Source organism: Artemia franciscana, chromosome 2 (assembly GCF_032884065.1).
Source record: "Artemia franciscana chromosome 2, ASM3288406v1, whole genome shotgun sequence".
Classification (NCBI taxonomy): domain Eukaryota; kingdom Metazoa; phylum Arthropoda; class Branchiopoda; order Anostraca; family Artemiidae; genus Artemia; species Artemia franciscana.
In genome coordinates this window covers 39,023,442-39,088,678 of record NC_088864.1, presented here as the reverse complement: position 1 = coordinate 39,088,678, position 65,237 = coordinate 39,023,442, and the positions used below count along the sequence as shown (strand labels likewise).

The window sequence follows — 65,237 nt, the reverse complement described above, 5'->3', positions numbered from 1 at the left end:
AACTTGGTGGAAAGAATAAGCACAAGTCCAACATAGGTGATTGACATAACCAGACCGGATCCGCTCTCTTTGGTGGAGTTTGGGGGGGGGGGAGTAATTAGGAAAAATTAGAAAAAATCAGGTATTTTCAACTTACGAACGTATGATCAGATCTTAATGAAATTTGATATCTAGAAGGATCTTGTGCTTTAGAACTTATTTTAAATCCCGACCAGATCCGGTGACATTGAAGGTAGTTGGGGGGGGGGGGGGCAAACCAGAATTCTTGGAAAACGTGAAAATCGAGGTATCTTACGAATGGGTGATCGGATCTTAATGAAACCCAAAATATAGACGAATCTTATGTCTCAAATGCTCCATTTTCAATTTGAATTGGGTTTGGGGACATAGAGAGTTGGAGGGGGGAAACAAAAATCTTAGAAACCGAAAATCTTGGAAAACGCTTAGAGTGGAGAGATCAGGATGAAACTTGATGTATAGAATAAGCACAAGTTATAGATACGAGATTGACATAATTGGTACGGATCCGTTCTCTTTGGGGAAGCTGAGGTTGTTAATTTGGAAAAATTAAAAAAATTGAAGTATTTTTAACTAAAGAACGGGCGACCGGATCTTAATGAAATTTGATATTTAGAAGGAACTCGTGTCTTAGATTTCTTGTATCAAATCATAACCAGATTTGTTGACATTGGGGGGAGTTGGAGGGAGAAACCGAAAATCTTGGAAAACGCTTATAAATATCGTAGATTCGTGATTGACGTAACCGGACCGGACCCGCTCTCTTTGGGGGATTTAGGTGGTGGGGTTCAGTGCTTTGGCGAGTTTGGTGCTTCTGGACGTGCTAGGACGATAAAAATTGGTAGGCATGTCAGGTAGCTGCACAAATTGACTTGATAAAATTGTTTTCCCCGATTCGACCCTCTGGGGGGCTGAAAGGAGAGGAAAAATTAGAAAAATTAAGGTATTTTTAACTTAGAGTGAGTGATCGGATCTTAATGAATTTTGATATTTAGAAGGACCTTGTGACTCAAAGGTCTTATTTTAAGTCCCGACCGGCATTAAGCCTCTGATTTTCCTTTTAAAGCAATCTATTGATTCTTAGAATTTTGCTAGAGCTCATGCCACATGAGCTCTTGGCTGTTCCAACCTCGTCACAAGTGTCATATGAGCTCTTAGCTCTTGTTTACGTATAAATTCGTTTTTGCGACAATCCACTCCCCTCTAAATATTATGGAAGAAGTACTAACATTATTTATTTCATACAATATTAAAATACCCCCGGGTATTTTCCATACATTTTGCCAACATTTACTCCTGTTTCAATCCGTTTACTCATAAACTTATGGTGCTTTATCATCCGGTTTTATTTGATTCACTTGACGTGCATCTGGTCACAGAGTACACTTTGAGTATTTTCTTTTGTAGTAAAAAACCCTAATTGAGTGTTTGTTAAATATTGAGCCGTCCACATTCCTAACCTACGAATAAAGTGATGCCTTTTCTGTGTTCTTACCGGATATATTAATCGTTGTTTGTCACAAATCCAATATGGACCTTCAAAGATATTTTCCAACTGAATATAAGGAGCAAAGTTAAAACTTGTAGCGAATAGAATTTTTTTTTTTATAATGCCAGGGAATCTGACTCCACTTTCACGAAAAAATCCTATCGACGGATATATCCTCTAGACAATTCCATCCTTGTGAAAACTTCCCCGGACCACTACCCTTAAGATCTCTTCGTGTGAAATTCAGCAAAGACAAAGCAAGACATAAGAAGAATGTCTTATAGGAATTCTGGCAAAATCCCGCAGTGTAAAATTTCCACTGAAAATTAACCCCCTGGAAACGTCCCTCCCCATGGAAAATTCTCCCTGTGGAAAATTTCCTGCAGAAAATTCATCCCCCAACCAGAAATAAAGTATATATACTTCCCAACAACAAATACTAAACTTAAACAATGGGCAAATACTATAACTTAAAAGACCTTTTCCCAGGGATTGTGATGGGTTATGTTATCTTTAAAGGCATAGTTATTCGGCCTTTCAGCTATACTGAAAAAAAATGGCTATCTCAAATTTTAAATGACCAATTTTGAGAAAAAAGGGCGTTGGAGGGGACCTAGTTGGCCTCCAATCTTTTTGGTCACCGGTCGAATGAGCCCTCTCTCGATATTCTTGGACCACTGGGTCGATACGATCACCGTTGGAAAATGAAACAGCAAAAACAAAGAAATAGCACGCATTCGTAATATTTCTTCTGGGAAAACATACAAAATTCTACATTTTGGAGAAAGGAGCTTGAAACCTCTCCTGTATGGTTTTCTGATACGCTGAATCTGATGATGTGGTTTTCACTAAGATTTTATGACTTCTGGGGTGTTCCCTTTTTTAAAAATCAGGCAAATTTTATCAGGCCAAAAGCCTTTGTTGGGTAAAACTAAACTTAATGCAACTGATATATTTGGAATCAGCAGAAGTCGATTCTTTGAATATATCTGTTGGTATCAAACTTCTGTTTTTTTGAATGTTTCGGTTACTATTGAGCTTACTGACTTACAGCTCGTTGTCACGATATTTTAGATACGGTTTATACTCTGTTAGCGTCACCCTTGTTAAAACCGGTTTACCTGTAAATTTACCTGCGTTCACCTGCGGTTGGTTTGTATCCAGTCACTTTTGATTTATTTGAACGGACGAGAGATCTCAATTACTGGTAAAATGAGCATCCTCCAAAGTTTCTAAAACCATGAGGCAGAAGTGAGGATGACTAAGGGGCAGTCCCCCTCCTATACGGAATGGGTTTTGCTCATTATGGAGTGTAATGTCTCTCTTTACTCTCATAATAACAGCGTAAACCAGATATATTCCCAGAAATCAAGAGAGATTAAATATCAGTTTCACTGAAAGCCCCCCCCCACCAAAACTACCCCCCCCCCAAACAAAAGTCTTGGATACAGCCCTGTGGATTTTATATCAGTATATACCTTCACTCTTTCACCGCCTCTCCCTTAGAGCTAATTATGTGTTTATGCGAAGGTTCATTAAGAGTTTGGATGTTTGATATTAAAATACACCCTTTGAGGCATCTCCCTTTCTACCTAGCTACAAAACAATCATAGAACCCCATTGGAGAGTCTTAAAGCCCTCATACGCAAATGTTTGGAATTGTAAAACAACAGGAGATCTACCTTACACAGTGAAATTTGTATAAACCAAAAAATATTTTGACTTGTTTGGAAGGGATGAAAATGCCTCAAAGGGCGCATTTTAATACCAACACATCAAAACTCTCATGGACCCTTCAAATAATACAGAATTAGTTCTAAGAAAGAAACAAGAGGATGGTGGAGGTAGAAATTGATGTGTAATTCCCAGGACCATATTCAGGACTTTTGTTCGGGGGCTGTTTTCTTCGGGGGAGGGGAACAAAGCTTAAAAAACACATCAAAAATGTGAAATATATTTAATCCCTCTTAGTTTCTGGGAATATTTCTTGTCTACCCTGTTACTATAAAGTAAACAGCTCCATTATCAATATGAACGGAACTTATTCTGTATAAGAGGGAAACTACTGCTTCCTCATCCCCACCTCTGTCTTATGGTCATGGAAACTTCGGAGGATGCTCGTTTGATCAGAAATAGATACTAAATATCGTTTCAAATATACTAAAAATTTGAATTTTACATTTTTTGGCAAATAAAAGATCCCAGATGCGTGTTGTTTGTTTCTTCTTTTTGTTTGTTTTCCCCAGGGAAAATCATATCAAACCAGTTATCCAAGAAGATCGGAAGAGGGCTCATTTGATCGAAAATAAAGTCCTATTGTTCTTTTTAAGTGAGTTTCTTTTTTAAGAAAATATTGGTTGGCAGCTAACCCCCGCTCATGCCCTGTTTGTCTCTAAGGTCTTCCGATCAAAATTTTGAGACAAACCGTCCGTTCAGCATAGTCAAAATATCTAATAAATATGTCCGAGCATTACTTAACCCCCAATTCCCCTTGGGAGGGTGAAAGCTATGAATTTTGCTCTGTGTATACACTTAGTGTTGGCGATTGGGAAGTGTACATGTATTTTTCGGGCAGGGGGGAGGGTTGGAGGCTTCGTGGGAGGACTTTTTATCGAGGAATTTTCGTGGGTAAAAGAAATTTTCCATGGAGAGGGAAATGGATTTTTTGGCATTACTAAAAAAACGATCTATATGAGGAGTGCTGCCCCTTTCTCAAAGCGGTCTTTACCCTTAATTCTTTTTTAGAACTTAAAAAAGTTCATTATTCTAATAAAACTAGAGTCTCTCTTAAATAATGGAGCCAAAATTCAATTTTTTTGCAATGTGCATAGTATTGAGGATGCGGCAATCCTATTCATATACAGAATAGCTTCTGTTCGTTTTATTGTTTTATGCTACTCCGTACTTTCAGTTTAAAAATCTTGTTTTTTTAAATATTCATGTACGTGTACGCATCTTGTTCTTGAATTTTAATATGGACGGTACAGTCTATCCCATGTAGAATTATGCACATATTAAGGGATGGATGATGTTGGGGGTGTTGGAAATGGAGGTGGAATTCCTGATGCTTGACCCCCATAGGATCCCAGTTTGATGGTTTACTATCATTCTATAATATTTGAATTCTCTTCATAGCTTCAGAAGTTTGTCATCCTACCATTTAAACATCTATCCGAAGACTATGCTTTCATTCCATCCATCCAAAGGACCAAAGGAAGAGCAGGTTGTTCCGAAGTTGCCTAGGAAGGGGTCCTGCGAGGGATAGACAGGTAGTTGGAACTCCTTTTTTATTGTTACTTTTCTTCTTGTTCTTTTGATATATTGAAAATCCGGAAAACGACTGCCAGTATTAGAAAAAGCTATTCTACTAGTAAAATCGACAGACTGGGGTCAGCACCTTTATGCCTGATTTATTTTTTCGTATTTATTTTGGATGGCCAAGGTCCGAGAAGGAGGGAAACTAGAAATCCCTAAAAGCCGAAGAACCTTATTTCTCATTTTCATACTTTAATAATTGTTCAGAGTTATTAGAGAAGGGGGGGGGGGGAATTGCATCCCTGGCCACAACCAGTCGAGTTCATTTAAAGATAAATACCTCCTTAAGTGAGTGAAATACCTCTAAAACAGATCTAAGCAAAAAAAAGATGATTTTACGTACCCTTCATAATTTTTTGTATTAAAAGAATTGTAGCCCATCATGATGGGCTAGCCCATCAGACTAACCGTGTTTCAAACAATAAGCTATAGGAAAAATTGGTAGTAACAAATTCTCCTTTTCAGCCAATCATCCGGGGCCAAACGGGAAGCAAATCGTCCTCAGATTAGGCAGGGGAGTTAAGGAAGGATTTAAGGAAAATTAGAAATTGTTGGGTGTGTGTAAAGAGGGAGGCTTTAGATATGTTGGAACGGAAGAGGAGCATGCTTAGCTGTGTTGGTGTTAGGCATCTTGGTGCAGCAGCCAGTTTTAGTATATGTAAAGAATCCATAAAAAGTAGTGATTCAAAAAGGATTCACACCTAACACTCCTTATTTTGTCTGTAAAGAAGCACTCGAACTTCGATCTTCCTTTTCAAGAAGAGAAGATAGTCATTGTAGGATAGTTGTGACTGTGAATGTCCAAAATCTGATTAATATTGACATTCACCGGTGTCAAATATAATCATGTCAAAATTAAGATAAGCCTGCATAATTCAAGCATCCAGAGAAACATGGCATAGCTTTCATTAGTATATTTTTTCCGTTATGGCACTCTATGGCTAATTTTTCACTGTCATTTTCACTTGAATAGGGAAAATTAGCTACACCTTCACCCCCCCTCCCCCTATCCCTGGATTTTGACGAACATACGCCTCTGAATTTTGGTTTCAGATTGGCTACTTATAAACAAAAGACTATACAACTATTAAATTCGCATTTCTCTTGGGACCTCATTTGTGGGAGGAGGATTTGTCCCCTAAATTGTTGCCCTTCCCTTAGATTTTGACAGTTGCATACTTTCGGTGTTTTCATTGAAAGAAATGAAATACACCCCTTCTATATTTAGAATGATTACGCTTTGGTAAATTTAAGAACCGATTCTTTGCTTACATAGTGGCAAGGTGGACCATACATAATGTCTTTTTATGCTCTTTCCAGATATTTTATCTTCTCAATTGCAAATCCTCCCCCTCATATATGTCATTATATTGTCAATTTTCTCCGTGATATTCCATCTTCTCCTTAAAGTTTTACCACTCTAGTCGTCCTTATTAAATCTCGAATGGATCCTATCTTTTCTGTGTTTTTTTTTATCGTCCCTCCTGTGAAACTTCAGGATACGAAACGTCTCTTTAAAAAAAGAAGAAAAACGTTCAATTTGTTTTTTTCTTTATAAGATTCTTTAGAATTGACTGTGCCACCTTGAAATGGGAAAGTCAAAGTTCTTGCTTAATAGTATTTTGACCCACTTCGGGACCAAATCGTTTCTTTGGGCCTTAAAATAACAAACATCTCCAGTTCGCGATGTTACAATCTCTTTTCGTTTTTCATTTATTAGTTTTTGGTAGAAAAACGTCCATATTTCAACACCAATTGTTTTAACAATACAATGATAATTGAGAAGGCAGGTCTTTGAAAGAAAATAAAACAGGTTTGACCAGGCTATCCAAGAACTGATTTTAGTTTTACGATAAAGCTATTAAAGTTAAGTTGGAAAATCCAATATAAAAAAACAGTAAAAAAAAATTGGAGTCATTCGCGCAATTTTAGGATCAATACTAGGTTATACAAAATAATTCTTTTTTATTTATGAGAGGGAAAGGGGAAACCAGACTGAAAAAATACATCTGTTCCAAAAGCAGGCTTAAATATATAATATTCCTCCAGAACAAGAAATTAAAATTTTGGAACACCCATCGCATGAGCCATATAGACAAGAGCGATGATGACTTTATACATATAAGACAAGGATTTCCAAAAAAGTCGGAAAGTTTGAAATAATATCGTTCTTAGTTTTTCGTACGATTTATATATATTATGGTAAGTATTTATGGTACTTATCGGTTATATAATAGACATTATAAAATTTCGACGCAAGAAACTTGTCAAGTAACTTCTTTATACTGTCGATCATTTGGATGGAAAAGATCAGATGGGATAATAACCGGTTAGGCGGCAGCAAAGGCAGAAGGAAGACCTCCTTTTAACGCGATTCTTAACGACATTTTGGCGTTCTTGGTACATAATTCTTGGTCGTAATTTTACAATTTTCCTAATAAAGTATTATATCTACATCATGTTTTTTATTTTATTTTATTTGTTTTATCAAAAGTTTGGACCGTACATTTGCGCATTAGGGGCTGGGGCTGGTGTAAACATAGCATATATTAAATACAACAATGGTTAGTTTTCACATTTAATAACTAATTTCTTAGACCACACTGGTTTTCCATTTACGAAAAATTGAGTAAAAAAAAACGGGTTTAATTTCTATAAAGCAGTGAACAAAAATACAATATATATACTATACCTTAAATAAAAAAATAAAAATATCTTTTTTTATTAAAAAAGTAATAACCTTGCGAACGAAAGTCAAAGCAAGGTCAATGCTGTAAGATGTCAACAGATTTCAGCTAAACTAGCAAATGAAAAAATCCATTCAATTTATAATTCATAACTTTGTTTCATTAACCTGTAAGATTTTGATTGAATTTGGGGTTGGGTGACCTGCTTTTGTTTTGTTGCAAGTATTTATAATTTTTATTTTTAATAGATTCCTATTTATACACCGAATGTGGCAGAGGAAAGTTTCATTATATACAGTTGCTATAGTTTTATTCTAAGGTTATTACCGTCAGTGCAGGAGTTTTGTTTTATAATGTGAGTTGTTCTTATTTATTTTATTGTTTATATATTTTTTTGCGTGGTGTTTTATTTGTCGTGGTATTTTTTTTATGATGTCTTAAAAAATCTTAAATTGTCGGTTTGTAATCTTTTTAATTTTTTTTCCCCGTTGAGAAAGGCTCCCGGACATGGGGGCGAAATATTCGGAGTATTTTTATTTTTTTAGTTAAAGTGTAGTTTATATATTTTATTTTTGTTCACTGCTTTATAGAAATTAAATCGGTTTTTTCTCTGCTCAATTTTTCATTTATACATTTAATATATGCTTTACTTTACCCCCCCCCTTCGAATGTGCAAATATATAGCCCAAATTTGTTTCTAAACTATTATATATTCATCAAGTTTTGTTTCATTAGCATTAATCGAACTTCACTTCTCGAGTGTCTATTATATAACTGATAAGTACCGTATTTATTTATATAAATATGAAAAAAACTTCGTTTTCTTAAAGAGTTAAAGAGGCTGCGTCCCAAAGTCGAACCTTAAAACGTACAGGAATTAGGAGAGGCAGTTGGGGGGCTGCCGCCCCCAAACCCCCCTTTTAAAGACTCTTTTGTACAGGTTTTTTGTTGTGGGGGGCTGCCACCCGCCTAACCCCCCGCTCTTGGCCTCGGAAAGGCCCTCTTTTAATTAACAAAAAATTGAAATGAATGAATAATGGAATAACTTCGAAAAATGTTAAACACAAGAGGACAGGAGAACCATTGCGCCGAAACTAGTAATTAGTAACAATGAAGTCCCCCCCCCCACAACAAAAACCTGTACAAAAGAGTCTTTAAAAGCGGGGGGTTTGGGGGGCTGCAGCCCCCCAACTGCCTCTCCTAATTCCTGTACGTTTTAAGGTTCGACTTTGGGACGCAGCCTCTTTAACTCTTTAAGAAAGCGGAGTTTTTTTCATATTATTTCTGTACGTTTTTCTACAATCCATGGTGGATGTAATTTAATAATTTCTGTACTCCTCGTACAGGAATTAGGAGAGGAAGTTGGGTGGCTGCCGCCCCCCAACCCCCTCGCTTTTAAATCATTGTATAAAATAAAAAAAAATAGATAGAATGACCGAAATGTTTCTTTTGCTCATAAGAAGCTAATATTCTGTTATCTCTCAAATGATAAGCAGTCCAGGTGTTATCAAAATTATACACTTTTATTTTGATCGCTACGTCCAAAAGCCTATAATAAAGAATTTATTCTAAAAATGCCTTCTCATATAGGAAACATCTTTAGGTAATTATAGTAAATTATATATTACTTATCTTATTTAGCAACTATTTATATAAAATAAGTAAATATCCACGGTTCATTAAATCGAGAAAAACTTAAACTTCTTCAGAACATTTGAAAATTCACCTAAAAATTGGCAATGAGCACTTAAAGGCTATAAAATATATACTTAAAGCATATTTATATCACACTGATTTCGGACATCACACTTATTTATTCGGCTGAGGATTGCCCCAGTTGCAAAGTCCCCCAACAGGGTCAAAAGTCAGTTCCTTTGGACATGTATAGACCCATGCTCTTACAGCTCCAGAGTCAACTCGTGCACAATTTATAAATTTTTTACAGCTACCAGAATGGGGGAAATTGCCCACATCGAAGCATCTTACATGTCCATTCACAATCTTGACTTTTTCTAACTTGTTTTCTTTAAAATTGTCAACAACTTCATCATCACTTTCATCATAATAGTCAGAATCACTTTCACTTAGGAGTGGATCTTGAGTGGGTTGCTGCTGTCTTTGACGAAGAGGTGAGTCATTGATTCTTCTTGGCAAACTTGGGCGTTGAAGACGAGTGAATGGCTGAGGTCCTTTTTGTATAAAAGGTTTCACAACGACTTGTTCAGAACTTTGCACAATAGTCACACTAGGAACAGTTGAAACTTCGGCACTTTCATCGTTGTCGAGATCTGCTAAAATTTCGAAATGTTATATTCTATTTCAAAATTAAACTGCTACACACGGGTTGATTTTTATTTGGATTTTTCATTCTCTCCTCAGCTATATTGTTTTTGATATCATCAGATTTTCTTGCATAAATTTAATCAAAAACTTAAATTGCAAGTGCATTTTAAAGTCGTTTATTCATACACGGGTTGAAATGATAATCGTATTCATGTACGATGACATTTAACGTAAATGCTAACCGTTGCCACTTCCCCGCCACGATGAGGCGTCACTGTTTGTAATCTGTTGTGTGTTTGTTTTTTTTTTGGTACTGCTGTGCTGTGTCATGGTTGACTATGATTCTTAAGCTTGCAAGCTCTGACCGATGACAGACAACAGATTACGGGGAAGAAAAGGTAGTCTCACTGCCTAACCGCGGCAGATCACTAACGGTTTTGGTGGTTTAAAAAAAACAGATGTGGACAGTTGTTTCTAGAGAAACAGATTGTTTACGTTTTGTGACATATGATGGCAACTGGAATCTGAAACGAGAATTTAAGTACTGTTAATGGCTGATTCACAGTTTCTGAAGTATCATGAATGTCATACCTGAAAAGTCTATTTCTGACCCGTTTTTGGCAACTCTTACTTCAGAGTCGTTACATTTGCACCATGCACCTTCCAGTGTTCTGCGGTATACATAGTAGTGGCCCTGGTTTCCAAAGCTGGACCCTGAGTGAATGACAACAGCAATTGCACGGTATCGCATTGATGACATTGTGCCGAGGTTGTAGATGTTGCCGTGTCTGAGGTCAGCGTCATCTGTTCTGTGTAAAAGAATTTGCTCCGGGTCGAAGTCAATGACGCGTCGCGTAATCTTGTGGCAGAGTGTTCGTCTGTCCAGATTGAGGGCCAAGTACTCGGGAGCTTGAGTGAAGAGTGTTCTCAGTTTGGTGACGTGACCGTTGGGACATGTTTCGCCGGGCTGCTCTGGGATTAGAACCGAACTGAAAGAAATGTCGTTGTTTTCGATAATTTCGTTGATCGCAGGGTCGTTGGGATTTAGAACACCTGGAATCGGAAATGGACAGTCTGGAGTACCTTCTGGGTGCAATGCGGTTTTGGACCAGTGGCACGTGCTGCAGACAGAAAATCGATGAATCTTTAACTGGTACAGGGAGCGAAGGGGGCTCATGTCATTGGATTGATGTTCTGCGTCGAGTTGTTCAAATAGGTGGAACCAGAATTCGCATAGTGATTGCTGATCTCTGCCTGTGTAGTTGTGCTGTGGCGGCAGGAGGCTAAGCACAGTGTCCATAGTTTCATTCTTTCCGAGCGAACTGAGTGTCAATCGTTTGAGTTCTTCGGCGAGAGGTCCGTTCATAACTGAAAGTACTTCGAACAGCTTGTAGTGCATGGCAAAAAGGCTTTGCATCGTTGCGTTCGCATAGCACGCTGAGCCGTCTGTATTTTTCAGGCCTTTTCTACCCGGGCCAATGCCACTGCGATAGTTTTGTTTGACAGCTGTGTCGTGCTGCGTTTTCTTTGTGGGAAACGAGGTTTCAACTGCTTCCGCGTTCAATCTCTTGGTGGGCGCTTTTTTCTTCGCCTCACTTGTAGTGGGTTTCACTTTCCGTGCGGGAGTTGAGTTAGTCTTGGGCTTATCTTTGGCTGCAACAGGTTTGGATTTCTTTGGCGGTACGTCTATGCTGGTACTGCTACTCGGTTTTCGTTTAACTGGTTGCTGTTTCGCCACTGGAACTGTGGGAACTTTGAAGGGTTCTGGTATTGCGAACTGGGGCAGATCTGGACGATACTCTTGTCGCAGTCTATTGTACTCGACTAGAGCTTCTGTGTCTGCACAAATTTTCCTTCTGTCAAGATCGATGAGGTGTAGGCCTTCGCTCATGGTGACACGCGAGAGAGCGACATAGATCATACCTGGTCCGAAACAGCGATCACCTGCGTCAACTAGTGCAGTCTGTAGACTCAGTCCTTGGGATTTATGGATGGTGATGGCGTAGGCCAGCGTCAGAGGAAACTGTCTACGTGTGTAGTACACCTCTTTGAGAGCCTCGAATTTCACTGTTTCACGCTCGATTTCCACGATTTTATCTTTTCCGTCGAACTGTACTTGTATGCCGACTGCTATATTTGCCGCTGTCATCTTGAATCCTTTAACATAGCCCATGGAACCATTGACGAGACCTTCTTCTACGTTAACGTTTTGCTGTAGCATGACGCGAGCGCCGAGTGCCAGTTTGAGGTGAGAAATTGACCCGGCGGTTCGTTTGCTGTCGTTTTCAAAGCTCTTTACGTTTTCTGCAGCCTCAGGTTCAATACGCTTGTCACGGAGGACGGTGGAGAGTCTATCGATGGCAGTGAAGGTGGAAATGTTGTCTGAGGTTTTTGCAAGTAGCGTTTCGTTTACCGATCTGCAGGCTACGTTTCTTGGCATGAGAATGACTGGTGTTTTCCCAAGCGCCACTAGTTCGATATACTTGTCGGCAATCTCCTCGTTTGTTGCTCTGCGATTAGATTCGATTTTTCGCCGCTGTAGCTGTTCGTGATTGTTGTCTGTGCAAATTCCTACGCGAATATTTGCGAGAAGGTCGGCATAGTCTGTGTCCGTTTTCTGACGCATGTTAATAGTGAGCTCGTCATATTCAAAGTGACTCCAGAGATCAAATGTTCCCATTGAGCCGATCCGATTTTTGATTTCCAGCCGTGTGAGTTGCTTGAACGGTGGGTTTGCGGAGACTGGTCTGAGTTGTAGAAAGTCGCCAAAGACTAGCATATTTGCGTTTCCCATGACAGCGTTGATGCTCATGACTTTTGTGAGTCGCAGATGGACGTACATGAATGCGAGCGCGGAGACCATGCTTATTTCGTCAATGATGAAGAGATGTGTTTTCTGTAGGATTGCCCTGAGTTCAGCAGTTGCTCAGTGTAGAGTTCAGAGTATTTGGATGTTCCTGCTTGATCGACGGGCAAACTGAAGCATCTGTGTATTGTTTCTCCTTTGATGCTGTATGCTGCAAGTCCTGTGGGTGCCATAACGATGACGGGACATTTGTCTTTGCTGAAATGATGACAGAGGATGTTTCGAATCACTTTTATCACAACTGACTTGCCTGTACCTCCGAATCCCGAGACTATCATACGGAGTGGTGCTGTCTTGTTGGGTGATTTGACTGCGTTCGTCACTTTGTCAACAACACGTTTCTGGTCAACGTTCAGAGACAAATATTCTTTTGCCACTTGTTCTTTTGTGTTGGCGTCGAGCAGTCGTCGATTTGCATTCACAAGGTCTTCCATTGCGTCTGCTGCTCTATCTATGGCGGCGCCTTGAATTGCATTCTGTGGGTCGTCCATGTTCTCTTCGAGTGCTGCTTCTTTCTCTTTCTCTTCGAGTTCTTTTGCACGTTCTCGTACTTTGCGTTCAAACTCTTCTTCTTCTCGTACTTTTGCTACAGAGCGCTCGTGATACTCGACCATGGTGGGATAGTTATCGCTCTCGATGCAATAAGTTTCATGTTTGGATTTCCCATCGAAACAGATGTCCTCCTCTTTACGCCACGGTTTAAAAAGCTTCAGAAGCATGCCATAGTATTCCTCGCGTTTTTCGTCTGATTCCACTGGATTCACGCGCCTGTGCTGGATTACGTAGGGTTTTCCCTTTCGTCTGCGCAAATAAAAGGTTCCGTCTCTGAGCAGTAGTTTTTCGTCTGTGCCTTTTCTCTCGCGTTCGTACCAGGCTAACAGTTCGAACAGGCTCATGTCTTCGATGTCGTAGGGTCTGTTTGGATAGACGTCTGCAACCCAATGCGCCACATAGAGGTCTTCGCTGTAGGGATTATTTTTTGCAAGCTCTTCGAGTTCCTGGTATTTTTTGAGAGTTCTCTTTAGTTCACTTTGGCGTGATAGGTCTACGAAGCGAAACTGGCGCGATATGCTGTACAGCTTTGTTCCGAGGAGTCTGTCTGCTGCTTTAACGGCGCCAACTTGGCGATTCTTGACTGTTTTCAGGAGAAAGGACATTGCTTTCTGGCCGAGGCTTGTGAACGCGTTGTTTACTTCTTCCCACATTGCATCGACCTCTGCAGACTCTGCTTTTGTCATGTAGTCTGTGACATAATAGGGCAGTTTTGAGCCCAAGTGACCAATGTACTGGACATCAACGTTGGAGAGATTGGCCAAGAGCAGGGCAGGATGATAGTCGTTTATGTAGCGTTCGTGTTCGTCACGTCTCAAATCATAGATTCGTCTTCGCGGTTTCTTTTTGTCGCGTCCTGTCGCAAGGCAGTCGAGTATGTCGTGGAGAACAATCAGATCATGTTTTGGGCGTGGGAAACCGAATCGACAGTAGGTAACCCAGTTTCTGCCTCTTGTATTTTCTGCGACAGTAAGTGTTGCAGCGGTGTTTCTGATGATCATTTACGAGCTTGTGCAGCGTCAGACTCTTTAGTTTGTCTGGTATCTCGCACGTGGCAATACTGTTTATGTACTCGAGTACCATTTCACGAGGATCTTTGCCAATAATTGGTGCTCCTTCGATCCATAGGAGGCAGTGTACGTGAGGTGCTCCGCGAGTCTGGTATTCTATGCGCCAAAAATGGTTCGCGAGTTTGCCGAAAATCGGTTTCTCTTTGGCGTCGATGAGTTCGTTGAATATTGCGTGCCATTTTTTGTGAAAATGATTCGAGACGCTAACTGGGTCCATGGCTGTGAGCTCGGCAGGTGTCATGTTGGCGGCGCCGGGTACATGCTTATTTATCGTGCGCAGATAGTCTATGAATTCAATAGAGTACGATTCGGCGCAGGAGAGCGTTACAAAGAGGACTGGTGGACCGTCCTGTTGGATCATTGATTTGACCTTTGTCGATAGGGCTTGAAAGTACTGACGCGAGCCTCTTAGCTTTGACTGAACTGAGAAGAGGCTGCCCTCCATTTCTCCGTCTCGTTTCTGCAGTCTCTGCATGAAATCGCCAATGTTTTGCTTGGGCTTTACGGTGCGAAGCATATGATTCACGCTGTTGCACATGTGTGCCACCTCTTGGAATTGGAAATTGTGGAACAGATAGTTTTTGTCGAGTCTGAACTGAGGATGGCGACTCAGGAGGCGACATTTGATATAGTCTGCGTTTCGCATTTTAAATTTGCGGGCAGTCTCTTGTAGTCCGTTACTACCGTCTGGGAACAGGTGCGAAAATGCTTTCAGATCGAGGTCCAGGTCGAAAATGTTTTCCGCGTCTCCCTGTATTTTTTTAAACTGAAATTCGTCAACGTCACTCTGTTTGTTGTTTTTAAAGTCCTCGATAAAATCTTTTGGCACTGTTGAATCAATGGCTTGCACCGAAAAATGTTCAAGGAGCTCGGACTTTGCGTTGTCTGTCAGGCGTTTGAGGATTGCTTCGTCAGAGATAGGTTGAGGATTTTCGATGCCTTTTTCTTTCTCTGCGAGTCGCGTTTCAAGAATTTCCTCCAGCTCTTGTACTGTGTACGCTTTAATGTTGGCATAGAGTCTGTTGTTTTCTCTGAGCCAGAGTAGTGCCTCGTGGACTTTCCTCAGATCTATCATGCTGGTCCAGACTATTTTACTGTACGTGGGCTGACCTCCAACGAGAATCACAAAGCTGTCTACATTGAGAAGATTTTCGGGCAGAACTTCTGCATTTGCTTGAACGTCAATTGGCAAGTATACGATTCTTCCTTTTAGTGCATCCGTCAGCTCAGTCCTGGGTCTTTTGAAGGTTGTGACTTGGCCCAAGCGTACAATGGTTACACAGGTCATTACAAATTTGATCATCGCAAGTTCAAAGCGGTTGAGCACTTTGATGCAGTCGGGTGTGGGCTTTGCCTGTAGGTTATTGAACACGCATCGTGCATTCTCTTTGCTGTTGGTCATTTTCCCTGCGCAGTATGTGCATACTTTGAAGTTGTCCTTGATATCGTTCACCCAGCCTGCATCGTTTTCCAATTCTCGCTCTTCCTCAGGTAAGTCTTGCTGAAATTTTTCGAGCACCGACGTCAACATGTCGTCAAAGCCTTTTCGGTTTGTATATGATCGAAGCGTTTTCAGGTCCTTGCCCATTTTTAGCATTTCGCAACAGTCGCAGGCTACACTGGGATACTCGTCACGGATGGCTGCCACTTTTTCCAAATTCTTTCCATGCGCCTGTTTTAAGGATTCTTCGTCAATGAGAATTCGGTGCTGCGGATCGAAGATGGATTCGTCAGCTTTACCCCTCTCTTGGAGGCTTGTGATGGCCTTTTTGACTGCTTTTTGCAGTTGTTTAAGTGTGCCTTTGGCTTTGAGCATGTTCAGCTTGACGATGATCTTACATCTGACTATGGCCTTGTATATTGCGCAGACAAATCGGTTCAGCACTGGAAAATGTGGTTTGAGTGCTCTCATCGGTCTCAAAAAGCTGTAACATCCGGTGTCGATTGCACAAAATGGTGAGTGACCTAGTTTATCTGTACGACGCAGCGGGTTCTTGCATGCATCTAAAGACTCTAAATAAAAGGGGATTAATGCATTAGTTTGGAGTTGGTCGGTTTTGGTCTGCTCCATCCTGGAAAAAAAGTGTTGACAAGCATAAATATCGTCTAAATTGAACTTACATAGGTCTTCATGACACTCCCATCTTACTGTTACTGGTATTACATCTTCATCATCATCATTATCATCTTTCTTGGTATTTTTTCTTCTCTTTACGTGGAGGAATGTACTTTTCGTTTTCATCCTTGCTACTTAAGTCGTCATCTTGTGTCTGAGAACACTGACTTTCCTGAAAGAGAAAAGAGGGCGGCAGATTCCAGTCGGGCAAACTGTGGGTCTGTGAAACCTGTGAGGACTGGGATTCTAAGCTAGAACTGGGAGAGGGAAATTGTTTCCATGCGTCGTTAATTCTGCTGGGCTTGGTTTGTTGCGGAGTGGCACGACCTGGGGCGCAACTTGGTGGTAAACATTAACATTTTTGCTTGGGTCGTACCGGTGTCTCAGTCTCTGATTGCTGGAAAAATCTCGCGCTTCCTTCTTCGTTGATGGGTATAACCGTGTAGACATTGTCTAAAAAAGAATTACAAACGCGACAGATATTTGTTCCGTAGTTAGTGTAGGCCGTTTCATAAAAATATGGCTCCGTTTACTCACTGTGTTGTCTCAAATTACCCATAGCTGTTGTAAAGTCTTCGAGGGTTGTTGGTTCGTCTTCTGGCAAGTTGTCGAGAAATTTTTCGCATTTTGCTGCATTAAGCGCATGTCGCTTTGCGAGCGAATTTGTTGCCATTTCTATGACATTGTTTGCACGTGCAAATTCCAATTTTATGGCTTCCTTCGAGTCTTCCGTGTTGCAATAGTGCATATTCAGAACTTGTTGCATCTCCTTTAAATCATTCTGCATTTTCTGTACTTTACGCGCTTTTCCCAAATAATACTGTCTGTGTCGCTTTTGTTTCACGCGCGATCTCTGGGACAAAATTGCATCATTCGCCATTCTGTGTTCTACAGCTTTTTTGAATGCTACTGACTCTTGGCGTTCTGTGCGTGGACAGTAGCATGCAGAAAATGAGATGCTGGTAGCTTCTGCTGCGGGTGGCGCTTTATTAGCTTTTTTTCCATGTTTGGTTCGCGACAGGGGTGATGGTGTACCATTTTTTATCTCTGTTCTCACCCATATTTTTGCAGTCAAAATGTCCCTGTTTCTCTTGTAGTAGTCACCAAACAGTTGTGAAAATTTGTCCTTGTGGTTGTTGTACTGAGTGAGGCTTGCCTGTTTTTTCCTTGAGCGATAATCTTGTGATGCTGCATATAGTTTGAAATTTCTTTTCAAAGCTTTTGTTTGGTTACGCTCCTTTGCCATCTCATTTGTTTGAAAGCGGCTCTTTACATCCTCCTTGATTCGGTCCTTATTTTCCTGGTAGTATTTCCTTTTTATCTCGCTAATTTCTTGTTTTTTCTCATCATACTTATTTTTCTTTTTCTGCTTTAGTTGCCAAGCTTTGCTTGGCATTGTAGAAAAGACCTGGTGAGGCAAGAGAAAGATTAATTAATATAGATAGCCTAGTCTGGTACTTAGCTTCGGAAATCTAATCTTCTTCTGTAGAAGATCTCTCTTTCCTAACTTGGCCCAAGTTCAGCTGATACAATTCTATCCAAATAGGTGAAGCTAGAGAAAGATTAATTATGATAGATAGCCTAGTCTGGTACTTAGGTTCGGAAATCTAATCTTCTGCTGTAGAAGATCTCTCTTTCCTAACTTGGCCCACGTTCAGCTGATACAATTCTATCCAGATAGGTGAGGCAAGAGAAAGATTAATTATGATAGATAGCCTAGTCTGGTACTTAGCTTCGGAAATCTAATCTTCTGCTGTAGAAGATCTCTCTTTCCTAACTTGGCCCAAGTTCAGCTGATACAATTCTATCCAGATAGGTGAGGCAAGAGAAAGATTAATTATGATAGATAGCCTAGTCTGGTACTTAGCTTCGGAAATCTAATCTTCTGCTGTAGAAGATCTCTCTTTCCTAACTTTGCCCAAGTTCAGCTGATACAATTCTATCCAGATAAATTGTGAATTTTCTCTAAAAAAAGGACAGATGGCGTTTAGGAAGTTCATTTCTGATATGCTAGATGGCGTCTGCGTTCAGTTTGGAAAACATTTCCAATCAAGGAGAATTTCTAATTACATAATTTAATTTCTGGAATGGAGCTGGATTTTTATGATGCTTGCAGTCATTCTCGCCGTGCCGAGCTGATTATTTTGATGTACTTGAATGTTGATATTCGTAACTTTTAAGAATTTCAAAAATTAACATGGGCTCTTATGGGGAAATGGGTTTTTCTAAGCTAGAAAATCGGGGGGGTTAAGATTTCGCAAAGAAACTTTCCAGGAAAATTACTCGGAGAATTCCGCGTCGAATGAGTCTTCGTACACCCTTCGTACATTCCTGTACGTTTTAAGGTTCGACTTTGGGACGCAGCCTCTTTAACTCTTTAAGAAAACGAAGTTTTTTTCATATTATGTGAAAAAAAAACCGCCCGATAAGGGACTTGAACCCTTGACCCGAGGATTAAAAGTCCCACGCTCTACCGACTGAGCTAACCACCTGCATGTGTGTAAATATAACTTTTAAATAACTTTTAAAAATTTCAAATTAACATGGGCTCTTATGGAGAAATGGGTTAATTAAGTGGCTAATGCTTGGTTTCCGGAAAACAGGGAAGGAGTTATCGGATCGAGCTGAAATTTCGCGGATAAGCTCCTGGGCCGTAGGGGACCTTAACTTGTGAATTTCAGCCCGATCGGACAACGTTAAAGGGGGTGGGGTGGGGTTGGGGGTCGAAACTTTCGGGGGGTTAAGATTTTCCTACGAAACTTTCAAGGAAACTTACTCGGAGAATTCCGCATCGATTGAGTCTTCGTACACCCAGATCCGATGTCGGCTGTGACCTGTAGGCGTGGCAGAAAAAAAAGAATATGAAAATTAAGTGGTTATGCGTGGTTTCTGGAAAACAGGGAAGGAGTTATCAGATCGAGCTGAAATTTTGCGGATAAGCTCCTGGGCCCTAGGGGACCTTAACTTGTGAGTTTCAGCCCGATCGGACAACGTTAAAGGGGGGCTGGGGTTGGTGGGTCGAAACTTTCGGCCAGATTTTCCCCATGAAGGAAAAGTCGGAGGGGGATGAAATTTGGCAGGTTTCTTAGTTGGAGCTTGGGCTACGAAATGCATCCCTCCCCATCCCTCTGCGACCACTGGAACCGAAGATCGCTTAACATTGTCGTGGTTCGCCTCTTTATAGAGGCACGAGTGTGCCTCCTTGATGTGTTGGTATGAGTAATCAAAACCGAGATTTGAACACTGCAAAAGACGGCGGAAAATTTATTAGGTAATTTTCCTAGGAATTGAAAGATGACAGGTTACCAAAGATCGTCCTTTTGGGCCTACCATCCAGGGCCGACCAAGTAGCTAGTCGTCCCAAGTAGCTAGTCGTTAAATTGGTCGGGAGGCTATAAAGAAAAATATTGTGAAAATTTTAAGTCTTAGGGCTACGACACCCAAGAAGTGAAATTAGGTCAAAACCAATTGAAACAATATTTACTTCATAATATGCAGAATAATTGCTGCTGAAACAATTTTGTATGCAGGCCGCAATGCTTTATCCCCAACCCCCTCCACTAATGTGCGATATTTTCCAGGTATTCTTGCAATGCGTCTCTTGTTTGAACCTGTTTACCTGTAAATTGAATCAACTGACGATAAAGCTATTAACCTAAGTTGGAAAAAATCCCATATAACAAAAACTGTAAAAAATAAATTCAAAAAAAAATTCCCGCAGTTTTAGGATTACAACTTGGTTAGAAAAAAATTGTTGCTTCATTTATGAGTGAGACAAAAGAGACCAACCCTGAAAAATACGATTTTTCGAAAAGCAATTTCTCCAGGATAACAAGAGCCAAGAGGTATTTTCCCCTCCAACTCCCCCCACTGTCACTAGATACGATAGGGATTTAAAGTAAGAGTTCTTAGACACAAGATCCTTCTAAATATGAAATTTCATTAAGATCCGATAACCCGTTCATAAGTTAAAAATACCTCATTTTTTTCAAATTTTCCCAAATTAACCGTCCTTCCACTACCCCCCCCCCCCTCCCAGATGGTCAAGTCGGGGAAGTATCTATTTCTAATAGTGATAGGGACATACATTTTGTTCAGGAGCTTAAGCAAAGGGATAGGTGCTTTAGGATACTATTGTTTATATGGATATCCCATTTTAAATTAGAATAAACCGTGACAACGAGTAATCTCATTGAAGACTCAGAAATTTTAGGAGGTATATGATTAAGGAAAAGAGAGGGAATTAAAGGAAATATATTGGCATTATCGTGAATTTTGAAGGGTTTACTATCGTGTCTTATTCCAAGGCATCATAAAATTTCTTTAGGTTTTATCTGCCGTGAAATCATCAAACAATTTCTATACATCGGGAAATTCCTTATCGATACTGTTGATTATAACTGAAAAAGGAAGAAGACCTCGGAGAGTACCCTAGGATACTCCAGTGGGGACAGGCAGGGAAATAGAATGATGAATCTTGTGCTAAATAACTTGTGATCCATTTGATTCGAAAGATAAAGCCCAACTCCCCCAGGGGGAGGCCACCATCCAGAGATCTTTAAAGGGGGATGCTTTTGAGGAATATTTAAAGGAGATTTTCAGGTTTAGACCCCTTCAAATCTACTGCGATTCTAATTTGCCCTTTTTCATTCTTTTTTTTTAATAGCTATGATTTTAGAAAATTCTGATTCTAATTAATTTTAAGAAGTTATTAATACCTATTTTTGGGGTTATTAATATTCGAAGTTTTTTTTTTGCCATAAATAACCTCCTATTTGAGCTTTATTTGGTCCTTTTTGAATTTGCCAGTCTAATCTGTTTTAATTTTCATGACATGCTATGTCCTGTACATGTGTAGACATGTTTTTTAATTTTTTTATTTAACTGTTACTTTTTTTTTGCTAAAATAAAAAAAAGTGTATGTTTAAACCATTATTATGGTTTTAACCTTTTTAAACTTTACTATTTTCTGTTTTGACCCCAAAATACGATTTAGGCTCAGCTAGGCTTTTGATAGTTATTCAAAAAGTGAAAGACCTTATCTAGATGATATTTGCATTTATTAAAAAGTTTCTGTTTTGAAATTAAAATTTTTGAATGTTTAAAAACAAGACCTATAAGTTACAGTACTATGCTTCAACTAATGGATTACCTATGATTGCGCAGACACATCCTGTGAACGCAAAAAGGCAGTCCTAGTTTTCTCCTTTAAATTTCTTTCAATAAAACAAAATTCTTTTAGTATCTGCATTATTTTTCTGACTGAAAACAAAGGGCAAATTCGTACCAACTATTTCACTGGCAATTTTATATTTTATTCTAATGGATATTTTGGGCTTTCCTCTATTAGGCATAAAAATGAAAAAATTAGTTTAATTCAAGGATAAAAGGTTAAAGATCATTCCTGATTCTATCGCTATTTCCCCCTCGTCTACAATCTGTCTGTGTAAGCCCTTAAACGCTTTTACTTTCAATTCAAGCTGTAATTACGTGCAATATCTATTTTTACAGATAATCCACCCTCTGCTAACGTTTCTTTTAAATAAGAAAACTTCTAAATTGTGATTGATTCTCTGAGTTGCAAGTGCGTGTATCTGTCACACCAAAACTAGTAGCCTCCCCCTATTGCCTAGTTCAAATGGAAATAGTGGAATTTCTTTTGAGAGAAAATATGGGAGGGGGGGGGTTAAACTGTAGTGGATCTGCATGCAAAATGTGTTACCTACAATTCTTTTGCGTATAATGAAGTAAGAATTGTTTCATTAGCAATAACCCAACTTCAGAGCTTGGGTGTAGTGGCTATGAGATACAAGTACGCATTGTTTATATGGATATCCTATTTTAAATCGAAGAAATTGTGACAACAATTTGTTTCAAGGCGACGCAGAAATTTCAGGAGGTATATGATTAAAGAAAAGAGAGGAAGGAAAAAATATAAATATCATTTAAGTTTTATTTTACCTATCAAAGGCTATGAGCCTGCTATGATTTGCCAGATTTTTGAAAAAAGGGAATAAAATCTCAATAAAAATCACATCATAAGATTCAGCGTATCAGAGAACCATATTATTCAGGTTTCAAGCTCATATCTGCAAAAATGCGGAATTTTGTATTTTTTTTGCCAGAAGAAAGGTCATGGATGCTTGTTTATTTGTCTCCTTTTGTTCTTATTTTATTTTTGTTTTTCCCACAAGTAATCGTATCGACCAATTGGTCTTGGAACATCATGAGATGGCTTATTTGAACGGAAATTAAAAGTTCAAGTTTCGTTTTTAAGTGGCCAAAAGAATCGAAGGGCAAGTAGGCCCCCTGCCCCGCACCCATTTACCCAAATATCCCGATTAAAATTTTTAGATAGTCGTTTTGTTCATTACAGTCGAAAAGCCCAATAGCTATGACTTTGGATACAAAAATATGCCTTTTAGTCTAATGATGTGTTTGAAATCAGTATAGCCTCCTTTCTTTTTATTTGTTGTTTTTTTTTTCGAAAAACTAGGTAGATCTCAGCAACCTTATAACTTTTGATGTACAACCTTGAATTATTTGGCTTTACATAATTTGAATGAATATAGAAAGCCAGTTCTTTGATGAAACGTTGTTATTGTTTTTATACATTTGGATTCCGGTTACGATTAGTGTACTAGTTGATATTTTTAGTTTGACGGGCCATTCTTTTAGTTTTATATAACAAACTATTCGAGTAACTTCTATTTTTGGATTTTCTAAAGGGCTTAATATTTCTATTTGAAACTGTATCTTCAAGGATACCACTGCATTAATTCTAAGTAACTAAAAACTTGAGCACAGTCAACCACGGCTTTTCGAATTATTTGTTTGTATGGATTTAATACTTTGATCATTGGTTTACATGGATTTAATTACAAATTTTACAAAATTATTTTATGTTTTCAGGGGTGTCAAAACCAGAACCCCCCCCCCCCCCCGCCTGGACGCAGCTAAGATTTGATTATATCATAGATACACATTCCTGTCTTTAATTGCAACAAGTCTGAACTCTACATTTTGTATTTAAGTAATTTTTCATTTTTCTTAAAAAGCTAAAATATTAAACAGACTGTAAAGGAGAGAAATACATGTATATCCCCTTCCATCTTTCTTAGCTAGTTAGATTCCATTGTCTCAAGGGGAAATGGTGTGGAAGGGAATTGAGTGCTGTAAAAAGTAGTTTGTTTTATTTATATTTAGAATAAAGCTTTGAGTACACCCTATGGCGGTACACTGTTTTATAGAAGGGTAAACACGAGTGTGAATTTTGAAAATTGATTCTGCCGAAATATTATCTTGCCTCCTACATAATATTGATATAATATTATACGCTCATCTAATTTACTTTTGAATTACTTGCGTGAAAAATTAAGGGAAAAATAAGAAAATAATTAGAGTGTAACCTCCATATAATTGAGCCACCTTATCCTTCGTGGAACAACTCACTTTGAATTCAACCCCCTAAAAACGAACTCTCCAACTTCTGTGCAATTCAGCCCTCATTTAAATCTGTCCTTTTTAATGAACAATTCAAACATATTTTGACTCAACCCCCATGCAACTTAATCCCTGGTAACACTGCCTTTTTTAACTCAACCACTGTTTTACCAATCCCTATTTGGATTAGCTTCTGTTCCTTCCAATGAGAATAGGGACCTGGTGTATTTGGGACCTGGGCATTAAAATTTCCATAATTTCAAATGAATGAGACAGAAAGATAGTTATAAAAAATCATAAGAATTTGACAATGATTAAAAATCATTTCTTTTGAGTCAACTTTTATCGCTTCAGATAAAACGGTTGAATTACATTTTCACATGTAATTACATGTAACAACTTAAGCTATGTTGTTGGTTTCAGGAGGGCTAAGTTGGAAAAAAAAAAGTTTTTTTCTGTAATTTTGGCAAACATGAAATGCACCCTAAGGATGTTGTCATTTCGAAAAAAAAAACGTAGAAAAATATACCATCTAGGACCAAACAAAAGCAAACTTTACGTTTTTTCCCGTGGAGTTTTAAGCCAGATTTACCGGCATTATTTTAAAAACAATGAGAAATTAATTTAAATATTTTTTTCAACTGAAAGTAAAGCAACATTAACATTCGAGATGAATGTATATAATTCCGTTTAAAAGGGGTTCCTTCCTCCTCAATGCCTTTATCTTTATGCTAAAATTTGAACGTTTGTCCGAATTTTTATGGCATTTGGTATTAACCAAGTGACATATAGCAATCGCAAATTCTGTCTGTCGGTCTGTCCCGGTTTTGCTACTTTAGGCACTTCCAGGTAAGCTAGGACGATGAAATTTGGCAGGCGTATCAGGGACCGGACCAGATTAAATTAGAAATAGTCGTTTGTTATCCGGTGGATAACAAATTATCCATCGGGATGAAACTTGGTGGGAAAAATAAGCACAAGTCCTAGATTTGGGATTGACATAATCGGAACGGATCTGCTCTGTTTGGGGAAGTTGGGGGGGGGGAAGGAGGGGTAATTATAAAAAATTAGAAAAAATTAGGTATTTTTAACTTACGAAAGAGTGAACGTATCTTAATGAAATTTAATTTTTAGAAGTACCTCGAAACTTGGATCTCTTATTTTAAATCCCGACCGGATCCAGTGTCATTAAGGGGGGGGGGATCTTCGAAAACGCTTAAAGCGGAGAGATCAGGATGAAATTTGGTGGAAAGAATAAGCACAAGTCCAAGATAGGTGACTGACATAACCGGACCGGACCCGCTCTCTTTGGTGGAGCTGGGGGTGGGAGTAAATTGGAAGAATTAGAAGAAATGAGGTATTTGTATCTTACGAACGGTTGATTAGATCTTAATGAAATTTGATATCTAGAAGGATCTTGTGCTTTAAAACTCTCATTTTAATCCCGACCAAATCCAGCACCATTGAAGGGAGTCGGAAGGGGAAGCCGGAATTCTTAGAAAACGTGAAAATCGAGGTATCTTACGAATGGGTGATCAGATCTTAATGAAACTTGATATACAGAAGAATATTATGTCTCAGATGCTCCATGTTCAATTCGAATCAGATCCGGGGACATAGAGGGTTGGAGGGGGGAAACAGAAATCTTGGAAACCGGAAATCTCAGAAAACGCTTAGAGTGGGGTGATCGGAATAAAACTTAATGGGAAGAATAAGCAAGTTGTAGATACGATATTGACATAATTGGTACGGATCCATTTTTTTTGGGAGAGCTGGGGGTTGTTAATTTGGAAAAATTAGAAAAATTGAGGTATTTTTAACTTGGGAACGGGTGACCGGATTTTAATGAAATTTGATATTTAGAAGGAATTTATGTCTCAGAGCTCTTATTTCAAATCCTGACCAGACTTAATGACATTGGGGGGAGTTGGAGAGGGAAATTGGAAATCTTGGAAAACAGTTATAAATGTCGTAGATACATGATTGACGTAACCGGACTGGATTCGTTCTCTTTGAGAGAGTTAGGTGGTGCGGTTCAGTGCTTTGGCGAGTTTGGTGCTTCTGGACGTGCTAGGACGATGAAAATTGGTAGGTGTGTCAGGGAGCTGTATAGATTGACTTGATAATCGTTATTCTAAATTCGACCATCTGGGGGCTGAAGGAAGTGGAAAAATTAGAAAAAAATAAGGTATTTTTAGCTTACGAGTGGGTGATCCAATCTTAAGGAATTTTGATATTTTGAAGGACCTAGTGGTTCAGAGCTCTTATTTTAAATCCCGATCGGCATTAAGCTTCTGATTTTCCTTTTAAAGCAATCTATTAATTCTTAGAATTTTGCTAGAGCTCATACCATATGAGCTCTTGGCTCTTCTGACCTCGTGACAAGTGCCATATGAGCTCTTAGCTCTTGTTTCAAGATTGATTCTTGAAAGACAAGGGCAGTTTTATTAGAATATTCAGCTTTTCTAAAAGAGATAAAATTTTAACGTGAAAAGAAATGGTACTGAACAGGGGGGGGGGCAACTCCCTCGTATGTGGAATAATTTCGGTTCGTTTTGAGTTTTAATGCTGCTCCTTACTTTCAGTTGAAAAAAACTTTTTTTTCAATACCGGTTTCTTCATTAGTTTTTTGACAAGTAACAGAATAGATGGGAAATATAATTTGGGCTATATATTTGCACAAGAGGTGGTTGGGGTATAATTTTTTGACAGTGTGAAGTTAGAAAACAACTCTCACTGTGTAATATGTAAAATAATTATACCTAACATATTTTGGATGCTCACCCGCTATACTTTACCCCCCATCCCAACGAATTTGCAAATACATAGCTCAAATTTGTTTCTAAAGTATTACATTTGCATCATATTTTGAGCTATTTTATTAGGATTAGTCAGAGAAACGGACTTTACTTAGCTTCTATATAGATATGCGCCATAACAGAGAAGTACCATTTAGTTTCTTAAAAAATTATGTCGAAATTAAGATAAACCCGTCTAGATAAAGCATCCAGAGAAACATGACATAGTTTTCTTTAGTATATTTTTGCCGTTATGGTACTATATGGCTCATTTTTCATTTTTCACTGTCATTTTCACTTAATTAGGGAAAATTAGCTTAAGTGGATTCTTCTGGATTTTGGCAAACTTACGCAACTGAATTTTGGTTTCAGATAGGTCACTTATAAACAGACTGTACAGCTATTAAATTCGTATCTCTCTCGGGACGTCATTAAAGGGAGGGAGATTTGTCCCCTAAATCCCCCCCTCTCCCCTCATATATGTCATTATATTGTCTATCTTCTCAATAATAATCCATATTCTCCTGTTTTACCACTTTTACGTCTTTATGAAATTTTAAATGAATCCAATCTTTTTTGTGTTTTTTTATTGTTCCTCCTGCATATCATGCCACAGGATTTGGAGGGGGATATTGTTTTGTTAAGGTTTTAGTTAACATGTGACATTAAATAAACAAATATATAAAATGAAAAATTTGAAATATATAGAAAAATTTCAAATATAAAATGATGAAATGAAATATATAGAATGAAAAAAGTTTTTTATTTTTTCTAAAATGTAGAGTTATGAGTCAAACTTTAGCGTAAAGAGCGAGGCGTTGAGGAGGTGACAACCCCTTTCATAAACGGAATAATTTCTGTTCGTTTTAAGTTTTAATTTCGCTCCTTACTTGCAGTTAAAAAACTTGTTTTTTTTTATGTTTAATTTTACAATAAAGCTATTAAAGTTAAGTAGGAAGATCCAATATAACAAAAACAGTAAACAAATTGGAGTAATTCCTGCAATTTTAGGATCAATACTGGGTTATACAAAATAATGCTGTTTTATTTATGAATGGGACTGTAAAGACCAGAGTGGAAAACTATATGGGTTCGAAAAGCAGATTTAAAGATATAATTTTTCTCCAGGATAAATAATTAAAATTTTGGAGTTAATGCACCTTGATCGCATGTGCCATATAGACAAGAGCGATGATTATTTTTTTACTTATAAGACAAGAATTTCCAAAAAAGTTGGAAAGTTTGAAATAATGTCGTTTTTAGTTTTTCGCACGATTTATTTCCATTATGATAAGTATTTATTTATATATGTGGTGGTATATGTAATTGAAAGAGAGATTTGAGCACTCCAAAAGACGGCGGAAAATTTATTAGGTGTTCTCCCAAAGAATTGAAAGTTGACACATTACCAAAGATCGTCCTTTTGGGCCTACCATCCAGGGCCAAACAAGAAGCTAGTCGTCCTTAAATTGGCCGGGAGGTTATAAGGAAAAATATTATGGAAATTAGAAAGTACTTCTAGCTAAGACAGCCAAGAAGTGAAGTTAGGTTAATCCAAATGAAACAGAATTTACTTAAAAATATGCAGAATAATTGCTGCAAAAACATTTTGTATGTAGAGCCGCAATGCTTTATCCCAATTTTAAAGGTACAATTAGGTAAAAAGGTACAAAGGTAAAAATTAAAGGTCTAATAGCCACGACACCCAAGAAGTGAAGTTAGGTCTTTCCAAATGAAACAATATCTACTTCATAATATCCAGAATAATTGCTGCTAAAACATTTTTTATGTAGACCCGCAATGCTTTAACCCCAAACCCCTCCACTAATGTGTGATAGTTTCCAGGTATTATCGCAATGCGTCTCTGATGTGAATTCCTTTACCTATAAATTGAATCTACCGTGGCGAAACAAAAACTGGAAAAACAAGTTACGGGTGGGAAAATGCATTGAGAATATATATAATTCGGGGTATATATTTGTGCATCAGGGGGGGGGGAGGTAAAGTATACGAGGATGCATGCAAAGTGTGTTAGCTACAATGATTCTGCCAAATATGAAGTAAGCATTGTTTTCTAACTTCCTGCTGTCCAAATACTTTACTTTCCCCTCTAATGTACAAATATATATCCCAAATTATATCAGTCCAATGTGTTACGCAACCCATTACTTGTTTTCCACTGAGCGTAAGCTAATTGTCTCTTAAAGCAGACAAATGAAACCGGTTTGTTCTCGGGTATTAGACAGTGTAATTCTTGAGTGTTGTTGCTCTAACAGATAAGTACCGAAAGTGATAAAGAGTCAATATGGTAATTAAAAGGACATTAACCTAGTCTCTGTAGGTACCAAATTACTTAGTAATATGATATCTTTTTGACTGAGAGATGCTGTTGACAAAGTTTTAAGAGGAGAACAGTGCGGGTTTAGGAAAGGTAGAGGATGTGTCGACCGAATGTTCACTCTTATGGAGGCCCTAGACGGCCAATCATTTTGATCAAAAGCTTTCATCAATCGATTGACTCTAGCATGAGTCTAGGAACCTGTTTGACGTTTGAGTCAAGTGTTGACTGTGATTGATAGAAAGTTTGAATGATTCAATCATTGATTGAATTCAATCAAGATTGAAGGGTTGATTGAAGGGTCGAATGAAGATTAAGTAAAGCACACGTCAGTCTATTGACGGAAACTTGATCAAAATGATTGACCTTCTAGGGCCTCCTTTAGGTTAATTACTGAGGAGTGTCTGAGTCAATAAACAGGTTTGCTCCTCAGTTTGATGGATTATGAGCAAGCGTTCAATTCTGTAGATAGAAGAGCTTAGGGAAGGTCTTATCCTTGTATGGTATACCAGACAAATATATTAAGAGTATTAGTGCTAGTGCGAGAATAACCTTGTTGCGGTCAAGATAGGAAAGGAGGTTAACAGAAGGTTTTGTATTAAATCAAGAGTTAGTGAAATCCTATCCTACCCCATTTAATATGGATCATTTGGATAAACTTAGTCTTGAGGAGAACAGTAAAGGCAGTGGGAGAACATAGAATCAAATGGGGAAGAAAAACTTTTTTGGACTTAGATTATGCTGATGATTTCCGGCAAATTATTTTCGCTGAAGGGAGGATTTTGGAGTGATCGGAAAAATTGTTATAACTTAGCCTGTCAGCTAAAAGTTTGCTAAGGGTGGGTCTATCTTAAGTAAAATATTTTACGGGGGATTTTTCATGAAATTTGAGCCAGATTTAACGGCATTATTTTCAAAGATCAGAAAGTAACTTAAAAAAAAATATTTTTTTCAACTGAAAGTAAAGCCACATTAAAATTCGAGACGAACATATATTATTCCGTTTAGAAGGGGTTACCTTCCTCCTCAATACCTTCTTCATTTTGAATGTTTGTCCCAATTTTTTAAGAATGAATCCTAAAACACAAGGCCAGTTTTATTAGAATATTCAGCTTTTTTAAAAGTTATAAAAATTTTAGCTTGAAGAGAAAAGGCACTGAGCTAGGGGAGGGGGGTAACCCCTTCATATACGGAATAATTTCTGTTCGTTTTGAGTTTTATTGTTGCTCCTTAACTTCAGTTGAAAAAAAATCCTGTTTTGTTCATTTAATTAGACATTGAATTCAAGTGTGATGAAATATTAAATGTGTGGAGCAATGCCGGGGGCGAGGGGGGGTATGGGGTTGGGGGATGACTTAATTTATTGAGTGCACTTTACTATAACTGTACTTTACTGGAGCCCCCACTGAGCTGTAAACGTCCATTTATGTATATTTTGTGAACCAGTAAAACATAACTGTTTACAGCATTTTTGTGCTTTTTCAGTAATGGAAAAGAGTCTCTCTGTACCTAGAAAATAATTCAAATTTCAAAGAAGAAGAACAGCGTCTGTTGAAAAAGTCAAAATGGAGAACAGTGATGATGGGAGCATGTTATTAGGAGAGGAGAAGAGACTCGCTGACACCCAATGCAATACAAATAGTCTATGGCGATGGAAAATATAAGGTAGTTGACACAAATCGGGAACAGTTTTTATGGCACTTGTTATTTCGGTTATTTCAGAAAAATTAGAAAAAATAAGGTATTTTTAACTTATGAATGAGTTATTGGATCTTAATGAAATTTGAAATTTAGAAGGGTATCGTGTCTCAGAGCTCGTATTTTAAATCCCGACCGGATCTGGTAACATTGGGGGGAGTTGGACGGGGAAACCCAAAATCTTGGAAAACGCTTAGAGTGGAGGGATCGGGATGCAACTTGGTGGGAAAAATAAGCACAAGTCCTAGATTAATGATTGAAATAACCAGAACGGACCGCTCTCTTTGGGGGAGCTGAGGGGGAGGGTTAATTCTGAAAAATTAGAAAATATGAGGTATTTTTAACTGACGGAGTGATTGGATCTTAATGAAATTTCATATTTAGAAGGACATCGTAACTCAGATGTCTTATTTTAAATCCCAACTGGATCCAATGTCATGGGGGGGAGTTTGGGGGAACTGGAAATCTTGGAAAACGCTTAGTGGAGAGATCAGGATGAAAGTTGTTGGGAAGAATAAGCACAAGTTCAAGATTCGTGACTGACATAATTGGACCGGATCTGCTCTCTTTGGGGGGGGGGGGTAATTTGGAAAAATTAGAAAAATGAGGTATTTGTAACTTACCAATTGGTAATCAGATCTTAATGAAATTCGATATTTAGAAGGATCTTGTGCTTCAGGGCTCTTATTTTAAATCCCGACCAGAACCGGTGACATTGGGGGGAGTTGGAGGGGGAAACCGAAAATCTTAGAAAACGTGAAAATTTAGGTATCTTTATCTTACGAATGGGTGATCGGATCTTAATGAAACTTGATATATAGTAAGATCTTATGTCTCAAATGCTCCATTTTCAATTCGAATCGGAACCGGGGTTTGGAGGGGGGAAACGGAAATCTTGGAAACCGAAAATCTTGGAAAATCGCTTAGATTGGAGAGAACTGTATGAAACCTGATGGGAAGAATACGCACAAGTTCTAGATACGTGATTTACATAATTGGAACGGGAACACAATTAGACGATGAAAATTGGTAGGCGTGTCAGGGATAGGCACAAAATGACTTGATAACAATCGTTTCCCTGATTATACTATCGGGGATGCTGGAGGGAGAGGAAAAATTGAAAAAAATTAGGTTTTTTTAACTTACGAATGGGTGATCGGATCTTAATGAAATTTGATATTTAGAAGGACCTCGTTCCTTAGAGCTCTTATTTTAAATCCCGACCCTATCCGGTGATATTGGGGGAGTCGGAGGGGGAAACAGGAAATCTTGGAACACGGTTAGGGAGGAGAGATCGGGATGAAACTTGGTGGGAAGAATAAGTGTAAGTCTTAGATACATGATGGACATAACCCAACTGAATCTGCTCTCTTTGGGGTAGTTGGGGTTGTGTTAATTCGAAAAAATTAGAAAAATGAGGTAAATTTAACTTATGAATGGGTGATCAGATCTTAATGAAATTTGATATTTAGAAGGACCCTGTGTCTCAGAGCTCTTAATTTAAATCCCGACCAGATCTGGTGACATTAAGGGAGTTGGAGGGGGAAGCCGGAAATCTAGGAAAAACCCTTAGAGTGGAGAGATCGGGATGAAACTTGGTGGGTAGAATAAGCAAATGTCGTAGATACCTGATTGACATAACAGGGCTGGATCCGATTACTTTAGGGGAGTAAGGGGGGGGTCCAGTGCTTTGGCGACTTCGGTGCTTTTGGACGTTCTAGGACGATGAAAATTGTTAGGCGTGTCAGTAACCTGCACAAATTGACTTGATAAAGTCGTTTTCCCCGATTCGACCATCTGGGGGCTGAAGGGAGAGGAGAAATTAGAAAAAATGAGGTATTTTTAACTTATGAGTGGGTAATCGGATCTTGATGAAATTTGATATTTCGAAGGACCTCATGTCTCAGAGCTTTCATTTTAAATCCCGACCGGCATTAAGCCTCTGATTTTCCTTTTAAATCAATCTATTGATTCTTAGAATTTTGTTAGAGCTCATACCATATGAGCTCTTGGCTCTTCCGACCTCGTCATAAGTGCCATATGAGCTCTTACTCTTGTTTTATCATTATTATTATAACTAGAGGCTTATTGAGTGTCTTAGATCTAAACAGGGGTATGATCTTTTTCCGTAATTTGATAGAAAGCTGAAACTTAATGAGACGTACCTAACTGGTAATTTTATCCATTTTTATTTTTTCATATTATTATGAGCAACAGCTGGTATCATTCTCTGCTATTTGCTCTCAAAAGAAGTTCCACTATTTCCATTTGAACTAGACATTAGGGGGAGGCTACCTATTTTGGTGTGACAGGTGTAAGCCCTTGCAACTCCGAGAATCAATCTCAATTTAAGAGTTTTCTTATTTAAGAGAAACGTTAGCAGAGGTTTGATTATTTTTAAAAATAAATATTGCAGTTCTCTATGTAATTATAACTTGAATTGAAAGAAAACACATTTAAGGGCTTGCACAGACAGATTATGGTAATACTTTTTAATTTTATGCCTAATGGAGGAAGTCCCAAAAATATTCATTAAATAAAATTTAAAATTACTTTTGAAATAGTTGGTGCGAATTCACCTTTGTTTTAAATCCGAAAAATAATGAAAAACAAAATCCCCATTTCTATGGATCGTCCTAAGAAACTTGTCAAAGACTATGGGAGAGTATGGTATCTATTCGGAAAATAACTTCTTCTAGACTTAGTTTATCCTGATAACTTGAGCGTCTTAGATGAAGATGTTAGCAAAATAAATGATTATTGGAATTTTTGGGAGCTCGAGGAGCCAGTAGCCAACAGGTTTTAAAATTAACGTGAAGAAGGCCAAGTTTCCTGAACTTTGAAGAAGTGAAGATGAAGAGGTAATGTTGGGTATCGAGAAGGTAGGTTAAGTGGATAACTTCACTTACCTAGGTAGTGCTATTGCAAACACCAAAAACAAGAAGAACAATAGGGAATTTTTTTTTTAAGACAGTGGGAAACAAATTAGAATGAATATTTTGGCCCTATGTCCAAGGGCTGTCCTCAGCAATCCAAATAGGAAAAAACAAATTACAAGAGGATAAAATGAATAAAACTAAAATGAACAGTTTTTCAAAACAGTCCCAGCATCCTTACCTCAGCGAAGTTCAACCAGGACTCTTCGTCTTTATTTAGTGCTATTGACAAGACGGTAGACAGATTGAAGGTGATAGCAGTAGAATAGCCAAGGCTCAGAATGTTTTTCTATTAAGTAGAAACAAAAGTTCGGAATAATTGGAAGATAAGTCAGCGACTCAAAATCAGACTGTTAGCTGCGAAACGTGAGCTCTCGGAATCACGACGGAAGGTTTATTTGGACCGTGAACAACGCGTTCCATTATGGAACAAGATGCCTCCTAATTATTGGAATTTTTGCTCAAAAATGAATTTATTTGTAGAAAGCCTATCTGATTCAGGTTTTTTGTGCCGACATCGCTCTGATTTATTTACCTGTCCTTGGGAAAAAAAAAAACACTTTAAGGGTTCATCAATAACTTTTCTCCGTTTTGTCCGTTTGAGAAGGAAGTTTAAGAACAACCTGATTGGATGAAATGCAAGTTCGAAGATGTGTTTAGTACGTTTTCTTTTGGTATCCTTTGTCAATTGTTGGTGTTTACGACAAACCATAAATTGATTCGACAATGAGCAAGAGATTTTTATGCAACATGTACGCATAATTTTAATTCCTGAGGATAAATGCACGAGCTCCTTAGATAAAAGTATTAAGGTCATATTTATTTCTGAAATTCGTTTGTTGGTTAGGGGTTTCCTCCTCGGAATTTTTAGAATGAGGTTGAAAAAAACCCTCTTTCTAAATGTTGGATAATTCTTTTTTTGGGGATGAATTTGGAGGCGCATTTGTTACTTAGATAGAAATTAGGCAACGCCTCTTTTACGCTCCTTCCAAATATAATAATCGTTTCAATCGCTAATAAACCCCTTCCCTAATATACATTGTCAAAACTGTCGTAACATTCGTCAGTTTCTTCTTAAAGTTTCTCTATTGTACGTAACTGTCTAAACTTCAAATGAATCAGCTAAATTCAGGTTCAGATTCGTTATAATAATAAAACAAATAACAAAAGGTCCAGAGCCCGGCTAATAAGACAAATTCGTAATGCACGGGATGGAAAAAACTTCTTTAAATAAATACAGCATTCATACTTCACTACAAGCAATTCATACAAGTGTAATTAAACATATTCTCCCGTCATTGCCCGGTCAATAACACCACCCGCTGACACGTCCAGCGAAATAAACATAAAAAATAATAATAATAATATAAAAAAAGCTATTAAAATAAAATAAAAGATACCAAGAACTCTGGAGAAGGCCTAGGTTCAGTAACATCAAAAACCAGATAAAATGGGAACAAACTTAACATCCCAAAAGCGATCCGCATTAACTAACAACGATTCACTTATCACATATAAATTTCAATATATCAACATAAATTTAAGTTATCGTTTAATTAATTAAAAATTTCAAAAAGTCCTCGATTTCAACTGTTTATTTTGGAAAGACTACGGGTATCTTTTGGAATGAATATGCCACTGTTTGAAATTATGACTTTAGGAAGTTTCCGGGATATTTTATACCGGACCGGACCAAGAAAATATATTTTCTTTAATTTTTGCATCACTCAGTGTAAGCAATTCTGGTCTCAAATATTTAAAGCCATCCCCTATCGTGTCTGTAGCTCGTGCAATGCTTCTCAAGAGCTCAAGTATTGTATGCATATTTCTTCAATTGATAAACTACCGTATCAAGGCGTATTAGTTCAAGTATTAAATTGCTTTTTAACTTGGAAAAGATTTTCTTTCCGACACCATTTTATAACATGAGATAAGTCAATTTTTGTTCGCTTACTAACATAAAAAGAAGCTATGCAATGAAAAAGAAAAGGAACAAAATGTAAGTCACAAAAAGAATAACTTTTATACTAAAAGTTAAATTTATTGGGTATCTTAGATCTAAACAGGGATAGGATCTTTTTTCATAACGTGATTGAAAGATGAAACTTAATTAGACATAGCTGGCTGGTAATTTTGTCTCTTTTTATATTTTATCATATAATTATTAGCATCTTTCTCTGTTATTTTGTATCAAAAGAAGCTTCTTTGCGACATTGAATCCAAGCGTGTTAATCTATAAATTATATGGGGCAATGGCGGGGAGGGGAGGGGGGTTGTTAAACAGCTGAGTTTAGTGAGTACACGTTTGCATAAATGCACTTTAGTGGAGCCCCCATTGAACTGTAAGTGTTTGTTGATTTATATTTAGTGACCCAGTAAAATGGTACTGTTTAATTACCAACAATTTTGTGCCCTTTCAGTTGAAAAAAAGAGTCCAAATTTCGATGAAGAAGAACAGCATCTATTGAAAAAGTCGAAAATGGAGAACATGGATGATGACAATAAAACGGTACTGCTTAATTACCAACAATTTTGTGCCCTTTCGGTCGAGGAAAACAGTCACCGTATATTGGGAAAGAGTCCGAATTTCAAAGATGAACGGCATCTGGTGAAAAAGTCGAAAATGGAGATCAGTGATGATGGCAGCATGTTTTTAGGAGAGAAGAAAATCACCAAAACCCTATGCGATGACATTGACGAAGTGGAATATGAGGTAGTTGACATAAGTCGGGAAAATAATTATTTTTAGTTTTTCGATAACTTGGGATTATTGGGTGTCTTCGATCTAAATCAATTAGACGTACTCGGCTGGTAATTTATCTTTTTTTTTTACCGAATTATTTTGCGTAACAGCTGGTAGCGTTTCAGCGACTCTTTATGCACAAGGGAGTCGATATTGACTGCAGAGACCTGTTTCTGAACTAATGTATTCCAATTCACAGGATAAAATACTTTTGGGAGATTTTTGAATGGAAATTAAATTAAGCCAGATATAAGTTTCTTTTTAAGAATTTTTCTAGTGATGTTGAGACTATAAACTACCTAATTAAAGTGGACTTGAGGTTCCTGGATCGCATTAGGCATGTAAGAAGCAGGATTTTTTCTTCAGCATATCAGCAGCGAATCTTTCATATAGTTTTAAGGAGTGAGGGAGATGGGACGAAGGTTCCCTTTTTTCTTAGCTTCTCGATTCTTCTTCAAATCTCTAATGGGGAAATAATGGGAACAAAAACGGAAATTTTATTAGCTGGTATTTAATTGGGTAAAGCTAAATGTTCGTCCAGTAGGTCTCTAAACTCCCTAAGACAGAAGAAGGTCCCAGAACATCCTTAAGACAGCTCTCATGCCCCCTTTTGCACAATAGGTTTGACTCTCTTTTCCTCTGGGGTCACTGAAACTCCCAGGCTTTTTGTTTTCGTTGCTTTAAATGTGTATTGCTGGGGGCTCGGTATTAAATCTCAGCTTCATCTTAATTGACTTATAAATTCACCAATGTAGCCATTGATATGAACAATTTTTGCCCCGTAGTAACTTGAAAAAAAAGTTTTGAAAATAACAGTGATAAATAAATGCTCGTTTTAAAAAAATTCAGGAGTAGTAAATTTTTTTTTTTTGCTTATACTTTATTCTAATAATAATAATAATAATAATCTTTATTCTTTCCCTTTATCACAATGCAATAACATGGGTATCGTCAAACAAAAAAAGAAAATAGGAAAACGCAAAAAGAGGCAACATAAAGAACACACATGATGAGCTATCACTTCGATTTGAGGATATTGTCGTTGTAGTGCTTCACGAAGTATGGAACGAAGGAGTTTAAAAATCTTGTCGTTGAGTGTGTAGGCGGGCATTCTAACAGTTCTTTTCCCTTTTTAAAAGTTGCCACCCTCGTCTTGTGTGCGTGAGTCACTGAAGTAAACTGAGGCAGGATATCTCGGTGCGTTGGGGACTTCAGGATGTCAGCTCCAAACTTCATCAGTGTTTCGTGCCTCCTTTCATCCAGGGTTGGGAGCCTGAGTTCGCTCAAGCTTTCTTCGTAGTTTTTGTAATTTGATCCAAGAATTTTTTTGCAGGCTCTTGTCTGAATTGTTTCAAGCTGACTTCTGTCTTTCTCTGTGAGCGATGGGTGCCAGACAGGACAGCCATACATGAGTTGTTCTGTCATTCCAAACCTTTTGAGATTTGCAAAGGATTTTAGAAGACCAGCTGCTTTTGCTGTGATCTGGTTGATGTGATCTCCGAACCTAAGATCGTCACTTAGTGTGATCCCGAGTATTTTAACTGATTTCTTTATTTGGAGAGGTGCAGGTTCGTCAATGCTCTTCTTCTTTAGGAATTTGACACGCAACACACAGCTTTTCTCAAGACTTAGCTGGAGCTTCACTTGATCAGCTTGATCCCGAAGCTCTGCAACCAGGGGCTCGAGTTGGTCGTGTGTTTGTGGAAGGAATCGTAGTAGACTTATTGAACAGTCGTCTGCGAACTTGTACCTTTGTTTATGTTGTCTCATCAGTCGGTTGATTACAATGACAAATAAGATGGGACCTAGCTTGCTTCCTTGGGCTGCTCCACATGTGATGTCTTGGAAGTTGGATGCTTCTCCGTTTTCAAGTTGTACGCACTGCTGACGACCAGAAAGGAAACTTGCGATGATGCACAACAGAAACTGCGAGACCTCCACGGCACGGGCTTCATTGATAACAGTCTCGTGGTCAAGGAGATCGAAAGCTTTCACGAAATCAGAAATTATTATATCAGCAAGGGCCTCCGAAATCTCTAGATGCTCTAGTAGATCATGAAGTAATCTGACCAGATAATGTGTTGTGCTGTGCCCTCGACGAAAACCGAACTGCATAGGGTCGATTTTATGTTCTACTTCTGCTAGTAGCCACTCTAGAATAAAGTCTTCAAAGACTTTCGAGATGATGGGTGTCTTCGAAATCGGCCTAAGGTCTGACGGTGAGGTCGGTGATGTTTTTTTCGGAATAGGTGTGATATATGCCTTTTTAAACTTATCTGGAAAAACGCCTTCCAGTAGACACTGGTTATACATCATAGCCAATGGCGTGGCCAGGAAGGAGGAGCATGCGTGTATCAGACTTATAGGAATTTCGCCGGGGTAAGAGGCTTTCCTAATATCTAGGTGTTCGAGTTTTTCTTGGACCTGGGAAACTGTGATGACAGGGATGGTTTCAATCGGACAATTCTGTGGTAAAGTATTGAGGGGAGGCTGTTGGCGGCAAATATTTGAGAAGTGGGCATTCATTATTTCTGCGGTTAAATTCTTTCCTTGCTCGTCCTTCAGAATGGATTTTGACTTCTGCTGTCCCATTAACTTCCGTACAGTTGTGTTGAACTTCCTTGGATCACTGGCTGACAACCAGATGTTTACCACAATAGTCTCAAAATTTATCTTTCTGAACAAACTGTTTAGGAGTTGCTGATACCCTCTTATATACTGATTAGTCACCAGAAAATGGTCAGTAACTGAAGTGGTTGCCATTGAATTTTTCCTGTTTTTGCAACTTGATAGATGAACATCAAGAAAAAAAGAAACATCAGAAGATCCACATGGAAAGCTAACTGGTCAGATTCTTTTGATATTACCCATGTACTTCCAGAAGATGATGAAACTACAGGCGCTTGTTGATTTCCGTCCTCGTTTTATATTTTTGTGAGATTGGTATAAATCTCGAGTGTGGTGTTGATTTTGTCATTTATATCGCAAACAACAATTGGATCATGTCTCCATTGATCTTTTCTTTATATCAGGAAGGTTCCAAAAGATTCTTTTTTTTTCGCAAAAAAAAAAAAAAAATGACTGAAGACTGAAGACTGGAAAAGGAAGAACTATTTTCTCTAACCTGGTCTTTTATATATGTGTATGAAGAATCTCCATACGACAGTAAATGATTCTTCTAGATTTTCATGCTAAAAGTAACCTAGATAATTTCGTAAATTTCACAAAATAATTGATATTTTGGTCACATATGCAGTGAACGTCATCAGTAGTATTATCACTACTAATACTTTCTGCGTTAATCAGTATTACTACTAACGGCGGTCCCTCCATATGTACCCAAAATATCTAGTATTTTTTTGAAATTTATCACTGTCCATTCAAAGGATTTATTCCTATTAGAACTTTTTATTTAAAAAAAACAAAACAAAAAACTATTGATTCACTCGAATTTGGAATGGATATACTGGAAGAATCAAATAGGATAAGGGTCATTGCCATCTGTTATGTATACGAATATACAGGGGAGGGAAATATAGGGGGTAAGTGAAGAGTAAAAAAGCCTCTTTACGAAGAGTAAATTATTAAACTGGAGAGTTTGAAATTCTACAATGTAGAAAATAGGTGGAACAATTTTATTTTAGGAAAAACTTTGCGAAATTGCAGATGGTTTCTTACGAAGGATTGTTGGAAATGCAGTTATAATTAATCGTGAAGTCGCCTTTGTTTCACAAAAAAGAAGAGGGGTTTTACAAAAAGTATTATGAAATCGAAAGGAATGTAAGGAAAGTGGAAAAAGCTTTAAAATATAAACCAAGGACAAATGGAGGCCTTTGATAAAATTACTGAAATTGCAGAAAATTAAACCACAATTCAAAACTGTCCAATATTCTCATTAGGCAATTAGCTGTATTAAGCATAATTGTACTATCTTAAGCAAACATGCGAGGAAGCATTAGAGATGATAATCAATGGATACAAAAAAATAAATAGGCCCTGGGTGCTGATAATGTGGTAAATGATTTTTCTAAATAAATTTAAGAAAAGGGGAAGTAAGTAGTAATTTTAATAAAACTTTAATTAAACCAAATCTATGAGAGGTATCAGTGCTATAGTGAAGAGCCATAAAGGTTCAGTGCATTATTAGTATTTTTTTTTGCCAGAGGAACTTCATATTGAAGAAAAGGTCGTTCAAGCTTTGGATGGGGCTCCTTCGATTTGAAATAAGAAGTTCTAGTGTCTTTTTTTAAGAGCCATAATTGATCGGAGGGCAACCAGTTTCTGGCACATTTTTTTCAACCATTCATTCAATAAAAGTTTTGAGATAGCCATTTATCTAAAATAATCCACAGGTCAAATAACTTCTTCCGGGTTTGACACCCTCCCAGCCCCAGGGCAAGGGCACCATGTTATTCAAGTTGCCCATTATTAACACTTGTGTCTGATCATGGACCTAGAAAAAGCATAGAGTATTAAGGCAAAACCTTTAAGGAAATTTTGAGAGGAATGTCAAACACAATCAAAATTAATTATATTTTGTTGGTTTTGAAAAGTGAATATCAGTAGCGAATATGGAATAACTTGGGGTATTATAAGTTGAAACTTTCAAGGTAGGTTAAGGGATGTTGAAGGGAGATTGGAAGGTAACCAGTTCTTTCTTTTTCTTGCTCTTTTTAGATGCTTCCTCTCCTTTACAATGATCAGTTCTTTTTTAATTTTCAATACGTTTAAATTAGTCTAAATATCTAATAGAACTATGCATCCAGGGATGCAATACCCCCATAAATCTGGGGAAAAGATTGTAAATTTTGCAATTTGCCTATTGTTTACATACAGGGTTTATCATTAAGAATAGGAGAAATGTTTGTTGTGGGTGTATCCGAACTTCGCTCTTACATTTTAAGAAAGATTTATTATATTAAGTAAGACCTGTTGGGGTGACAAAACCCCTCACATCTTTGGAAAAAGATTCTGAGGACAATCGACTGATTCTGGGTGTGTTCGGAACGGTTGAGAGTAATTAGTTAAACTGTTTCGAATGTTGAAGGACATTTAAAACTAAATCAAAAGATACTACGTGCACCCAGCGTATCAAAAAGGTGTGTGTGTAATCTGTCATGAACTACTGACAGTATTAAGCTTGAACCCTCAGGGTATGTTAAACAGTTCCAAAGCCAAAGAAGATTTGCTTGTAGATTAGTACCTATATTTCTCTGTTTGCTATGATTGTTTATTTAATTTTGGTTTGTTTTGGTTTTGATTTATTCTCTTAATAGTAGTTTCAGGTTGTTTTGAGTTTGAATTATTTTAAGAAGTTTTCTCTAATGGTCTTAAGTTTAAAATGCTTTTTTTACTTTTCTTTAAAAAAATTAATTTTTGGGAATTTTTTTTTTTAATTAATTGGAAAAATAATCAGTGTGAGTGTGGTAATTATAGAAGCCTTAGCTTAGTTTCCGTAGGAAGTAACCTGCTTAGTATGATGATACTTAGTATGATGATTTTGAGATTCTGTAGGTCATGTTCTAAGAGAAGAACAGTTTGGTTTTTGGTTGGGGAGAGGACGCATTCGGCTGGTAATTTTGTCTTTTTTTTTATTTACCATATCATCATGAGCTGCAACTGGTGACTTCTTAGGAACTAGGGTGTCAATATTGAATTCAGTGAACAGTTTCTGAACTAATACCTCGTATTTCACATGGTAAACTACTGTTGGGAGATCTTAAATGGAAGTTAAATTTAGGCAAGTATCAATTTTTCAAGGCATTTTCTAGTGACTTTGACAAAATAAATAAGATAATAGGAGTTAGAAACGGATGTTTGGTTCCCAAATCACCTCAGGCTTGGTTGAAGAAGGATTATTTCCTTCAGCATATCAGCGACGAATCCTTCATGTAGTTATAAGAATAGTTTTTAGGAGTGAGGTTGACGGAAGCTTCCCTTTTTTCTTAGCTTCCCGATTCTTCTTTCAAACTCTAATGGGTAAATAATGAGAACAAAATATAAATTTTATCAGCTGATATTTAGTTCGATAATACTGACAGGGCGTCCTGCATGTCCTAGAAAATCCATAAGACAGCTCTCAAGTCTCCTTTTGCAAGATGACATCATTTCAACCAAGAAGTCTTCTTAGTGTGTTAGTGAAATTTACAGTCCTGAAGACTGAATAATACTTTCCGTTTTTTAATCTAATTAATATTGATAGACAAAAAGGTTTTCCGCTCTTTAATTCTATGGTAATTTATACTGCCAGCCTTTTTTGTTTTCGTTGTTTAGATATGTATTTTTGGAGGCTTGGCTAAGGTTATTGACGGTAAACTTGGGTGGTTCAGGTTGATTTAAATTAAACTGTTCCGGTTTCCTACTACACAACTTCTTATTCTCAGAAAATCAATATTTTGGCGTGCTATTGAACTATTTTTGACCTTATTTTATAATAAAATCGGGTGGACATACGAATTTCTATCTTACTTTTTCGCATTTTATCATCTTCATTAATTTTTATTTCCTGAAAGCTCGAATTTCTTCCTAAGTAGTGTTTAGGTGGATTGATTGATGTCTTTATCACTGGAGCACATTTGAGCTGTAATGTCCCTGTAATGTCCCAATGAGCAGTAAATGTCCATAGATGTATGTATATTTTGTGAACCAGTAAAGCGAAACTGTTTACAACATTTTTTGCTTTTTCAGTCGAGGAAAAGTCTTACCGTATGTTTAAAAGCGCCCATACTTAAAAAAGAAGAATAGTGTCTATTGAAAAAGTCAAAAATAGAAAACAGTGATGATGGGAGTATGTTATTAGGAGAGACTCGCTGACACCCAATGCGATACAAATAGTCTATGGCGATGTAGAATATAAAGTAGTTGACATAAATCGGGAACTTTTTTTTTTTACTCTTTAATGCTTAGTGAGTGTCTTAGATTTAAACATAATTATGATCTTTTTCGGAATATTGATTGAAAGCTGTTACTTAAATGAGACGTACTCAGCTGGTAATTTAATCTTTTTTTATTCACTTATATTATTACGAGCAACAGCTGGTATCGTTATTTGCTATTTTCTCTCAAAGGAGTTCCTCTATTTCCATTTGAACTAGGAATTAGGGGGAGGGTACTAGTTTTGGTGTGATTCTAAATAATTTTAATTAGTTATTAATACCTATTTACCTATTTTTGGGGGTTATTAATATTTGAAGGATGAAAACTTAAAAATGCTCTAAGGTTCAGAGTTTTTTTTCCATAAATAAATAAATAATTTTTTTTTTTATTAATAAAATTTTATTTTTCCAATAAATAAATGCCTCACAGAGGTCCTGCAAACAAACAGTGCCGGATTTACCTAATTATCAGGTAAATAGGTAAAATAGGTAGAAAAAGGTCTTGTGCTGTAAGTAGGTTAGATAGAATATTTTCTTGTGGACCAAATATATATACGCGACCTAACCTAGTTTTATACAAGATTCCGATCATTTATGGAGTAGTTTGGGACATACGACTTCCTTTTATGGGTTAAGGCATATACTCCCTCTTAAAAAATCAATTTCATGACGCAGTTGGAGCCCCACATTAGAGACAGGGGTTTCTGTTAAAATTAATGTTATATTTTCATTGACAGTGGATTTCTGACTTTACAATATTGTCTATTTCTTAGCTAGGCCTATCTTAATATTCTATAGATTTTAGCTAAAATCAATAGATTTTATAAATTTGAATTTTGTCGAAGAGGAGTTAATTTCCGCTAATTGTTTTCTGTTTCAAAGTTTATTATTTTTTTTATCGTTGACAACATTGTTCATAAGAACCTAAGGCCAAATTTTAACCAAATAATGCTCATAGCAGCTAAAAAAAATTGCAGGAAAGCCGAGTTTTCAGATTATCCAGAGGGTTAAATATGTTTTCATTTTTGTGCCCTTGGTATTTCAACGAATCCGAAGCGGCACACAATGCTTATTCAGGAGTTTAAGGAAGTGAGACGTGTTATAGCTTTGTGGGTAACAAAGTTTGGTACTTGTGTCTTATAGCCACCACATCCAAGAAGTGAAGTTAGATTAATCCTAGTGACACAATTTTTACTTCATAATATAAAAAATGAATGTTGCTAACACATTTTGCATGCAGCTCCGCTACTCTTTAATCTCCCCCCTTCTTTTAATTTTTTTTCCCATTTTTTTTTTAGAATGAAGCCTAAAACACAAGAGCAGTTTTATTAGAATATTCAGCTTTTTAAAAGTGATAAAAATTTTAGTTGAAGAGAAAAGGTACTAAGCTGGGGGTGGGGATAACCTCTTCATATACGGAATAATTTCAGTTCGTTTTGAATTTTAATGTTGCTTCTTACTTTCAGTTGGAAGAACCTGTTGTTCTTTTCATTTAATTAGACGTTTAATCCAAGTGTGATTAGATATTAAATGTGTGGAGCAATGCTGGGGGGAGGGGGAGGACTTAATCTATTGAGTGTACATTACTATAACTGTATTTTCGTGGAGCCCCCATTGAGCTGTAAATGTCCATTGATGTATATTTTGTGAACCAGTGAAACATGACTGTTTACAGTATTTTTGTGCCTTTTCAGTCATGGAGAAGAGTCTCACCATACATTGAAAATAATTCAAATTTCAAAGAAGAAGAACAGCGAATATTGAAATAGTCAAAAATGGATAACAGTGATGATGGCAGCATGCTATTAAGAGAAAAGAAGAGACTCACCGAAACCAATGAGATACCAATAATCTGTAGCAGTGTAGAATATAAGGTAGTTGACATGAATCGGGAACAGTTTTTTTTATTATTATTATTATAAATAGAGGATTATTGAGTGTCTTAGATCTAAAAAGAGGTATGACTATTTTCGGTAACTTGATTGAAAGCTGAAACTTAATGAGACGTACCTAGCTGGTAATTTTATCCATTTTATTTTCTCATAATATTAGGAGCAACAGCTGGTATCATTCCCTGCTTTTTGCTCTCAAAAGGAATTTCACTATTTCCATTTGAACTAGGCATGAGGCTACTAGTTTTGGTGTGACATGGGCATGCAGTTGCGACTCTGAGAATCAAACTAGTTTTGGGGGAGTTTGTTGTAAACTTATTAAATAAACTAAACTTATTAGTTTGGGGGAGGCTACTAGTTTTGGTGTCACAGGTACATATGGTGTAAATAACTTGTAATTGTGACTTATGATGGTGGGGAGGGGGTTACGTGATAGGATCTTTCCATAGAGGAATTTATAATGGGGGAAGAGAATTTTCATGAAGGGAGCGCTGGATTCTCCAGCACTATTTAAAAAACAATGAGAAATTCGTTTTAAGTTTTAATGTCGCTCCTTACTTTCAGTAGAAAAAAACTTTTTTTTATTTCATTTCTTAACATTTGTGGATTAATGCATGTTTTGATTTTGGCTCACCGTACATGAATAATTACAACAAAATTTGCATATTAATTTTCCATTTTTTGGCTAAATGGCTTTCTCAAAGTTTTGATCGGACGATTTTGAGAAAAAATGGGGAGGGAGGGGGCCTAGTAGCCCTCCAATTTTTACGGTTACGTAAAAAGTCCAATAGAACTTTCAATTTTATTTGAAGAACGTTTTTTATTTGTAATAAATATACGTAACTTACAAATCAACTTACGCAATAAACTTCCATATTTGTATATTTTTATTACCTGTAAAAGGGGGTTTGTCCCCTCTTCAATACCTCGCTCTTTATACTAAACTTCGAATTTTAATCCAATTCTTTAAGAATTACCCCCAGAATCAAAAATGCCGTTTAGTTAGAATAAATATCTCTTTTGAAATTACTAAAAAAACTTTAGCGTTAAGAGCGAGGTATTGAGGACGGAACGAACACTCTCAAATACATGATAATTTCTCTTCGTTTTAAGTTTTAATGTTACTCTTTACTTTCAGTTGAACAAACTTGTTTTTGTTTTGTTTTTTATTGTTTTAAAAAGTAGAGTTGTGAGAAAGAGTTAAACTTTAGCGTAAAGAGCGAGGCGTTGCGGAGGGGACAACCCCTTTCATATACGGAATAATTTCTGTTTGTTTTAAGTTTTAATGTCGCTCCTTACTTTCAGTTAAAAAAAGTTTTTTTTTATTTAATAGTTCCGGTAAGTCTATAAGCCTTTCATCGCGTAGACGGTTGATTAAACTTAAAGCAAGAGTAGAGTGGCAAATCACATAATAGTTCCACCAGGGTACACAGAGTAAGAGGAGACTCCCATTTACCGATGGAGTATCGGCTGTTTCCTTTTCGCGTGGACAGGGGCTTAGCCCTATAGCTTTTCTTTGCATAAATGCCCTATTAAAAATCTACATTTAAACGAACATATGCAACGCATATACAGCCCTCATTCGAACCTATGCAGTCTTCTTCCGTCCTTAATGGCTGTTTAAGATTAACAGTAGTAACACCTATATTTGGTGGAATTATAATGTTAGTGGAATGGACATGGGATAAAACCATCCTCAGACTCTCTGGGGACTACAGCTAAACCTTTCAAAGGTTAACCTTTCAAAGCCTCCTCCCTCGAGAAGTGATGCATTCAGATAAGTATTGCCAAGTGCGGCTGTACAGTTTAGTCAAGGGCACTAGGGGGAGGCATGGGGAGCAATCGTTCCCTATATTTTGAAACATATCCTTATTTGGCATTTCCAACTGATAAAAAGAAAAAGCCCAAGCCCCCCCCTAAGATTCTCAAAATTGATTTTTTTTCACTCAAGAAAAAGCCGAAGAAAATAAAAAATGCCCTCCCTCCCAGATTTGTAAAGCTACTTTTTGTATGTTTATTTAAATAAAAATCAAAAAGATCTCCCCCTCCCCTTAAAATTTGTGAATTAACACCCCTGATTGTACTGGTTTCAGGCGGTTTTTGCTGTGATTGGCTATTAGTACCAGTAGCAACCAGTAAACTTAAAGTGACTTTGTCAATTTTCCGTCAATTAAACGATATGATTTTTTTATAATACTGATCAATTTTGTTTACTATTAACATTGTAAAATAATCGATATAATTCTGCTCAATATCTTAATTTTGTTATTTCTCTGACTTAACACCACTTTAAAACTTTGTTTTCTTGAATTAAAAGAGAAAAATAGTTTATTTCTTACTGAATTGTTTATGCCTCGATTATAATACTATAGAATATTTTGGATAGAAATACAAAGAGGAAAAACGGAGCTATTCTCGGGCCATGAAAATATTATTCACTTAGAAGCAACCGAATGTGTGAGAGAAATTTCTCATGTGATAGGTACAAATTACTAGTGAAATAGTTGGTGCGAATTTGCCCTTGGTTATCAGTCAGAAAAATAATATGCATGCTAAAAGAATTTTGTTTTATTGAAAGAAATTTAAAGGGGAAACCTAGGATTGACTTTTTGCTTTTACAGAATGTGTCTGCGCATTCGTAGGTAATCGATTAGTTGAAGCATAGTTCTGTAACTTATAGGTCAAATTTTTAAATGTTAAAAATTATTCATTACAAAACAGAAATTTTTTGATAAATGCAAACATATTTTAGATAAGATCTACCATTTTCTAAATAGCTATCACAAGCCTGGCTGAGCTTAACTTGTATTTTGGGGTTAACACAGAAAATAGAAAACTTTTAAAAAGGTTGGAAGGTTAAAACCATGAAAAAGGTTTAAAAATGCTTACACATTTAAAAATAGCAAAAGAATGCACCGTAGTTTTAGCAAAATATAAAAAAGATAACAGTTAAATAAAAGATTAAAAAACATGTATACACATACACAGGCCATAGTATGTCATGAAAAATAAAACAGATTAGACTGGCAAATTCTAAAAAGGCCAATTAAAACTCAAAAAGAAGGAGCTTAGTGAATATTTATAAACAACAAGCAGTAAATTAGTTGTGTATTTTGTGAATATTTTGACTGATATAAGGGCATTTTGATTTCGTATTTTGAAGTTGAAAAATAAGACAAGAACAGCCTGATTGATGGTCCAGGATGGATCAGGTCTGAGTAAGGAGGATCTTTTGAGGGAATTATTATCCATGAAAACGTTTTTACTGCAATTTTTTGAAAACAGAGACAAAAATTATGTCTCCTGCATAAGGCCTTCTAAACTAAATGTATCTGAGAAGAATAAAATGGACTTAGAAAATTATTCGCAAGGCTTTTCGTTGAATAGATTTAATATTTTCTGACACTTATTAGTTGATCTTGAATTTGTTCAGCTATTGGCTTCTTTCAATACCAAAATAGTTAGAAAAGGGTCTTCTGCTGTAAGTAGGTTAAAAAGAATATTTTCTTGTGGGCCGAATAAATGACCTAACTTAGTTTTATACAATATTCCGACCATTTACGGAGTAGTTTGGGACATTCGATTTCCTTTTATGGGTTAAGGTATACACTCCATCTTTAAATAGCAATTTCATGACGTAATGGGAGCCCCGCATTAGGGAGAGGAGGTTTTGGTAAAATTAATGTTATATTTGGATTCATAGTGGATTTCTGACTTAGGACTTAGGATTTCTGACTATTTCTTGGCTAGGCCTATCTTAATTATTTATAAAATAAACAATTCTTACTTCATAATATGATGAATAATTTTGCATGCAGATTCGCTATTCTCTATCCCCCCTCCTTTTATTTTCAATGCATTTTCTCACCCATAACTTGTTTTTTCAATTTGTGTTTCGTCACAGTTGATTCAATTTACAGTTACACAGTTTGAAAAAAGGGAGACGCATTGCGAGAATAGCTGGAAAATATATAATTTGGGATATATATTTGCACATAAGAGGGGGGGGGGGGCATTAAAGTGTAGTGGATCTGCATGAAAAATGTGTTAGCTAAAATTATTCTGAATATTCTGATGTAAGAATTGTTGCATTAGGATTGACCTAACTTCACTTCTTAGGTGCAGTGGCTATAAGATACAAGTACTCATTGTTTGTATCGATATCATATTTTAAATTTAAGGAATTGTGACAACAATTTATTTATTGACGATGCAGAAATTCATGGCATATTTCATGGCGAGGTATATAATTAAAGAAAAGAGAGGAAAATACAGAAAGGAACACATATAAAAATTCATTAAGGTTAATTTTACCTATCAATGGCCACGAGCCTGAGAAAATTTGCCTGGTTTCGAAAGATCCCCATAGAATCTACATAAAAATCACATGATCAGATTCAACGTTTCAGAGAACCCTACTATACAGATTTCAAGCTCATATCTACAAAAATGCGGAATTTTGTATTTTTGTCAGCAGAAAGATCATGGGTGCGTGTTAATTCTTTTTTTCCTACGAGTGGTCGTATCGACTGAATGGTCCTAGAACATAGTGAGAGGAAATTAAAAGTTCAAGTGCCTTTTTTAAGTGACCGAAAAAATTCGTGGGCAATTAGGCCCTTTCCTCGCCCCCTTTTCCCTAAAACGTCCGATCAAAATTTTCAATCAATCAATCAATCAATCAACCAATTTATTAATACTAAAGAAAACTATTACAAAAGTAAATCAGTTAATAGGCCCAAGAAGCTATGCTTGTAATGGGCCACAGAGAACAAAAATAAAACACTTATAAAATATATACAAAAAAAAAAAAAAAAAAAAAAAATTTAAAACAAGAGAAGTGACATACAAATTGGGATAGAATTAAAAGAGAGACAAAATTTATTTAACTGGAAAGACCCGACGAAATAATGCCTTTGCAGAACGAAAAAGAGGGACATCCAAAGGGATGGAGTTCCATAATAGAATTGACTGATATACAGGAGAACTCTGAGCTGCTGTAGAGGATCGTTTTGGTAAAATGAATCGTCGAGAAGAATTACACAAAGAAGAAAAGTACCTACCTGAGCCTGTCCTTGAGAAAAACTGCTGCAGAGTCGGTGGAAGAGTACCTAGAAAAGCAGAATGCGCTAAATAAAGAGTACTTTTACCTATAATATGATCCAGCGGAGCTATTCCAGTATCATTATAAAGATCAGAGGAAGGGTAAAGCCGAGGGAGAAGAAAAGTAGCCTTTACTGCCCTATTTTGGGCTCTTTGAAGTGAGCAGAGAAGAGATTTATTAGTATTGCCCCAGACAGAGCAGCAATAAGAAAGGTAAGGATGAATAAAAGCATGATAAAGAGAAACCATAATATCAGGAGGAAGAAATGAATTAATCCGGTGCAACATTGAAGACTGGTGGAGGATTAAGGAACGGGTGTGAGTTATATGCGGTTTAAAAGAAAGAAAACAGTCAAGATACACACCAAGAAGTTTCACCATAGTAGCTTGTGGTATAATATCATTCCCAAAAGTCAGGGTGATTGGCTCCCGTACGTCTCGCATGCGGTAAGGGGTCCTAAAGTTGACAATGACACTCTTTCGGCTGTTAAGAGCCATACTATTTGACCAGCACCCATTCTTTACTTTATCAAGAAGACCTTCAGCTATAGAAGTGGCAGATGGCAGGTCCACTGCAGCAATGAAAAAATTACTGTCATCAGCAAAAAGAACAGGGTGAACATGGGGATGAAGACCTTCAACAAGATCATTAATGTAGATTAGAAACAAAAGTGGTCCAAGCACAGAGCCTTGTGGGACACCTTTCAATACAGGCAAAGTAGTGGAAGAAGTATGGTTAACCAAAACATACTGAGATCTATCTGAGAGGTAGGACCTAAACCAATCTAGTGGGACTCCATGCACACCAAATAAGGATAGTTTAGACAGAAGAACATTGTGGTCAACCATATCAAAGGCTTTTGAAAAGTCAAGAAATAGACCCAAAACACACAAGCCCTTGTCCAGATTAACACGCACAAACTCTGTAGCATCAGTAAGTGCATGTAAGGTAGAGAATGAGGGACGAAAACCATACTGATGGTTAGTGATGAGAGAATTTCCATCAGTCGAATTAGTACTAAATACAAATGAAGAGAGTCGACGATACACTACTTTTTCAACAACCTTTGAGATGACGGGAAGAAGAGAAATAGGTCTGTAGTATGAAATTAGAGACGAATCACCTTTTTTGTGCAAAGGTAGAACAGTAGCAACTTTAAATGAATGAGAGAAAATACCAGAAGAAAGAGAGAGGTTAGTTATGTGTGAAATCGGATGAGAAACAAACTGACTAATTTTTTTAAGGACATTATTACTCAAACCAAAACTATCAACTGAACGACTGCTAGGAAGCTGGGAAATAATACTAGAAATCTCAGTAGTACTACATGGGGAAAGGAAAAAAGACTTCTCTGCCAAGGGAAAACAACTTACTCTACTCGGGGGTGGAATTAGAACTGAAGGAAGGGTGGTGAAATACGAATTGAAGGCACTCGCTGTGGATTTTTTGTCCACAACAGAACCATCAGCATTTCTATAAAGACATGGAGAGGAATGTTTGAGTTTCTTGCGAGAGAGAGCTTCATTAATTACAGTCCAAACCTTTTGCAAATTCCCCTTGCATTCATTAATTCGACGCGAAAAATTCAGCTTTTTTGCTAAACGAACTGAAGAAGTGAGCACATTTTTGTAATGTTTATACTTCAAAAGATCATCCTGTGTCTTACTTTTACATGCAGCCTTGAACAAAGACGCCTTCATATGGGTTGCATTGATCAGACCTCTAGACATCCATGGGCATTTGGGTGTAAAATTCCTTGGCTTATTTCTAAGAGGAAAATGCTTATCCAACAGAGTTCCCATACGACACAAAAATAATCTAGTTGCACAATCAGCATCATTATCTTCAAGAACACTAGACCAATCATTACTCTGAAGACTATGTATTAAATTAGAAATTTCTTTATCTGTAAAAGTTCTAAAAGAAGACTTACCTTTCTCATCCACAGTAATCTCAGTTTTAGGCACAGATAGTGATAGATAAATAGGAAAGTGATCAGAAAGATCAGTGAAAACAAGACCAGAAGAGAACTTCAAATTAGGAGAATGAGAAACGAAAATACTATCTATTAAATTGGTAGAATTTTTTGTAGGGTCAATACGAAAAGGAAAAAAAAATTGAAGGAAGTAGCCCTGAAGAAGAAAATACATCAAAAAGATGGTCACATTCATCATTTGATCCAACTTTTAACATATTACAATTAAAGTCTCCCAAAACACAAATTCGTTTTTTAGAGAAAGTCCCCACACCGGAAAGCTGATCAAGCAAATCACAGAACAGATGTGTTGGAAAAGGAGGGGGCTTATAAAACAAACAAACAGTATCTCATGCAAACTGGCTTTTCAGATCAATGATCAATGACAAGAGAATAAACTGTCCTACTATTAGACACTACTGATGTAAACAAGGATTCAAGGTCAGATCTTCTACAAAATTCAATATTAAATTTTATAAACAAAGAAATACTCCCAGAACATTTTGTTACCATTCTAGGGACGTGAATAGCAATATAACCATCCATATCATAAACTGTAAAATTATCACTATCAGATAACCATGTTTCTGTCATTTTTCCTGTCACAGGAAAAATTAATTTATCCAAATTAATATTGGAAAATCAGTGCTTCTGGGTTATATAACATTAAAAAAAATGGGTTTATAATGAAACAGTAAGTTTGAGATCAATGTTATAAGGTATTTAAGGTCTGAGACCAATGTTTTTAGCCTTTTTTATACCCCATATTTAGGTCATTTTTAAGAGGTCAAAAAGTGCTTAAATCTGAATTTGAGGTAGAAGCGATTATTACATTTGTAAAGAGCATAAAAAAAGGCATCGAGTGGTATATTCACTTTATACGAAAGCCAGTTATACTGTTTGCTATAATTTTACTGTATAACAGCCAAAAAGAAAGTATTTTTTCGGCTACTCGGTTAAATTCTGAATATTTTTTTTATCTATTGAGGTTGGGTATTCTTAGCTTGGATACTCTTATACTTTCTTTTTGTCTGCTATACTTATATACTTTCTTTTTGGCTATTATACTTACAATTTGCTACTTGTCAGATTTGGCTACTCAGTTACTCTGTATACTTTCAATTAAAAAAACTTGTTATGACGCTTGGTACTTTTAGTGTTGATACTGTTTTGCTTTCTTTTTGGCTACTATACTTACTATGCCTTCTTTTTGGCTGTTATGCTCACATTTAGCTACTTGGCAGATTTTGTTACTCAGTTAGTTTCTAAACATTTTTTCTCTATTGACGCTGGGTATTTTTTTGTGGATACTGTTATACTTTCTTTTGGCTACAATACTTACATACTTTCTTTTTGGCTATTATACATACATTTGGCTACTTGGATTTGGTTACTCAGTTACCCCGTATACTTTCAGTAAAACGTTTTCTTAACGTTTTTTCTCTATTGACGCTGGGTATTTTTAGCTGGGATACTATTATACTTTCTTTTTTGCTACTATACTTTCTTGTTGACTGTTATACTTACATTTGCCAACTTGGCAAATTTGGCTACTCTGTTAATTTCTGAACTTTTTTTCTCTATTGACGCTGGGTATTTTTTTTAGCGTGGATACTGTTATACTCTCTTTTTGGCTACTATACTTACTATAATTTCTTTTTGGCGGCTATACTTACATTTGGCTACTTGACAGGTTTGGCTGCTCAGTTAATTTCTGAACATTTTCTTCTCTCTATTCGCTGTTTATATGTAGCGTGGATACTGTTATACTTTCATTTTGGCTATTATATTGGAATGCTATACGAAAAGGTAAAGTTTAGAAAATATCTCCAGTTCGTGTATATTCAAACTTCATTAATTTGACCTAAGCTAAACTGGTCTCTTTCTTGCCTATTTCCAAAGCTTCACACACGATATCCTTGTCGATCCTGTAGTTTGTGTGGCAAATACACTTATCTTCTATTGACGTTGACTCTTGGTTATAGTTTAGATACGCTCGATAATTCCTTGTTAGTAGGCAGCGATCAAACAGTAGAATTTTGTCAACCTTAAAGAATTGTCTTATTTGGTGAAATATTGCGTCAATTAGTGATCGGTCTGGTGTAGAACACTGAAGAGAGTCGTAGAACATTGATTCATAGTAGTAAATCATTTCGATTTGATTAGCACAGCTTACTATTTCGGCCTCTTCTAATTACCTTGGTGTCGCTGACGGCCAATGTAATGCCAAAATTCGATAGAACAATGGTAACTAGGAAGACGAACATTAGAAATATGTACTCGGATACAAATGATTTTTCTTTGAATTTCAGGTTAATATAATTTAGCTCTCTTGTCATCATCACGAAACATTTTTTTATCGACCTAAAAATTTTAGCTTTGAATTTTTTGCTTTGAAAACAGTATAGGCCATATTTTTAGTCACGAATTTATCTAGAACTGGCGCAATAGGCGTAGGTGTTTGGATATTCGCCGTCGCGTTCGTTAGTCTAAGGCTGTTCACCGACAACACCTGTTCTTTCTGAACATATGTAGCCATTTTCTTTGCTACATCCAGAACAGTAGTACCCAGGTCAGCTCCAGGGTCCTGTTTCACTAAAAAAATTAAATTAAAATAAAAAGAAAGAATCAAGCAAACGCTCTCGTTCGTAATCGTCAAGCTTTTCCTCAATAGTAGCAACTCGAAGCTCTATTGACTGAATCTGGCTATTCAAAACAATTTTTCAACTTTCTCAAACTTTCCGTTGTATTCTAGCGTGATCGAATCATAAATTTCCGAAACAATCAGTTCTGGGTTTAGAGTGGCTTGCTGTGATGAGCCTTCTGCTCCTGCCATGGAAGTAACTTTTTCTCAATTTCTTTAGCTAGGCCAGCCTTAAGCTTTACTACTTCGTTTTGTGCTAAAGTAAGCTGATTTCGAAGCTCAGAAGTTTTGCTCGAGGCAGTTCAATCAGTACCTGGGCTATTTGTAGCTTGCTTTTTATGAAACTGGAAATAAATATCAGGGGAGGATGCACACTCTCGATAAGCATGATTGACGCCCTTAGTTGTACTTTCCGAAGTTTTCAAGCGTTTGATATCATAAGACAGAAGATTTGCTTCCATCACAGTCTGAAAGTCATGAGATTCGTAGCAAAATACAACGAATTTTGGTGCAGACTGTTCTCGATTTGTAATGCTAACAATCTGAACTGGCCAGAGGGGGTATCCCTTTAACTGAGCTACCGCTAAATCTCCCTTCTGAAACTGTACCATAGTGAAAGTAATAATATAACAAATCTTAAAGTTTACTTATCTTAATCTTAAAGAAAGTTTACTTATCTTTAGTGGACAGGGTCACGTTATGCGGTGGCAGACACCCTTGTGGAGGGGGCCCGGTGGAACGTGGGAGCCTGTCAAATTTTTCCGCCATGCTCTGACATCCCAAATTGCTGCACTCAAATTATCCAAATCAAATCCAATCAAATTTATCTGTATTCAAAAACTTCTCAGCAAAATCCAAAGATAATTAACTTCTCGACCAATTCTGCAGGATTTATATTTCAAAAGTCAAACTAATTGAATGCTGGATTAAGTATTTCACAATTTCAGTGATATATATTCCGCATTTTTAGATGCAGTCCTTTTCTTTTTTTTTCTTCCTATAGAAATCAGGCTAGTGTCTGTAATTTCCTTTCTCGTTCTTATCACCTTTTTCTTATGGAAAACCACACTGTCCTATAATGTCCAGAGGCTGTGTCGCCCTCTGGCGACTTGGTGCTGTGGTGAGCTGTTAGTATTTCGTAAATATTTGACACTAAAACTAACTTTGAAAAATATTAGAAAGCCCAATTTTAATTTTTTACAATCTGAGGTTTATGCAAACTGCTAGTTTGCTGCAGTTGTATTTGTCAGTTTCGTCTTCTAGTACGTCTTGTTTCGTGGATCTGGTATTCTTTGTTTTTTCAACTGAAGAGGCACATATTTTTAAGGAATTGTATTTCTTTTATACCACTTTGTTTAACATAATTCTTTTTCCAAGCCACTTTGTATGGTAAATTTGGTCTTAGGCAAAATTGGACTGAATGGAACCCACAATATTTATTATGAGTCAATAAATAAACTGTAATAAGCTAATTAAAAAGTCAAAAAGAAGAAAAAAATCGGTCAAACTAAACTTAAAATAAATACAAGTCAGAAAAAGACACTGCAATAAAAACAAAAGGGAGAAACTAGTTGGGTATTTTATTCATTTTTTCATCACAGACAAAATCCCATCACAGACAAAATAGTTTCAGGTACCCTGAAACTAGGAAAATGGGAAAGCATGCAGAAGAGGGACTGCCAGGGGAGGGGAGGGGTAAGGCTTCTAGGTTTTTGTGTCTGTTGGAATATCAAGATTTCTGCTATTTACTAATTTTTTTGTTTTACATAGATTTAAACCTTTGCTACATTTGCTAAAGCCGAAATACGATTAAGTATCAGAAGCCAATTCCCAGAACATTTTAATTTCTAGTTCATTCATACTGTATGCTCTTTTTGTAGATTTTTTAAGCAGTGATACAACCTGTATATATTTTCATGTATATCCCTTTACTTCAAAAGGAAAAATATAAATCTGAGGAAAGATCGTCAACGCAGTTACGTAATTGATCTCAGTATAGATTTGTAAGGTTTTAGTGCTCTTTTTAGTACTTAAACATTGCTAACCTACACTGTCAACCAAAAGAAAGAAAGATTCTCTGCACTAATTTTAACAAAAATGAGTGTAACGTTTTCAATCAGTATGGTTTAAAAGGAAATCCTCCAATAGATGATTGCGAAACTGATAGAAGTTTTGTCAGGGTTCCAAGATGAGCTGATTCCATTGTTTGGAGTTCCGTATTATGTCTGTTACAAGAATGGGTTCCAAATCGATCTGCATTGTTGCTCCGTTTCCTGATTGTGTCTAAAAGTGCATTAAGCTTAAGCTGCTCGAAATTATTCTCAAATATCGAGACTTTAGAAGAAAGTTAAATTTCAGATTTCAACTGTAGATTTTCTAGCCTTCTATGTAAAAAGTGTAATTGAGAGTCTGGCATTACACTGGTAAATTGGCAAATTAAAACTGAAATTGAAGACGGCTTTATATTTTCTGACCGATGTCTTACTTCTGTTAGAACTGGCTTTTCATGTTAACAATAGCTAAAACCTAATTAAAAACAAACTTCGGCCCATAGTAACTCGGCTCATTGGTCTTGGATAGTCATGCGAATGTTTTTCTATTATCTATTGTCAAAATCTCCTTTTAAAAATATTCGTCATGGGAAGATCCTTTTCCTCTTTCTCTAGCATGAATGCCATAATCTGTATCGACTGTTGGGGTTTTGCTTTTCGTTTAGTAAGGATTTCTCCAAAGGATGTTGTTTTTGTTACTGTTGCAAATCTAGTCCGTATCCATCTTGTAAATTTCGCTGGTTCTTGGTGGGTTATTTTGTTAGCACTTCGTGATGTTTCATGATTGATTTCAATTTGGTCGGGGACCATATTTATGGTAGTTTCCAATACTGAAGATTGCAATTCTTCGGGTGGCGTATCAGATTTTGATGTGGTTGTTGGGATAGAAGTTTCGATTTCGTTCGTCGTTGTGTTCATTTTTGGGTGGGATTGTAGGGTTACTTTCAAATAATTCTGTCTTTGTTTCAAATACTGTTTCTATTATTGTTGTTGTTTCAACTTCTGATTCAGTTGTTTCGGTTTGTGTTCGTTTGGAATTGGTAACTTGGTTTCTGGTGTTTCTTGGGGGTTGCTTTTACCATCTTCGTTCTCTGTGTTATCCTGTGAAACTTCTACATGTCATAATTCCTAGAGGAATGTGCATATACCTGGTAACTCTCTACTGGCCACAGTCTCGTCTGAGGTTTTTTTTTTGGTTTTATCTCTCTTTGTTGTTTGAACTCATTGAACATGGATAATTTCCGTTGTAGAATTTCTTTTCTCTGGTAATAACAATAATAATAATATTTATTTATCACCCACTTACATCACAATATAAACAGTGCAGTAAACGCACATATAAAAAATACTATTCAAAAACGAAAATCAACAATAACAATACATATAATTGTTAGCAATATCAATTAAACAATAATAACATTAAATAAATGAAATTAATAAAACAAACGAATCAAACCACAGTGAGGCGACAAACACCGATAAGCTGCTCCCTAAAGCTTTTCGTGTAAATCTGTCAGCTTGTCAGTATTACTCGGAGGGTAAAACTTGTTATCAAACCTGCAAATATAATTCAACTCGAGTGTACGATCGGGTTTTGTTCCTAGTATAAATTGTACAAGGTCATGGAACCTGTTCCCAGAAGAACTAAATAAATTATATAATGTATTGAATGTAAAATCATATATAAAAAACGACTACTTGTTTGTTTTAACATTTACTCGAAAATCCAGAGGTGCTGACGTACTAACGTCCGCAGTTTGCTGTGCCAGGCAATTACCAAGACGACCACAACATCTACCACATGTGTCGATCAGCAGGACACAGAATGCTCCAACCTGCAAAGGAAAGAAATATTTACCAATAATTTCTAAATAATAATCTCGTCCTAGATTTGAAACTGCTGTTTTTTAATATTTTTACTAAGAAAAAAAGAAAAAAAATTCGGTACTTGTATCATTTAGCCCCGACCTAATATTCTTCATTTAAGTAGAACCTGCTTCTCTGACGTTCACCCTAGTGAAATATACCACAGTAAGATTTAAAATAAAACACTTTAGAAACAAATTTGGGCTATATTTTTGGATATTAGGTGGGATTAAAGTACAGTGGGTCCCACATGCTTGTTATTTTTCGATTCCTATACCAAAGAGGAAGATAGGGAAGATATTTAAAAAACAAAAATAGGCCACTTGAATATCTCTATTCGAGTGAGACATTTACAAAAACGAAAATAGGCCACTTAAATATCACTAAAATCCTTATTCCCAAAATAGGATAAAGCCCAGAAGGGTAATGGGTTTACGGGGCTTTTAGTAGATTGTGGGAAAGAATATTCACTTGGAAAATTCTCGATATCCTTTATGGACCTTTTACTTTTGTTTTCTCTTGTATCGGTTCCTAGTGCCATATTACTTTAGTCCATCTTTATCGAAATAATCAGTTATAAATGTTGACAAGTTTTGGGATCATAGGTAGCGGGATTTCTTTCCAATTTATCTTGTAAGTTCCTTCTAGAATGTAGACCTTATCCAATCTTAAAAATTGAAATATGGGTTCCTTAAGTTCGTCAGTATTTTTCTCTAATCTAATGACTTATTGAAATAATGTTTAGAATGGTTTAGGGTCTAATTTCATGATTATCTTCCAAGCATTATGATTGGCTGGTAGAGAATATAGAAGAACACCTTCTTTGAATATAGAAGAACACTCAACTAATTGTACTGCATCTTCGAATGCTTGTTTCATCAACAGCATCACAAAACTGGTACACAAATAAGCGCAAGGAACTATTTTATGAAAAGAACGAAGCGTATGTTCAATTAATTGTATTGCTTCTTTGAATGTTTGTTTCATCAACAGTATCACAAAACTGGAAATAGGCCATCGTTATTGGATACAAGGAAAAAAAAGGCAGGAACTCAACAGATGAATATACGACTGTGATCTGAAAAAAGGAAAGAGGACTGGAATTTTTTTTTATTGAGTATATATGTGGTCAACTCAAAAAAAAGGAAAGGAAAAAAATTCACATGTTAAAAATATAACTTCCCTCTCTTTACCGGATGAGGTAAAGTACATAGTTATAGCTCATGGTACAACTTTATATGTTCACTAATGTACAACCTTATATGTGTCGGATCTTAATGATCGGATATTAACGAAATTTGATATTTAGAAGAAACTCGTGTCTCAAAGCACTCATTTTAAATCTGACTGGATCCAGTTACATTGGGAGGAGTTGGAGGGGGAAACCAGAAATCTTGGAGAAGGCTTAGAATGGAGAGATTGGGATGACACTGGGAAGAATAAGCACAAATTCGAGATACGTCCTTAACATAACCAGACTGGATTCGCATTTTGGGGAGGAGTTGGGGGGGATTTCCAGTGCTTCGGTGAGTTCGGTGCATCTGGATGTGCTAGTTTTTATTCTAAGACAATATAACGTTAATAAGAACACAATGCAATTTCTACACATGCATAGTTTACACATGCAATACGAAATAGGCAAAACACATGTTTATATTAATACAAATCAACAAGGTTAGTAGCTAAAAAGAGCGCCCAAAGATTTAAGTTGTTAAAAAACCTTTTTGAGAAGCTACCTGAATGGCTCAATATATCCTTAATATATCATTTTAAGGGAATGTAATACCTAAGAGACTTGGCCTGTCTCGTCAATTATGAGGCTTTTTAGTTTGTCTTGTCAAACTATGGCTCTTGTTGAATTTCGCTTACCATTTTTTTTGGCTTGTACAAATATATATTCCGTGTGTTGTCTAAAGTGAGAATTTATGTTGAGTATTTCCCATTTTACGAAATCTGCTTCGGTTACTCGTATTTTGGATGCTTTGCATTTCGGTTGTCCGCCATATAAGGTAGGGAAAAAGCTTATCTCGCAGTCTTTTTTCATAGAAAAGAGCTTGAACTCTACTTTGTAATCCTAGCGCTGTGCATATTTCATCGATGAGGTCTTTGGCTTCAGGGATTAAGAATGTATCATAATTTTACTCCATTTCTGGAGTGTCTTTGACTTCTTCCCATGAAGGAGCATTTATGTCGGACGGAGCTTCTTCAGTATTTTAGGTGTTATTTAAAGTTTCTGGTGTTTGAGATCTTTCGTTTGTGTTCTCTTTTGTGTGGTGAATCGGTAAGCGTAGAGATTATTTCGGTAACGTTGACCTTGAAGGCTTAAACAAGTCTCTTCCTGTGGTATCTCTTTGTCATCAGATAGAACAGGTTCGAATTCGTTTCTGATCGATATATCCTGTTCTTTGTAGAGATCACTTGTTGAGTTGAGATGATGTAATGCGTGTAAAATCTTTTGTCGTCTGATGTTTTCTTGTCGATAGTCGTGATTATATGCTAAATTTCATGCGAGCCAAACCAAATAATTGCCAATAAACAAAGAACAGCAAAATCGTAACTAGTTCCGAGTCTAATTTTAGGTTCTGACCTTGTCATAAGTGTCATATGAGCTCTTGGCTCTTGTTTCTTATTTTTTGTTCCATTTACTGTATTTTAGCTATTTTGTTTCTTGGATTTTACTTTCTTGCTTTTCTTGTCTTAGATAGTTCCTTGATTTTCTATCACTTTTTCTTATGTAAATAACAAATAGACAAGAGGCTTCCTTTAGGATGGAGGATTATTTGAGTTACACAATTAAGCAATTTTCTTAATACCCTATTAACCTATGATTGTTAACATGAGTCAAATAAGACACTCAATATATCAAATCGAATAAGGTGAAATGAAGCAATTATGATATATGGTGAACATTCTTTCTTTGAGGTATCAAATAATAATTTTTCACAGTGTTGGAACTTATTTTTTAGAATGAAATGAGGCTCAGCCGGCTCATCCATTTTGCTGTTGTGTGAGGTTAGTCATTAGTTCAATTCTACAAACTATTTCTGCTTCAGGATGTAGTTGTACGATTAAGGGAACTTTAGTGTCGCACTACACGATTTACTTGCGACACTGTTCATGTCACCTATATGTTTCTGCTTTATCCTTTTTTGGCATTAATTCGATATAATTCGAGTTTGCTTTTACAAGATAACCCTTTACTGTAGATTAAGTAATAAGTGCAACGAGTTGCTATAGTTTGTAATAAATTCTAAATTTTTTCAAAGAAACGCTCGGTTTATCCCATGATTATCTGCTGATATTTTTAATATGGGCTTATCCTCGGGTCGTACAGTATATTCTTCAAACAATGACATATTTGTGCTCATAAATTTCAATTCCAAAATTATATTATATATGGCATATTGGCTGGTTTTTAAGTGCATTAAATATATTAGTAATTGGTTTAAAATGACAAGACTGTTCAATGTGGTGGCGATATCCCATTTTTTGCATGTTTTTCCGAATAACAGCGACACCATTCAGCTAGCGAAAGAAATTTCTCATGATTTTTACAAATGGTAAAAGTTAGTTGGACATGCGACTCATAACAATATTTCTGCTCATGTACTAATATTGAAACCAGGAATGGCTTTGGATCCGAAGTTTTCATCTTCTTTGAAGAAATTTCGAATGATTTTCTTTATATCTTGACAATCGCGTGTGGTTATATGGAAAGCTTGAGTTTTTGTTATTGGGAATACGTAGGTAATGTTCAAGCAATTTTCATGCAAGGTCTTAAGAAAGTTGCTTCACTCGACAAATGGTATTCCTAATCTATCAAGAAACTTGAAAGACAAGGTGGTGTTTCAGAGGAGGTGAAACTGAGGACTTAAATATCTCCAAATCTAAAAGCGATATCAAAACGATTTTAAGAAATATTACTTTTTATGACATTCGCCCGTCGGCCAAGTGCCATATAGCGATCGCAATTTCTGTCCGTCCGTCGGTTAATTCGGATAAATTAGAAAAAATGAGGTATTGTTAACTTAAGAACGGGTGATCGGATCTTAGTGAAGTTTGATAATTAGAAGGACCTCGTGTCTCAGAGCTGTTATTTTGAATCATGAGTGGATCTGGTAACATTGGGAGGAGTTGGTGGGGGAAACTGGAAATCTTGGAAAACGCTTATAGTGGAGATATGGGGATAAAACTTGGTGGGATGAATAAGCAAAAGTCCTAGATAAGTAATTCACGTAACCGGACAAGATCCGACTCTCTTTGGAAGAGGTGGGAGGGGGGATTTCCCGTGCTTTGGTGATTTCGGTGGTTCTCGACGTGCTAATTTTTACTTTCAGACAACATAACATTAATAAGAGCACAACACAATTTCTACACATGCAATACGGAATAGGCAAAACACATTCTATCAGTATAAATCAATAAGGTCAGTAGCTAAAGAGAGCGCCTTACGATTAAAGCTGTTAAAATACCTTCTTGAGAAGCTACCTGGATGGCTGGTTGTTGAATTTTTGTTGAATTTAAATTGTAATTTTTTTTTTATTTTATTTAAAATCCACAGAGACTTCAAAACTCTGTAGACAGCTAAAATTGTATCTTCGACACCATTTCCTCTTGAAAAACATCAACATTAGAAGCTACATCATTCGACATTCAGCTCCAGCAGCTCAACCTAGCAATAGAGTAGGCACAGGGGGAGGTAATTTACAAAAAGGCCTTTAAACAGTGGTATATCTAAGGATAATATAGTATTGAAATAAAGTATCGCGTTAAAGCTAAAAAGAACAGAAATTTCAGAAAAAGTAAGACTAACGTGCTTTATGTATCCCAAATAGTAGAATGGTAATTTTTCAGTCCTGAAAACGACTTTTACTCCGAGCAATGGATGAAAAATAATCACATTAACCGAATAAGGTTTCTACTTTCAGTCTTTGAAGGGTCCTCCCTCCTAAATATCTGAAGGAGTTCTTTATTCAAAATATTTGAAGGGTATTCCTCCAAAATATTTGAAGGTGTTCTCCCTCCATAATTTTGAAGACCAGCCTTTGCAAAAATTACTAAGTGATTAAACTTTGAAAATCTTTCTTAAATGAAATTCTACGGTTCATTTTTATTAGTAATCTTCGAATTCATCAAATTAGCGAAACACTGATTCTTTTATTTACTTGTCATGAAGTGTGCATTTCATTTTGGATCCGAAAGTATATTTTATCAGGTAATTATATTAAGACCAAAGTCTATGATAAGGCATAGATTTAACGACTTACACTCTTAGGTTTCAAACCACCTTAGCTTTCGTATTTATGTTTTCGTATTTCCCATGTGAAGGATACTCGATCAGATCTGTGACTAAATTCGCAAAGGCTTGTAGTATCTTCACGGCTGTAAGAACTATTTTTTGGAGGCAAATAAGCAAAATACACAACGAATCATACGAAAACATACGCTAACAAGCTTTCTTAGGATTTCGTAGGATTTAGTATTTCGTAGGATTTCAGTATGTCTTTGAAATTCATCGATTGTGAACCGGATATCAGCAATCTCAGAATTAACTTTGATAGACTTTTCTGCAAAATCAATCTTTAAATTAACAAGTGACGTCGGCGAATCAAGCTCCAGTATGTTCTGGCCTCCTAGTTGGGTAGAAGAATCGAATCTTACAGTTTTCCACCGAGAAACCAACTGACGAACTTTATGACGTTGTAACCTGGTGCTTATATCACTATTTGCCAAAGAAACAGGAGTATAAGCATTCATCAAATTAGAATATTGAACACCAATCTATTTGATCCGTTATTCCAGTGTTGTTAAATGAAAATTGAAAATAGATGAAAAAGGTATAAATGAAAAAAGAAAGTCATTACATACTTGATATATTTGTTTTACAAGTTTGATATGATTCTTTATCAACTCTGTAGAATGTTCTTGATACATCTGTTCTGCGTTTTTGACCTGGCCCTTTCCAATTCTATAGCCTTAAAAGCTCGTTTTAACACTTTTGATGAAATTTTGAATTTTGTTACTTAACTCATTTGTTCTGTTGAGATTTGTTCTAACAAGTAATTAATAATCTTGATATTCTTTGTCGATATTCATTGTCTGTTCTGTAGTTAATAAGTCTACAAATCCTTCAGTTCCAAGTAACAATTCCTCCATAATTCCCAAAAATGCCTGAAAGAATATTTGCAAGGTTAAACACTGATTTGATACTCATTCTTGTAATTTCTTTCTTACTCTGAGACAAAAGTCTTCTGACTCTGATAAAAGTTTAAATCTGAATTTGTCGACTATACATTTAAGGTGGCCTCTGTTAAACTGACTTATTTCATCATTAACTAACCTTAATCTGTTCATGTATTTTTTCAAATCATCTCTCAGAGAATGTTGTTTAATTTTGTAAGCATGCATTGATTGATCTGCCAAATTTACTTCAGTTGTAAAAATGGCTGTCGAAATTTTTGCTAATCAGCAGAGCTGTATA

General features: G+C 36.6%; 1 long non-coding RNA gene across 1 annotated transcript; it reads left to right on the top strand.

The window, feature by feature from the left end:
* Positions 1 to 4,640: 4,640 nt before the first annotated feature.
* LOC136041387 (uncharacterized) lies at positions 4,641 to 47,892 on the top strand. Its single transcript, XR_010621015.1, has 4 exons — positions 4,641 to 4,776; positions 30,461 to 30,640; positions 36,030 to 36,322; positions 44,922 to 47,892. It is a non-coding gene; the product is annotated as an uncharacterized LOC136041387 (long non-coding RNA).
* The last annotated feature ends 17,345 nt before the right edge of the window (positions 47,893 to 65,237 follow it).